This window comes from Scyliorhinus canicula, chromosome 21 (genome assembly GCF_902713615.1).
Source record: "Scyliorhinus canicula chromosome 21, sScyCan1.1, whole genome shotgun sequence".
Classification (NCBI taxonomy): domain Eukaryota; kingdom Metazoa; phylum Chordata; class Chondrichthyes; order Carcharhiniformes; family Scyliorhinidae; genus Scyliorhinus; species Scyliorhinus canicula.
Genome location: NC_052166.1, coordinates 12,205,379 through 12,277,467, shown reverse-complemented (window position 1 = coordinate 12,277,467; position 72,089 = coordinate 12,205,379). Strand labels below are relative to the sequence as shown.

At 45.2% G+C, this 72,089-nt stretch overlaps 1 protein-coding gene across 1 annotated transcript; it reads left to right on the top strand.

The window, feature by feature from the left end:
* Positions 1-39,496: 39,496 nt before the first annotated feature.
* LOC119955720 (tubulin alpha-3 chain-like) lies at positions 39,497-59,423 on the top strand. Its single transcript, XM_038782220.1, has 5 exons — positions 39,497-39,535; positions 51,761-51,983; positions 52,098-52,246; positions 53,517-54,197; positions 58,979-59,423. Exons 1-5 carry the CDS (start codon positions 39,533-39,535, stop codon positions 59,276-59,278), a joined length of 1,356 nt encoding a protein of 451 aa, XP_038638148.1. The 5' UTR covers positions 39,497-39,532; the 3' UTR covers positions 59,279-59,423.
* Positions 59,424-72,089: the final 12,666 nt, after the last annotated feature.

Genomic DNA, 72,089 nt, shown 5'->3' with positions numbered 1-72,089 from the left:
CATGTACTCGTAAGTGGAGACTCTTTAATACTTTAGTCAAGGCTATTATGTAATTAGCCATTTCTGTAGTCATGTGGTGGAATTGGACCTCTTGGGGAATCTCACAATCCCATGGAGTGCGGAGAGCAGTAAGTAATAGTTTGAGCCAAGTGGCTCCAGTCTCAGCTTGTAATTTAAAAAGCTTAGTCTTTAAAGTCTGGTTAGCTCGTTCCACTATCCCAGCTGCCTGGGGTCTGTAGGCGCAGTGTAACTGCTGTTTAATTCCTAGTTGAGTGCAGAATTCTTTATTAATCTGTCCCACAAAGTGAGGCCCATTATCAGAGCTTAAATGATAGGGAATTCCAAATCTTGGTTCAATTTCATGCATAAGAACTTTTACTACAGTTGAAGCCTTATTATCTACAGTAGGATAGGCCTCTATCCATTTACTAAACACATCAACAATCACTAATACATGCTTATAACACTGGCATCTTTCCAACTCAATGTAGTCCAGTTGCAGGGTCTCAAAGGGACCCTTGGGCAATGGTGTTTCCCCCTGCTCACAGGGCACTTCCTGACCAGGGTTATACTGCTGACATATCAAGCAGCGATTGCTAATTCGTTGGGCTATCTCCTGCAGTCTGGGATGCCACCAGGCGAGCACCACAGTGAGTTGCAAGGTGTACACATTCGGTCACCCAGGCTGCCAATGCATCGGGCATACATGTCTGCCCTGCTGGGGTGACCCACAGCTTACTTTCTTTATCATATGTACATCCCAATTCTTCCCATAACTTTTTATCGCTAGCAGGAGCGTCCTCCTGTAGCTGGATTACGTCAGTAATGGTCGGCATAGGTTTTTCAGAGGGAGACTTACTCTTTGAGCTTTTAGTCTGGCTCATCATTTTGGGCACTACCATGGCTTTTGACTTTGAGGCTTCTTTTGCTTGGTAGTCGGCCTGCCTATTTCCTTCATCTACTGGAGTTTTTCCTTTCATATGGGCAGTACACTTTATCACTGCTACCTTTTCTGGGAGCATAAGAGCTTGGAGTAATTGGGTTACTAGCTGCTGATGGGAAATTGGGGTGCCAGCGAATGTTAAGAATCCTCTGTTCTTCCATAATTGTCCAAAATCATGTACAACTCCAAAAGCATATCTGGAGTCTGTATAAATATTTACTTTTGTGCCTGTTCCTAGTGCGCATGCGCGTATTAGTGCGAACAATTCTGCTTGCTGTGCTGAAAACGGAGTTTCAAATGCTGTTGATTCTACTGTCTCCCCACCCTGGTTGATTATAGCATATCCTGATAACTGCTCCCCCCTTTCGCCGATGGAAGCACTTCCATCTGTGAACATGGTCAGGTCTGGGTTGTTAAGAGGGTGAAAATTCAAACTTAAGATTTGTAAGTTCCAATTAAAATGCATCTTCAGCTGTGTGGACTGTTCATTGCTTTATCAGAATTTAAAAGGGCCAGAGCTCAGGCAAACCAGCATGGGAGTGTCAAGACATCTTCTGGATTACACACAAAAGCTTGTTGAAAAGGTTAATTGTCTTGCAGAGACAAAAAGGGGCGTATAGTGGGTGGATAAATTGGAATGATGCCATTCGCATCTCGAAACTTGTTTTTAAATTTTTCACTCAAATGGACTGGGAGTAAAAGTTAGAGTGCTTCCAAATTCCCGTTATCAAGTCTTTCAGGGAACACAATATGTTTTGAAACTCATGGACATATTTCATTTACACATCTGTTGTTTATAAGTAATTCTGCAATCTCATAATTAAAACATCTGCGTTGTGAGACAGTTTAGTTTCACCCTACTGAAGATTATTTGTGTCAGGGAAGTTTTAACCCTGAACTAATGAAACACCGGCTTGATCACATTTGTCATATGTATTTCAACTAACCTAACCTCCACTGAACACCATAAAACTAATATTTTCTTATTCTTCCATACGTGATTTTGCACCCTGATTAAAATTCCCTGTGTATCAAAATTACCCTGGAAATGCCAATGATAGCTTTGAAAAGAAAAAATTGTTAACTGTACTCAAACTATAATCTTTAAAGACAATATGTAGACAATTTGAAGCTTTCAAATAATCGCAGCTTGTAAAAAGTCAAGGTCTGAAGTCAAAGTCTGAATACAGAGACAGTGAATAGTTCAGAACAAAGTTTAGATGCCTAAAACTCCCTCACTATAGATGCCTAAAACTCTCTCTCTCTCTCTCTCTCTCTCTCTGTCTGTCTCTCTACGTAACTCTGCCTGTCTCTGGAACTCTTGTCGCTCTTTCTCTTTATCTAACTACCCCTCCCCTTCTCTGTCTCTGGCTCTCTCTCTCTCTAACCTTCTCACTCTTTCTCTAAAATGGAGCTCAATTAAAATACTGAACAAAATTTTTTATTCTCCTTCGAAAACTTAATCTGTGTCATTCCATTTAAGTCAATTTCCACTGATTAATTTTAGAGGCATTAGTTATTCTTAGAGATGCATATTTCTTTGTGCAGATGACCTGCTTGCTGAAATGGTTAAATTTTTGTACAGAATCGAAAGTGGTGGAGAACTTGGCATGATGCCATCTCCGTCCGCTATGTGACCTTAGACATTACCCATCCTTTCTTTCAATTTTCAATGTTCGTTATTTAACCGGTTTTTGGAAAGAGACATTACTGGATGTTTATTTTTCTTTTATTTCAAATGAGTTGATTTACTGCTGAATTATCTGGACGGCTTGAAACGATCTGAAGTTATTCTCGACATGTATCCATTCTTAAGTTTCTAACCGTAACCTTGTATTGATTTTCCTCCCCATTTTTTCGTTTTGGGAGAGGGGAGGGGGGGGGGGGGGGGGGGGGGGGGGGGGGGCGGGGTTAGTCATCCTCAGATATTCCTGAACAAAACTAATTGAGTGTTTTAGACCCTTTCTGATCTTTTGGACTTCACTTAATTTGATTATTTTTTTTCCTCTCCTTGAGACATTCCGGGACAGTCGTTAGCCGTAATTGTTGGCAGTTTTGTGAGGTCTTGTGCTAGTTTGCCGTTATCTGTACTTCTGTGTATCTCACCATTTTTCTCTGTTCCACAGAAATCACACCCATCTTTGATCATTGTTTTTTTTTACCAGAGTATTTTGCTCTTCAAAAACTAAAAAAAATTTTTTTGCATGGTAGCATGGTGGTTAGCATCAATGCTTCACAGCTCCAGGGTCCCAGGTTCGATTCCCGGCTGGGCCACTGTCTGTGCGGAGTCTGCACGTCCTCCCCGTGTGTGCGTGGGTTTCCTCCGGGTGCTCCGGTTTCCTCCCACAGTCCAAAGATGTGCGGGTTAGGTGGATTGGCCAGGCTAAATTGCCCTCAGTGTCCTAAAAAATAATGTTAATGGGGGTTGTTGGGTTACTGGTATAGGGTGGATACGTGGGCTTGAGTAGGGTGATTATTGCTCGGCACATCATTGAGGGCCGAAGGGCCTGTTCTGTGCTGTACTGTTCTAATTCTAAAAAAAAACTGACTTTTTTACTCATTTGGCCTTGATACCAGATTTATTGGATGTTACCTCACCATCTGTCCGCCTTGCCAAGTGATTCTAATTTTAGGCGGTCAAAGATTTGACTACTCGCCTTGTCCACCGGCTCGAGCGGCGTCCAGCTCAGCAAATCCTTCCAGACTTACACTAGGGGTGAAAATATTCACACGAAGGCCTGAGTATCAGTAACAACATAAGAACATAAGAACATAAGAACTAGGAGCAGTTGTAGGCCATCTGGCCCCTCGAGCCTGCTCCGCCATTCAATTAGATCATGGCTGATCTTTTGTGGACTCAGCTCCACTTTCTGGCCCGAACACCATAACCCTTCATTACTTTATTCTTCAAAAAACGATCTATCTTTACCTTAAAAACATGTAATGAAGGAGCCTCAACTGCTTCACTGGGCAAGGAATTCCATAGATTCACAACCCTTTGGGTGAAGGAGTTCCTCCTAAACTCAGTCCTAAATCTACTTCCCTTATTTTGAGGCTATGTCCCCTAGTTCTGCTGTCACCCGCCAGTGGAAACAACCTGTCCGCATTTATCCTATCTATTCCCTTCATAATTTTAAATGTTTCTATAAGATCCCCCCTCATCCTTCTAAATTCCAACGAGTACAGTCCCAGTCTACTCAACCTCTCCTCATAATCCAACCCCTTCAGCTCTGGGATTAACCGAGTGAATCTCCTCTGCACACCCTCCAGCGCCAGTACGTCCTTTCTCAAGTAAGGAGACCAAAACTGAACACAATACTCCAGGTGTGGCCGCACTAACACCTTATACAATTGCAACATAACCTCCCTAGTCTTAAACTCCATCCCTCTAGCAATGAAGGACAAAATTCCATTTGCCTTCTTAATCACCTGTTGCACTTGTAAACCAACCTTCTGTGACTCATGCACTAGCACACCCAAGTCTCTCTGAACAGCGGCATGCTTTAATATTTTATCGTTTAAATAATAATCCCGTTTGCTGTTATTCCTACCAAAATGGATAACCTCACATTTGTCAACATTGTATTCCGTCTGCCAGACCCGAGCCCATTCACTTAACCTATCCAAATCCCTCTGCAGACTTCCAGTATCCTCTGCACTTTTCGCATTACCACTCATCTTAGTGTCATCTGCAAACTTGGACACATTGCCCTTGGTCCCCAACTCCAAATCATCTATGTAAATTGTGAACAATTGTGGGCCCAACACGGATCCCTGAGGGACACCACTAGCTACTGATTGCCAACCAGAGAAACACCCATTAATCCCCACTCTTTGCTTTCTATTAATTAACCAATCCTCTATCCATGCTACTACTTTACCCTTAATGCCATGCATCTTTATCTTATGCAGCAACCTTTTGTGTGGCACCTTGTCAAAGGCTTTCTGGAAATCCAGATATACCACATCCATCGGTTCCCCATTATCTACTGCACTGGTAATGTCCTCAAAAAATTCCACTAAATTAGTTAGGCATGACCTGCCCTTTATGAATCCATGCTGCGTCTGCCCAATGGGACAATTTCTATCCAGATGCCTCGCAATTTCTTCCTTGATGATAGATTCCAGCATCTTCCCTACTACCGAAGTTAAGCTCACTGGCCTATAATTTCCTGCTTTCTGCCTACCTCCTTTTTTAAACAGTGGCGTCACGTTTTCTAATTTCCAATCCACCGGGACCACCCCAGAGTCTAGTGAATTTTGGTAAATTATCACTAGTGCATCTGCAATTTCCCTAGCCATCCCTTTTAGCACTCTGGGATGCATTCCATCAGGGCCAGGAGACTTGTCTACCTTTAGCCCCATTAGCTTGCCCATCACTCCCTCCTTAGTGATAACAATCCTCTCAAGGGCCTCACCTGCCATAGCCTCATTTCTATCAGTCGCTGGCATGTTATTTGTGTCTTCCACTGTGAAGACCGACCCAAAAAACCTGTTCAGTTCCTCAGCCATTTCCTCATTTCCCATTATTAAAACTCCCTTCTCATCCTCTAAAGGACCAATATTTACCTTAGCCACTCTTTTTTGTCTTATATATTTATAAAAACTTTTACTGTCTGTTTTTATATTCTGAGCAAGTTTACTCTCATACTCTATCTTACTCTTCTTTATAGCTTTTTTAGTAGCTTTCTGTTGCCCCCTAAATATTTCCCAGTCCTCTAATCTCCCAGCAATCTTTGCCACTTTATATGCTTTTTCCTTCAATTTGATACTCTCCCTTATTTCCTTAGATATCCACGGTCGATTTTCCCTCTTTCTTCCGTCCTTCCTTTTTGTTGGTATAAACCTTTGCTGAGCACTGTGAAAAATCACTTGGAAGGTTCTCCACTGTTCCTCAACTGTTCCACCATAAAGTCTTAGCTCCCAGTCTACCTTAGCTAGTTCTTCTCTCATCCCCTTGTAATCTCCTTTGTTTAAACACAAAACACTAGTATTTGATTTTACTTTCTCACCCTCCATCTGTATTTTAAATTCCACCATATTGTGATCGCTCCTTCCGAGAGGATCCCTAACTATGAGATCATGAATCAATCCTGTCTCATTACACAGGACAAGATCTAGGACCGCTTGTTCCCTCGTAGGTTCCATTACATACTGTTCTAGGAAACTATCACGGATACATTCTATAAACTCCTCCTCAAGGTTGCCTTGACCGACCTGGTTAAACCAATCGACATGTAGATTAAAATCCCCCATGATAACTGCTGTACCATTTCTACATGCATCAGTTATTTCTTTGTTTATTGCCTGCCCCACCATATCGTTACTATTTGGTGGCCGATAGACTACTCCTATCAGTGACTTTTTCGCCTTACTATTCCTGATTTCCACCCAAATGGATTCAACCTTATCCTCCATAGCACCGATGTCATCCCTTACTATTGCCCGGATGTCATCCTTAAATAACAGAGCAACACCACCTCCCTTACCATCCACTCTGTCCTTCCGAATAGTTTGATACCCTCGGATATTTAACTCCCAGTCGTGACCATCCTTTAACCATGTTTCAGTAATGGCCACTAAATCATAGTCATTTACGATGATTTGTGCCATCGACTCATTTACTTTATTCCGAATACTACGAGCATTCAGGTAAAGTACACTTATGTTGGTTTTTTTACCAAAGCAGTTTATTATGTCAGAATTCTGGGAGATAAGATCTGGGAACTCCGCAGTCCCTGATAGCACCTTATCCCACTTAAGCTTAAACTCACATGGATTAATATACAGATTCCTTTTTTTTTTAAGACCTTGGCTGTTTTAACTATTTCTTTCTCTGTCAATTTTGTACCCAATTTTAATGCATTAGTTTTCCCCCAGTGGCCATTTTTCTTCAAAACTTTTATGCAATTCTCCTGACAATTGTCTCAGTTGCTTGAAATATTCCGGAAGCGGGCTTCCACTATCAGAGGTTGTATCTAACGTGTTACCCATCTCTAACACTATTGGCAGTTAATGATTCTTGCGATTATTGTTTATTTAGCTAAATGGTCCTGGACCACTTTATTCAAGCATAAATTTAAACAGAGTTATCCTGCTCCGTTGCCCAATTTAGGCAGGCTCATCCGTGGCAGGCTATCTAACTACAAGGTTATAACGTCCTTGTTATATTTTTATCACGCACCCTTCTAAAGCCTCTTATCGTGGGGGCACTTTTAAACAAAAGCAAGGATCATGATAATGCCGAAACCTCTTCTGTAGCTATTACTGTAGGGACTACACTCCCTCCCTTTAAAGCACTAGTCCCCGACTATGCCTGTAGCTATTACTGTAAGAACATAAGAACATAAGAACATAAGAACTAGGAGCAGGAGTAGGCCATCTGGCCCCTCGAGCCTGCTCCGCCATTCAATGAGATCATGGCTGATCTTTTGTGGACTCAGCTCCACTTTCCGGCCCGAACACCATAACCCTTAATCCCTTTATTCTTCAAAAAACTATCTATCTTTACCTTAAAACATGTAATGAAGGAGCCTCAACTGCTTCACTGGGCAAGGAATTCCATAGCTTCACAACCGTAGGGGCTACACTCCCTCCCTTAAACGCACAAGTCCCTGACTGTGCCTGTAGCTATTACTGTAGGGGCTACACTCCCTCCCTTAAACGGGTTCGCCGGACTGACCTGGATTTTGTAGGAGCGTCCCTGAGCGCTGACAGCGGGGCAGAATCATGGACGGTACAGCGGAGGGGAATACCAAAGAGGCAAAAGTTTTACTCACAATGGTGGCCCAATTCCTCCTTCGCTCCTGAACTCGATCAGTCGCTTATGCCGCCAGTCCCAGCGGAGACTCTTTGAAATCCCACCGCTGCCACCAAAATGTGAATGTGTCTCTAATTTACTTGTCTCTCAGTCCGGAAGAAACGGTCTCGAACACGTTCGTACTTTAGAATATTCTTTATTGGGCAGCCCTCTAGGTATTCCAAAGAAACATCTGTGGGAGAGTGCCAAAGTTTTGCTCAAAACATCCTTTCTTTATATGGTTTTTAAGGGGCTGTCCCTTACATTCACTTGAGCTTGCCCCCATTACAAATATTTTTACCAAAGATCGAATACATGATTAACTTGTTATTGCCATGTTTTCAATACATGATTTTACAGACATTGAGGTTACCTATTGGCACTTGAGCATATAGCAATTTTAGCAAAACAACAGGTTTTCAGACACTTTATCAATGGCTCCCACATTTCATATTCTGTCATCCAGCCATCTTCCTTGTTTCTCAAGGCTATTTGGGTTACTGTCATGAATCGGCTCACGAATTCAATAATAACTCCCTTATTAGTAACTTTCCACTAATGTGTCCCATTAATTCTGGATTGTTATAGCTATTAACCCTTGCTTCACATTCTCACATCTGTCAGAATCTGATCAATTAAACTCCCTACCTATCAGAATCTGATCAATCAGTCACTCACATCTATCAGAATTTGATCAATCAGAACCCCCCATCTGCCTGAATCTGATCAATCAGACTCCACATCTATCAGAATCTCATCAATCAGACCCACACATCAATCAGAATCTAACCAATTAAACTCCCACATCTATCACAATCTGATCAATCAGACCCCACATCTATCACAATCTGATCATTCAGACCCCACATCTATCAGAATCTGATCAATCAGACCCGCACATCAATCAGAATCTAATCAATTAAACGCCCACATCTATCAGAATCTGATCAATCAGACACCACATCTATCACAATCTGATCAATCAGAGCCTGCATCCATCAGAATCTGATCAATCAGTACCCCCGTCTATCAGAAACTGATCAATTAAACTCCCCACCTATCAGATTCTGATCAATCAGACCCACATCTATCAGATTCTGATCAATTACACTCCCACATCTATCACAATCTTATCAATCAGACCCCACATCTATCACAACCTGATCAATCAGACCCCACATCTATCACAACCTGATCAATCAGACCCCACATCTATTACAATATCATCAATCAGAACCCCCATCTATAAGAATCTGATTAATCAGACCACACATCTATCAGAAACTGATCAATCAAAGCCGAAAATCAATCAGAATCTGATCAATTAAACTCCTACATCTATCACAATCTGATCAATCAAAGCCCTACATCAATCAGAATCTGATCAATTAAACTCCCCACCTATCAGAATCTGATCAATCAGAACCCCCTTCTATCTGAATCTGATCAATCAGTCCCCCACATTTATCAGAATCTGATCAATTAAACTCCCACATCTATCAGAATCTGATCAATCAGTCCCGCACATCTATCAGAATCTGATCAATAAGACCCACACATCTATCAGAATCTGATCAATCAGACCCCGCATCTATCAGAATCTGATCAATCAGACACCACGTCAATCAGAATCAGATCAATCAAACCCGAAATTGAATCAGAATCTGATCAATTAAAACCCCACTTCTATCAGAATCTGATAAATTAAACCCACACATCTATCAGAATCTGATCAATCAGACCCTGCATCTATCACAATCTGATCAATCAGAACCCCACATCTATAAGAACCTGATCAATTAGTCCCCCACATCAATCAGAATCTGATCATTAAACACCCACAGCTATGTGAATCTGATCTGACCCCACATCTATAAGAATCTGATCAATCAGTACCCCCATCTATCAGAATCTGATCGATTAAACTCCCCACCTATCAGCATCTGATCAATCAGAACCCCCCATCTACTGAATCTGATCAATCAGTCGCCCACATCTATCAGAATCTGATCAATCAGTCCCCTACATCTATAAGAATCTGATCAATCAGTACCCCCATCTATCAGAATCTGATCGATTAAACTCCCCACCTATCAGCATCTGATCAATCAGAACCCCCCATCTACTGAATCTGATCAATCAGTCCCCTACATCTATCAGAATCTGATCAATCAGAACCCCCAACTGCCTGAATCAGATCAATCAGACCCCACATCTATCAGAATCTGATCAATCAGACCCCGCATCTATCACAATCTGTCAATCAGAACCCCCGCCATCTTTCAGAATCTTATCAATCAGACCCCGTATCTATCAGAATCTGTTCAATCAGAACCCCCATCTATCAGAACCTGATCAATAAAACTCCCACATCTATCACAATCTGATCATTCAGACCCCACACCATTTCAGAATCTGATCGATCAGACCCCACATCAATCAGTATCTGATCAATTAAACTCCCACATCTATCAGAATCTGATCAATCAGATCCTCAAATCTATCAGAATCAAACCAATAAAAACTCCCACATCTATCAGAATCTGATCATTCAGACCCCGCATCTATCAGAATCTGATCAATCAGACCCGCACATCAATCAGATTCTAATCAATTAAACTCCCACATCTATCACAATCTGATCAATCAGGCCGCACATCTATCACAATCTGATCAATCAGAGCCCGTATCCATCAGAATCTGTTCAATCAGTACCCCCATCTATCAGAATCTGATCAATTAAACTCCCCACCTGTCATAATCTGATCAATTAAACTCCCCACCTATCAGTGTCTGATCAATCAGAACACCCCATCTATCTGAATCTGATCAATCAGTTCCGCACATTTATCAGAATCTGATCAATCAGAACCCCCCATCTGCCTGAATCTGATCAATCAGACCCCACATCAATCAGAATCTGATCAATCAGACCCCGCATCTATCACAATCTGTCTATCAGAACCCCCGCCATCTTTCAGAATCTGATCAATCAGACCCCGTATCTATCAGAATCTGATGATTCAGAACCCCCATCTGTCAGAATCTGATCAATCAAACCCGCACATCTAGCAGAATCTGATCAATTACCTCTGAAAGCTATCTGAATCTGATCAATCAGACCTCACATCTATCACAATCTGATCAATCAGACCCTCGCATCAATCAGAATCTGATCAATTAAACTCCCACATCTATCACAATGTGATCATTCAGACCCTACATCTATCAGAATATGATCGATCAGACCCCACATCAATCAGTATATGATCAATTAAACTCCCACATCTATCAGAATCTGATCATTCAGACCCCACTTCAATCAGAATCTGATCGATCAGACCCCATATCAATCAGTATCTGATCAATTAAACTCCCACATCTATCAGAATCTGATCAATCAGACCCTCACATCTATCAGAAACTGATCAATCAAACCCGAAAATCAATCAGAATCTGATTAATTAAACTCCTACATCTATCACAATCTGATCAATCAAATCCATACATCAATCAGAATCTGATCAATTAAACTCCCCACCTATCAGAATCTGATCAATCAGACCCCACATCAATCAGATTCTGATCAATTAAACTCCCACCTATCACAATCTGATCATTCAGACCCCACATCTATCACAATCTGATCAATCAGACCCCACATCTATCAGAATCTAATCAATCAGTCCCGCACATCTATCAGAATCTGATTAATCAGTCCCCCACATTTATCAGTATCTGATCAATTAAACCCCCACATCTATCAGAATCTGATCAATTAGTTCCTTACATCTATCAGAATCTGATCAATAAGACCCGCACATCTATCAGAATCTGATCAATCAGACACCGCATCTATCAGAATCTGATCAATCAGGCCCACATCTATCAGAATCTGATCAATCAGACCCCCCATCCATCAGAATCTGATCAATCAGTCCCCCGCATCTATCTGAATCTAATCAATCAGAACCCCCATCTATCTGAATCTGATCAATCTGTCCCCCACATCTATCAGAATCTGCTCAATCAGATCCCGCATCTATCACAATCTGATCAATTAAATCCCCACTTCTATCATAATCAGATCAATTAAACCCCCACATCTATCAGAATCTCATCAATCAGACCCTGCGTCTATCAGAATCTGATCAATCAGAACCCCACATCTATAAGAACCTGATCAATCAGTCCCCCACATCAATCAGAATCTGATCACTTAAACTCCCACAGCTATGTGAATCTGATCTAACCCCACATCTATAAGAACCTGATCAGTCAGTACCCCCATCTATCAGAATCTGATCAATTAAACTCCCCACTTATCAGCATCTGATCAATCAGAACCCCCCATCTATCTGAATCCGATCAATCAGTCGCCCACATCTATCAGAATCTGATCAAACAGAACCCCCAATCTACCTGAATCTGATCAATCAGACCCCGCATCTATCAGAATCTGATCAATTACATAGATAAGCTGCAGAGCTGGGCTGAGAGGTGGCAAATGGAGTTTAATGTGGAGAAGTGTGAGGTGATTCACTTTGGAAAGAATAACAGGAATGCGGAATATTTGGCTAATGGTAAAATTCTTGGTAGTGTGGATGAGCAGAGGGATCTCGGTGTCCATGTACATAGATCCCTGAAAGTTGCCACCCAGGTTGATAGGGTTGTGAAGAAGGCCTATGGTGTGATGGCCTTTATTGGTAGAGGGATTGAGTTCCGGAGCCATGAGGTCATGTTGCAGTTGTACAAAACTCTAGTACGGCCGCATTTGGAGTATTGCGTACAGTTCTGGTCGCCTCATTATAGGAAGGACGTGGAAGCTTTGGAACGGGTGCAGAGGAGATTTACCAGTATGTTGCCTGGTATGGAGGGAAAATCTTATGAGGAAAGGCTGATGGACTTGAGGTTGTTTTCGTTAGAGAGAAGAAGGTTAAGAGGTGACCTAATAGAGGCATACAAAATGATCAGAGGGTTAGATAGGGTGGACAGCGAGAGCCTTCTCCCGCGGATGGAGGTGGCTATCACGAGGGGACATAGCCTTAAATTGAGGGGTAATAGATATAGGACAGAGGTCAGAGGTGGGTTTTTTACGCAAAGAGTGGTGAGGCCGTGGAATGCCCTACCTGCAACAGTAGTGAACTCGCCAACATTGAGGGCATTTAAAAGTTTATTGGATAAGCATATGGATGATAAGGGCATAGTGTAGGTTAGATGGCCTTTAGTTTTTTTTCCATGTCGGTGCAACATTTAGGGCCGAAGGGCCTGTACTGTGCTGTATCGTTCTATGTTCTAATCAGAAACCCCATCTATAAGAATCTGATTAATCAGACCCCACATCCATCAGAAACTGATCAATCAAACCCGAAAATCAATCAGAATCTGATCAATTAAACTCCTACATCTATCACAATCTGATCAATCAAATCCCTACATCAATCAGAATCTGATCAATTAAACTCCCCACCTATCAGAATCTGATCAATCAGACCCCACATCTATCAGATTCTGATCAATTACATTCCCACATCTATCACAATCTGATCAATCAGACCCCACATCTATCACAATCTGATCAATCAGATCCCACATCTATCACAATCTGATCAATCAGAACCCACAACTATCAGAATCTGATCAATCAAACCCAAAAATCAATCAGAATCTGATCAATTAAATTCCTACATCTATCACAATCTGATCAATCAAACCCAAAAATCAATCAGAATCTGATTAATTAAACTCCCACATCTATAACATAGAACATAGAACATTACAGCGCAGTACGGGCCCTTCAGCCCTCGATGTTGCGCCGACCTGTGAAACCATCTGACCTATCTAACCTACACTATTCCATTTTCATCCATATGTCGATCCAGTGACCACTGAAATGCATTGATCAGATTCAGATAGATTCGGGGTCTGATTGATCATATTCTGATAGATGTGCGGGTCTTATTGATCAGAATCTGATAGATGTGCAGGACTAATTGATCAGATTCTATTAGATGTGGGGATTTAATTGATCACAAAAGTTGGCGAGTCTACTACTGTTGCAGGCAGGGCATTCCACACCCCCACATTAATCAGAATCTGATCAATTAAACTCCCACATCTATCACAATCTGATCATTGAGACCCCACATCTATCAGAATCTGATCGATCAGACCCCACATCAATCAGTATCTGATCAATTAAACTCCCACATCTATCAAAATCTGATCATTCAGACCCCGCATCTATCAGAATCAGTCAATCAGAACCACCCCCCCATCTTTGAGAATCTGATCAATCAGACCCCGTATCTATCAGAATCTGTTCAATCAGAACACCCATCTATCAGAATCTGATCAATCAAACCCGCACACCTATCAGAACCTGATCAATCAGACCTGCGCAACAATCAGAATCTGATCAATTACCTCCCACATCTATCTGAATCTGATCAATCAGACGTCACATCTATCACAATCTGATCAATCAGAACCCCGCATCAATCAGAACATGATCAATAAACTCCCCACCTATCAGAATTTGATCAATCAGACCCCGCATCTATCAGATTCTGATCAATTGCATTCCCACATCTATCACAATCTAATCAATCAGTCCCGCACATTTATCAGAATCTGATTAATCAGTCCCCCACATTTATCAGAATCTGATCAATTAAATCCCCACATCTAATAGAATCTGATCGATTAGTCCCGCACATCTATCAGATTCTGATCAATAAGACCCGCACATCTATCAGAATATGATCAATCAGACCCCGAATCTATCTGAATCTGATCAATCAGTCCCCCACATCTATCAGAATCTAATCAATCAGGACGCCCCCTCTTTCTGAATCTGATCAATCACACCCTGCATCTATCAGAATCTGATCAATTAAATCCCAACTTCTATCAGAATCTGATCAACTAAACCCCCACATCTATCAGAATCTGATCAATCAGACCCTGCAGCTATCAGAATCTGATCAATCAGAACCCCACATCAATCAGTCCCCCACATCAATCAGAATCTGATCACTTAAACTCCCTAAGCTATGTGAATCTGATCTGACCCCACATCTATAAGAATCTGATCAATCAGTACCCCCATCTATCAGAATCTGATCGATTAATTTCCCCACCTATCAGCATCTGATCAATCAGAACCCTCCATCTGTCTGAATCTGATCAATCAGTCCCCCACATCTATCAGAATCTGATCAATCAGAACCCCCAATCTACCTGAATCTGATCAATCGGACCCCGCATCTATCAGAATCGGATCAATCAGAAACCCCATCTATCTGAATCTGATTAATCAGACCCCACATCCATCAGAAACTGATCAATCAAACCCGAATATCAATCAGAATCTGATCAATTAAATTCCCACCTATCTGAATCTGATCAATCAGTCCCCCACATCTATCAGAACCTGATCAATCAGAACCCCCCCTCTATCTGAATCTGATCATTCAGACCCCACATCTATCAGAATCTGATCAATCAGACCCCACATCAATCAGTATCTGGTCAATTAAACTCCCACATCTATCAGAATCTGATCAATCAGACCCTCACATCTATCAGAGTCTGATCAATCAGACCCACACATCAATCAGAATCTAACCAATTAAACTCCCACATCTATCACAATCTGATCATTCAGACCCCGCATCTTTCAGAATCTGATCAATCAGACCCGCACATCAATCAGAATCTGATCAATCAGACCCACACATCAATCAGAATCTAACCAATTAAACTCCCACATCTATCGCAATCTGATCATTCAGACCCCACATCTATCAGAATCTGATCAATCAGACCCGCACATCAATCAGAATCTAATCAATTAAACTCCCACATCTATCAGAATCTGATCAATCAGACCCCCACATCTATCAGAATCTGATCAATAGAACCCCCAATCTACCTGAATCTGATCAATCAGACCCTCGCATCAATCAGAATCTGATCAATTAAACTCCCACACCTAACAATCTGATCATTCAGACCCCGCATCTATCAGAATCTGATCAATCAGACCCCACATCTATCAGAATCTGATCAATCAGACCCCGTATCTATCAGAATCTGATCAATCAGAACCCCCATCTATCAGAATCTGATCACTCAAACCCGCACATCTATCAGATTCTGATCAATCAGAATCTGATCAATTACCTCCCACAGCTTTCTGAATCTGATCAATCAGACCTCACATATATGAGAAACTGATCAATCAATGTATTAAAGATACTCTATTAAAGATGGGAGCAATTGAACTCTATTACTGTATTGAAGATGGAAACTATAGAGCTATATTACTGTCTTAAAGATAGGAGGTATGGAGCAATATTACTGTATTAAAGATGGGAGCTATAGAACTATATTACTGTATTTTTTTCATAGAATTTACAGTGCAGAAGGAGGCCATTCGGCCCATCGAGTCTGCACTGGCTCTTGGAAAGAGCACCCTACCCAAGCCCTTACCAATTTAGAACAGTACAGCACATACAGCACTAGGGGCAGCAGGGTAGCATGGTGGTTAGCATAAATGCTTCACAGCTCCAGGGTCCCAGGTTCGATTCCCGGCTGGGTCACTGTCTGTGTGGAGTCTGCACGTCCTCCCCCTGTGTGCGTGGGTTTCCTCCGGGTGCTCCGGTTTCCTCCCACAGTCCAAAGATGTGCGGGTTAGGTGGATTGGCCATGCTAAATTGCCCGTAGAGTGTTAATAAAAGTAAGGTTAAGGGGGGGTTGTTGGGTTACGGGTATAGGGTGGATACGTGGGTTTGAGTAGGGTGATCATGGCTCGGCACAACATTGAGGGCCGAAGGGCCTGTTCTGTGCTGTACTGTTCTATGTTCTATGTTCTAGAACAGGCCCTTCGGCCCTCGATGTTGTGCCGAGCAATGATCACCCTACTCAAACTCACGTATCCACCCTATACCCGTAACCCAACAACTCCCCCTTAACCTTACTTTTTAGGACACTACGGGCAATTTAGCATGGCCAATCCACCTAACCCGCACATCTTTGGACTGTGGGAGGAAACCGGAGCACCCGGAGGAAACCCACGCACACACGGGGAGGACGTGCAGACTCCGCACAGACAGTGACCCAGCCGGGAACTGAACTTGGGACCCTGGAGCTGTGAAGCATTGATGCTAACCACTATGCTACCGTGCTGCCCTATTAAAGAAGGAAGATACAGAGTTACATTACAGTGTGTAATATAGGTGCTCTAGAACTGTAATACTCCCTTAATGATGAAAGATATGGCGCTATATTGCCATAAAAATGATGAACATTATTACAGTATTAAAGCTGGAAATTAATGAAGCTCATAAACATGCAAGCTATCAAGCTATGTTACTGTATTAAAGATAGGCTATAGAGCTATATTACTGTATTAATCATAGGAACTATAGAGCTATACTACTGTATTAAAGATGGGAGCTATGAGCTATATTATTGTATTCAAGGTGGGAGCTGCGAGCTATAATACTGTATTAAAGATAATAGCTTCAGAGCTATATTACTGTATTAAAGATAGGGGTTGAATTCTCCACTACTGATGCCAAAATTGAGTGTGACGAGGGGGCGGAGAATCCCCGATGGTGGCATATTGGGGGTTGCACCACTTTCGCGATGCTCTGCCCCCAACTGACCGAGTTCCCGACGGTGTGGGGCTCGTGTGGTCTCGCCCTTCGTGAACATAGCATGGCAGCTGCAGTCTCAGTCAGGCGCCGCCACAGTCAGGGAGGGCAAATCCGCACACAGGGGAGGCTTAATTCGGGGCTGGGGGTACTACAGGATGGCGGTCTGGGGCTCGCGAGCAGCCGAAGGGTGGTACCATTTTTGCGGTCCAGGTCCACAGTCTGAATCGGCCATGAAGCAAGGCGCCACTGCAGGCCGACGCCGTGCGCATGCGCGGCCACGGACCCGGAAATGTTCAGGTCATATCAGCCGCTTGGAAGCTCTACGCTGCCTCCCTACTAGCCCCCAGCAAAATGGGGAATTGGTTGCCGTTTTGTGTCAGTTTTTCTGGCGTAAAACACCACCGTTTTCACACCGGCATGGGAACTTAGTCTCCCAAACAGAAAATCCAGCCCAGGAGCTATGAGCTCTCTTATTGTATTCAAAGTGGGAGCTACAGAGCTGTATTACTGTATTAAATGTTATATTACACTTTGTGGTAATATGTCATTATTCTTTTCCTTGTGATCTAGAATGGTCTGATGAGTTGATGATAAAGAAAACACCAACCTTTAGATTGAAGCAAAACTAATATATTGACTAACGATTAAGTAAACAAAGTTTGCATACACTACTGAACTATAACTACTAATAAAGTAAAGTTGAATCTGTTAAACAGCTATATTAACAAATGATGATCGTGTGTTAACTCTCACTCTAATATAAACTACTTCTCGTGTAGAGATCAATACTACTCCTTTGCTAACTACTCAGCATTCCCTGAGGTCTGATATTTATATTGGGAACTGGTGGTGCCCTCTAGTGTTTGAATTACACTGAGATGTAACAATTAACCCTTCACTGGCGTACCTATATACATATCATTACATTAAAGATGGGATCTATATTACTGTGCTAAAGATGGGAGCTATAGAGTTATATTACTGTATTAAAGAAGGAAGCTATAAAGCTATATTACTGTATTAAACATGGGAGCTATAGAGCTAAATTACTGTATTAAACATGAGAACTATAGAGCTAAATTACTGCATTAAAGATGGGAGCTATAGAATTATATTACTGTATTAAAGATGAGAGCTATAGAGCTATATTACTTTGTTAAAGATGGGAGCTCAAGAGCTGTATTACTGTATTACTCCCCAAACAGGCGCCGGAATGTGGCTACTTGGGGCTTTTCACAGTAACTTCACTTGAGCCTACTTGTGACAATAAGCGATTTTCATTAAGATGGGAGATATAGAGCTATATTACTGTATTAAAGATGCGAGCTATAGAACTATATTACGGTATTAAAGATGGGAGCTATAGAGCTATATTACTGTATTAATGATAGGAGCGATAGAGCTCTATTACTGTATTAATGATAGGAGCTATAGAACTATATTACTTTGTTAAAGATGATAACTATAGAGCTCTATTGCTCTATAATGGGAGGGGACGGGATTCTCCATTTCACCAACCAGCCAACGGGGTTTCCCATTGTGGGCAGCCCCACGCTGTCGGGAAATGCCTAGGCTGCTGGCGAAATGGAGAATTCTGACAGCGGAGAATCCAGCCCCGGAGTTATAGTACTGTACTATAATACAGCTGTACTGTATTAAAGATAGGCCTACTGTATTAAAGATAGGAGCTAGAGAGCAATAATACTGTATTAAAGGTAGGGGGCTAGATTCTCTGTTTTGGAGGCTAAGTGTTGATGCCAACGGAGGATGTGTGGCATTTTACGACAGGAAAACATTGCAAAACCAGCACCGATTCAGCTACCTTTAATGGGCTAGCACCGGCACCACGCAGAACGCAAGCAATTCCAGGAAAAATGGAGCCGGATTTGTTGGGTCTATGGTTGACACTCATGAGGCTCACACGACGCAGCCGCATTTATACGGTGCTTCGCCCCGCACACACACCATCTGTAGAGATCTACCATGTGGTTCAAGTGAAATTTTGCAACACTAAAACTCAGTTGAAATTTGAGTTACACTTCTCGGATGCAAATAAGAATCTTCTATTGCCTCTACTTGATTATAATTGAGAGAAACTTAAATCTATTCTCAATAAAGTCTTGCTGGCAAAAGACTTAAAGAGAAATAATTTATAAAGCAATTTAACTTTAAAAAATATAGAAATGGTTTCTTGCTTACAGCAAAACAGCTTGCACGAACTTCAAGAGTTAGAGTAGAAAAGTGAAAATAAGGATAGCAAGTAGTGCGATCAAAGTATAGAGTGATCCTGGATAGAAAATGGCTGTGCGGACCCTCATATTTAAGGAGAATGTTATCAGTCTGAAGCCATCTGTCTACACCTCTATGTCATCCAAATTGGTTTGGGTGAGTTTCAAATACATTTGATTCGATGGTTAACTGTCAATCCTCAATGTGCAACATAAGTTTTGAATGTTTCATGTTTGATTATTTGTGTATGCTATGGAATGTGATTTTGTGCTGCAATCAAGACTAGTTTTTATTGGTTTTCTGCTGACTTTACTTTATTCATATTCTGAACAATGGTGTCTTCATATTGCCATGGTGCTTATTTCGACCTTGATCTTGATTGCTGGTGCAGTTCATTTCTTAATATGAAACTAACTTTGAAATCTGTTCATTAGGTCGGGCTCATTGGTCATGGAGGCCTGTACCAAAGGAGGGTGAGCCACCAAGAGTAGTAACTTTGTGTTTTTGTAGGTACAGGGTGAAGGAGAAGGTCTTGTGCTGGGCAAAGCAGAAGCGGGTGGTGCAGTGGGCTGGAGCTGGTATACGCATATATCAGGACTATACGGTGGAGCTGGTGAGGAGGCGGGCTGCCTTCAGCCGGGTGAAGGAGGCACTGTACATCAGTAAGGTGCAGTGTGGCATAGTATACCCAGCTAAGTTCAGGGTGACCTACAAATCCAAGGACTTTTATTTCGGGACGGCGGAAGCAGCGGAGGAGTTTGCGAAGGCAGAAGAACTGTGGCTGAATTGAGAAGTGGTCATGTACCGATGTAGCCTCATGTAACTGTATGATTTCACTGTGGCTGGTGTATGTGCTAAATGAGCCAACGTTGAATATACTTGGACAAGGGAAGAGATGGGACTTTCACTTGCAATGATGGTTCTTTGGGGCTTGGACATGTATGCGGGGGTGTGCTTAAGGGAATTTCTTGTTTTTCCTGGGACTGGGCAAGGGGGAAAGAGACCCAAGCGGGGGCCTCAATGCTGGCCGGTTTAGGCCAGTGCATCCATCGGAGCCTGGCAGAACAGGTTCCAATGAGTCTAGCCAGGGTGGAAAGTTGGGGGGAAGGAACGGAGGTTGGGGGGAGGAGTTTTGTAAGAGGAACTGGAGGGAAGGAGTCGGGGAGGGGGGGGGGGGCTTGCAATGCATGGGGGTCATTTACGGTACTCTTTCGGGGATTGGATGGCATTGAATCATGGGGCCTCACGGTAGCATGGTGGTTAGCATCAATGCTTCACAGCTCCAGGGTCCCAGGTTCGATTCCCGGCTCGGTCACTGTCTGTGTGGAGTCTGCACGTCCTCCCTGTGTGTGCGTGGGTTTCCTCCGGGTGCTCCGGTTTCCTCCCACAGTCCAAAATGTGCGGGTTAGGTGGATTGGCCATGCTAAATTGCCCGTAGTGTAAGGTTAATGGGGGGGATTGTTGGGTTACGGGTATACGGGTTACGTGGGTTTAAGTAGGGTGATCATTGCTCGGCACAACATCGAGGGCCGAAGGGCCTGTTCTGTGCTGTACTGTTCTATGTTCTATGTTCTATGAATGTTCGGGGGGAAGGACTCTATAGATTGACGGTGACCATAGACGATTCCTAATTAATTTTTCTTTTTGTTCTCCTTTGTTTGTCCCACCTTGGTAGGGTTTGTTTTATTTGATGCTTATATTGTCAGGTGGGCCATTGTTTGGGGTGGTGGGAGGATGGGATGGTTGTTGTTGACAGGGGAATTGACTTTGCATTTGTTACCATTTACTGCTTGTTGGTGGGGTGTAAATTCTGAAGAAAATGTGAAAATGGAGAATAAAAATATTTTACAAAACTCTAAATGGATGTCAACAAACTGACAAAATCATCGCATGGCTCTACCCAGTCTATTTAAACGAACATGCTATGTGTGGCTTCCGGACAAACACTGGACAAATGGACAAACCTTAAACTGCACCATAGAGGCAAGCAGACATCACTCGGGTAGCATACCATTACGGCACAGCACACTGCAACATCACAAATGAGACCTTCTGCATAAAACCTGACATTCCGGCCAGAACATATTCTATGCATACAGTGCAGAAGGAGGCCATTCGGCCCATCGAGTCTGCACCGACCCACTTAAGCCCTCACTTCCACCCTATCCCCGTAACCCAAAAGTCCCTCCTACCCTTTTTTGATCACTAAGGGCAATTTATCATGGCCAATCCACCTAACCTGTGCATCTTTTGACTGTGGGAGGAAACCGGGAAATGATCCCGGCCAAGTGGTTGAAGTTTCAGTTGGTGATTACTTTGGGAATAGCGATCACAATTCCGTAAGTTTTAGAATACTCATGGACAAAGATGAGAGTTGTCCTAAAGGAAGAGTGCTGAATTGTGCAAAGGCCAAGTATACCAAAATTAGGCAGGAGCTAGGGAATGGAAGCAGTTGTTTAAGGGTAAATCCACATTTGAAATGTAGGCGTCTTTTAAAGAAAGGTTGATTGCAATACAGGACAGACATGTCCTTGTGAAAATGAGGGATAGAAATGGCAAGATTAGGGAACCATGGATGACGGGTGGAATTGTGAGACTAGCTAATATGAAAAAGGAAGAATACATAAGATCTAGGCGACTTAAAACTGATGAACCTTTGGAGGAATATCGGGAAAGTAGGACAAATCTCAAACGCGAAATAAAGAGGGCTAAAAGGGGTCAGGAAATATCTTTGGCTAACAGGGTTAAGGAAAATCCCAAAGCCTTTTATTCGTATATAAGGAGCAGGAGGGTAACTAGAGAAAGGATTGGCCTACTCAAAGACAAAAGAGGGAATTTATGCGTGGAGTCAGAGGAAATGGGTGAGATTCTTAATGAGTACTTTGCATCTGTATTCACCAAGGAGAGGGACATAACGGATGTTGAGGCTGGGGATGGATGTTTAAATACTCTAGGTCAAGTTGGCATAAGGAAGGGGGAAGTTTGGGGTATTCCAAAAGGCATTAAAGTGGACAAGTCCCCAGGTCCGGATGGGATCTATCCCAGGTTACTGAGGAAACGAGGGACGAAATAGTTGGGGCCTTAACAGATATCTTTGCAGCATCATTGAGCACGGGTGAGGTTCTGGAGGACTGGAGAATTGCTAATGTTGTCCCTTTTTTAAGAAGGGTAGCAGGGATAATCCAGGGAATTATAAACCTGTGAGCTTGACGTCAGTGGCAGGCAAACTGTTGGAGAAGTTACTGAGGGATAGGATCTATTCACATTTGGAAGAAAATAGACTTATCAGTGATAGGCAGCATGGTTTTGTGCAGGGAAGGTCATGTCTTACAAACCTAATAGAATTCTTTGAGGAAGTGACAAAGTTAATTGATGAGGGAAGGACTGTAGGTGTCATATACATGGACTTCAGTAAGGCGTTTGATAAAGGTTCCCATGGCAGGTTGATGGAAAAAGTGAAGTCATATGGGGTTCAGGGTGTACTAGCTAGATGGATAAAGAACTGGCTGGGCAACAGGAGACAGCGAGTAGTGGTGGAAGGGAGTGTCTCAAAATGGAGAAAGGTGACTAGTGGTGTTCCACAGGGATCCGTGCTCCGACCACTGCTGTTTGTGATCTACATAAATGACCTGGAGGAAGGTATAGGTGGTCTGATTAGCAAGTTTGCAGATGTTACTAAGATTGGTGGAGTTGCAGATAGCGAGGAGGACTGTCAAAGAATACTGCAAAATATAGATAGATTAGCAGAGAAATGGCAGATGGAGTTCAATCCAGGAAAATGCGAAGTGATGCATTTTGGAAGATCTAATTCAAGAGCGGACTCTACGGTCAATGGAAGAGTCCTGGGGAAAATTGATGTACAGAGAGATCTGGGAGTTCAGGTCCATTGTACCCTGAAGGTGGCAACGCAGGTCGATAGAGTGGTCAAGAAGGCATACAGCATGCTTGCCTTCATCGGACGGGGTATTGAGTACAAGAGTTGGCGGGTCATGTTACAGTTTATATGACTTTGGTTAGGCCACATTTAGAATACTGCGTGCTGTTCTGGTCGCCACATTACCAGAAGGATGTGGATGTTTTATAGAGGGTGCAGAGAAGGTTCACCAGGATGTTGCCTGGTATGGAGGGTGCTAGCTATGAAGAAAGGGCGAGTAGATTAGGATTGTTTTCGTTGGAAAGACAGAGGTTAAGGGGGGATCTGATTGATGTCTACAAAATTATGAGAGGTATGGACAGGGGGGATAGCAACAAGCTTTTACCAAGAGTAGGGGTGTCAATTACAAGGGGTCATGATTTCAAGGTGAGAGGGGGAAAGTTTAAGGGAGATGTGCGTGGAAAATCTTTTATGCAGAGGGTGGTGGGTGCCTGGAATGCTTTGCCAGCGGAGGTGGTAGAGGCGGGCACGATAGCATCATTTAAGATGCATCTCGACAGATATATGAACGGGCGGGGAACAGAGGGAAGTAGATCCTTGGAAAATAGGCGACAGGTTTAGATAAAGGATCTGGATCGACACAGGCTGGGAGGGCTGAAGGGCCTGTTCCTGTGCTGTAATTTTCTTTGTTACTTGTTTGTTTGTAAATAAGGCCAGTAAATACATGGAACGCGCTGCCTGGGAGGTGGTGTGAGCAGCGATGATTACGGTATTCAAGGGACATCTAGACAAATATATGAATATGGTGGGAATGGAAGGATACGGACTCTGTAGGGGCAGGCGGTTTTAATTTAGGCAGGTACCATGGTCGGCGCAGGTTTAGAGGGCTGAAGGGCCTGTTCCTGTGCTGTACTGTTCGTTGTTCTTTATTCCTCGAATTTTGTATTAAGATAAGGATATTTTTCAAAGTTTGTATTCCTCAATTTTTGGATTAGATGAGGCTATTTTTCAAATGTTTGTATTAGAATAAGGTCATTTATATTTGTAATTGTGATGGATTGGATGATGGTCTGATGGATTGGATGATGGTCTGATGGACTGGATGATAAGACCATAAGACCATAAGGCATAGGAGCAGAATTAGGCCACTCGGCCCATCGAGTCTTCTCCTCCATTCAATCATGGCTGATATTTTTCTCATCCCCATTCTCCTGCCTTCTCCCCATAACCCCTGATCTCCTTATTAATCAAGAACCTATCTATTGCTGTCTTAAAGACACTCAGTGATTTGGCCTCTGCGGCAAAGAGTTCCACAGATTCACCACCCCGGGTCCGGCTAAAGAAATTCCTCTTCATCTCTATTTTAAAGGATCGTCCCTTGAGTCTGGGATGGTGTCCTCTGGTTCTAGTTTTTCCTACAAGTGGAAACATTATCTCTACGTCCACTCTATCCAGGCCTCGCAGTATCCTGTAAGTTTCAATCAGATCCCCCCTCATCCTTCTAAACTCCAAATAGTACAGACACAGTTCGCAACCGTTTCTCATACGACAAGCTGTTCATTCAAGGGATCATTCTTTTTAACCTGCTCTGGACCCTTTCCAAGGCCAGCACATTCTTCCTTAGATGCGGGGCCGAAAACGGCTCACAATACTCCAAATGGGGTCTGACCAGATTCTTAGACAGTATCAGAAGGACATCTATGGTCTGGTATTCTAGCCCTCTTGACATGAATGCTAACATTGCATTTGCCTTCTTGACTGCTGACTGAACCTGCATATTAACCTTCAGAGAATCATGAGCAAGGATCCCCAAGTCCCTTTGTGTTTCTGAATTCCGAGGCATTTCCCATTTAGAAAATAGTCTATGCCTAAATTCCTCCTTCCAAAGTGCATAACCTCACACTTTCCACATTGTATTTCATTTGTCACTTCATTGTCCACTTTCCTAGCCTGTCCAAATCCTTCTGCAGCCCCCTTGCTTCCTCAATACTACCAGTCCCTCTACAGATCTTTGTATCATCTGCAAACTTAGCAACAGTGGCTTCAGTTCTTCAATCTGTGAGTCAGAGAGCATCGTGGATAGCACGTATAGAGAGGTGGTCACACCGCAGGCTCAGAATCCGCAGGTTCAGACTCCGCAAGCAGGAAGGGAATGGGTGACCACCAAACAGAGCAAGAGGGTGAAGCAGGTAGTGCAGGAATCTCCTGTGGCTATTCCCCTGCAGAACAGACATACCATTTTTGATACTGTTGAGGGGAATGGTCTCTCAGGGGAAAACAGCAACAGCCAAACTCGTGGCACCATGGTTGGTTCTGTTGCAGAGGGGAGGCGTAATAAGTGTACCAGTGCAATAGTTATAAGGGATTCAATTGTAAGGGGAATAGACAGGCATTTCTGTGGCTGCAAACAAGACTCCAGGATGGTATGTTGCCTCCCCTGTGCCAGGGTCAAGGATGTCTCGGAGCGGGTATAGGACATTCTGGAGGGGGAGGGTGAACAGCTAGTGGTCGTGGTAACATCAGTACAAATGACACAGGTAAAAAAAGGGATGAGGTCCTAAAAGCAGAATACAGGGAGCTGGGAAGGAAGTTAAGAAATCGGACTTCAAAGGTAGTGATCTCAGGATTACTACCGGTGTCATGTGCTCGTCAGAGTAGAAATGACAGGATATATAGGATGAATACGTGGCTGAAGAGATGGTGTCAGAGGGAGGATTTCAGATTCCTGGGGCATTGGGACCGGTTCAGGGGAGGTGGCACCTGTACAATCTGGACGGGTTAAACCTGGGCAGGACTGGAACTGATGTTATTTGTTAGAGCAGTTAGGGAAGGTTTAAACTAATGAGGCAGGGGGATGGGAACCTATGCAAGGGGTCAGAGAAAGACGGATCAAGGACAAAAGCAAAAGGTAAAAAAGTGAAGAAGAAAAGTGACAGACAGAGAAACCAAGGGCAAAATTAAACAGGGCAATAGAGAAAAATATTGGGAGCAAGACAAACATTGTGAAAAAGACAAACTTAAAGGCTCTGAGCCTTAATGCATTTGCAATAAAGTGGATGAACTAATCGCGCAGATAGATATAAATGGGTATGATATAATTGGGATTACAGAGACATGGCTGCAGGGTGAACAGGGGTGGGAACTGAATGTCCCAGGGTTCTCAGTATTTAGGAAGGACAGGCACAAAGAAAAGGTGATGGTGTGGCACTGCTGGTTAAAGAGGAAATTAACACAATAGTGAGAAAGGATATTAGCTCTGACAATGTGGAATCTGTATGGGTAAAGTTGAGAAATACCAAGGGTCAAAGTACATTAGTGGGTGTCATATATAGACCCCCAAACTGCAGTGGTGAGGTTGGGAATGACATTAAACAAGAAATTAGAAATGCATGTAAACAAGGGAATATCGGAGATCATGGGTGATTTTAATCTTCACATAGATCAAATCAAATTAGCCACAATGCCGTAGAGGAGGAATTCCTCTAATGTATATGGGATGGTTTTCTTGACCAATATGTGGAGGAACCAACTAGAGAGCAAGCCAGCTTAGACTGGGTACTGTTCAATGAGAAGGGAATCATTACCAATCTGGCTGTATGAGATCCCTTGGGGATGAGCGACCATAACATGTCGAATTTTTTATCAACATGGAGAGTGAAGTAGCTGATTTGGAGACTAGGGTGCTGAATCTTAATAAAGCGAACTATGAGGCGTGAGTTGGCCTTGGGTTACTGAAAGGGATGACAGTGGATAGACAATTGCAAACTTTCAAGGAACACATGGGGAACTACAGCAACTGTTCATTCCTGTCTGGCTCAAAAGCAATGGGGGTAAGAGGGCCAATCCATGGTTTACAAAGAAAATTAGAAATAGTATCTGATACATGGAATAAGCATACAGATTGGCCACAAAAATTAATAGGTCTGCGGATTGGGAGCAGTTTAGAATTCAGCAAAGAAGGACGAAGGGATTGATTAAGGCGGGGAAAGTAGAGTACAAAGGGAAACCTGCAGGGAACATAAAACTGACACTGAGAGTTTCTATAGATATGTGAAGAGAAAGAGATTGGTGAAGAGAAATGTAGCCCCCTACAGACAGAAACAGGGGAATGCCTAATAAGGGACAAATAAATGGCTGAGCAATTGAATACATACTTTGGTATGTCTTCACAAAAGAGGACACAAGGGACTTCCGGTTGCGGTGATGCGGAGCTAAGCCGCACGTTCGGTAGCTCGCGCTTTTTCCGGTCTTTTGGGCTCTTTTAAGGGCCCGTAGTGGTGCTGTTTGGATTTTTCCCCGTGTGAGAACACTCTTTCTATGATTCTCCACCGGTGGATGGACTGGACTAGGAACGGAGCAGTCAAAAAATCGACTTTGGAGCAGAGAAAGGTGCGAGGCAGAAGAAGCAAGATGGCGGCGGGCAGGGAAGCGCAGTAGCGTGGCAGCAGTGGGCGCGAGAGCAGCAGGAGCTGCTTCAGCGCTCCTTTAAGGAGCTGAAGGCAGAGATTCTGGAGTCGTCTAAGGCCTCCCTGGACAAGCTCATGGTGACCCAGACGGCTCAGGGTGCGGAGATCCGAGAGCTTCGACAAAAGGCCTCGGAGAGTGAGGACGAACTCCTGGGCCTGGCAGTGAAGGTGGAGTCGCACGAGGCGCTCCATAAGAAGTGATCAGCGAGGATGGAGGAGATGGAGAACAGGGCCCGTCAGAAGAACCTGCGGATCCTGGGCCTCCCAGAGGAGCTGGAAGGTTCGGACTTGGGGGCCTATGTGGCCATGATGCTGAACACGCTAATGGGTGCGAGGTCGTTCCAGGGGCCTTTGGAGCTGGAGGGTGCCCACCGGGTGCTGCTGAGGAAACCCAGGCCAAACCAGCCGCCTCGGGCGGTGCTGGTCCGTTTTCACCGCTTTGTCGACCGCGAGTGTGTGCTGCGCTGGGCGAAGAAGGAGAGGAGTAGCAAGTGGGAGAATGCGGAGGTCAGGATATACCAGGACTGGAGTGCGGAGGTGGCGAAGAGAAGGGCTGGCTTTAACCGGGTGAAGGCAGTGCTTCACAAGAAGGGGGTCAAGTTTGGCTTGTTACAGCCTGTGGGTCACGTATAAAGATCGGCAGCTATATTTTGACTCCCAGGAGGAAGCCTGGACTTTTGTTCAGGCAGAGAAGCTGGACTTGAACTGAGGACTGAGGGCTGGGGAATGCTGGATACAGCCCAGAGGCTTTGTCCTCGTGAGTATCCTTTCGCTTTATTGGTCCTATTGGATGATTTGTTTTTGCTGTTCTGCTTGTTTGGGACTTTTATCTGTTTATTTGGGTGTTTTGTCATGTTTGGGGTCTGTATTTTGTTCACTGGTTGAGAGTTTGGGTGGGGTTCGCAGCCCTGTTGGGTCATGTGCCTGTCTTTTCCCGCGTTTTGGGTCGGGAGGACGGGGCTTGGGCTGGAAGCGTGGGCTTTTTTCCCGCGCTAGAGGAGCGGTGGGCTGGGCCAGCACTGGGGAGGTGGTTGTGTTGCACTGGGGTAGGGGGGGGGGGGTCATTGGAGTGGCGGGAGCAGCCGGGGTCAGCAGGAGTCGGCTGGCTTACGGAAGTACAATGGAAGGGGTTACGCAGCTGGGGGGGGGGCCTAGCTTGGGGGTGGGTGGGTGGGTTTTGCTGCTGGAATGGCCAAGGCAGAGTTGGAGTATGTAGAGGGGTTCGGGATGGGGGTCTGTCGCTATGGGGAACGGTCTGGGGGGGGGGGGGGGGGGGGGGCGCGGGCATGTGGCGGATTGCGGAAGGGTGATGGCTAGTCGAGAGGGGAGGGGGGCAGGCGGTCCCCTGATCCGGCTGATCACCTGGAATGTGAGGGGACTGAATGGGAAGAGATGGGTGAGCCACGTGTTTCATTCGGGGCTGGATGCAAAAAATCGGGGGGTTGGGAGTGGGGGGGGGGGGGGGGGGGGGGAGGGGGGGTAGCGATCCTGGTGGGGAAGAGGGTGTCGTTTGAGGCGTCGAATGTGGTGGCAGACAGTGGCGGGTGGTATGTGATGGTTGATGCAAGGGGAGGGGTGGTGCTGGTTAATGTTTACGCCCCGAATTGGGACGATGCGGGTTTCATGCGGCGCATGTTGGGCCAGATTCCAGATTTGGAGGCGGAGGGTCTGATAATGGGGGGGGGGGGGGGATTTCAACACGGTGCTGGATCCGCCACTGGATCGATCCAGTTCCAGGACGGGTAGGAGGCCTGTGGCGACTAAGGTGTTGAAGGGCTTTATGGACCAGATGGGAGGGATGGATCCATGGAGGATCCATCCTCGGCAAGGCCGAGGGCCAGGGAATTTTCATACTTCTCCCATGTGCATCAGGCCTATTCCCGGATCGACTTCTTCGTTATGAGTATGGCGCTGATTGCGAGGGTGGAGGATGCTGAGTATTCAGCGATAGCCATCTCCGGCCATGCCCCGCACTGGGTGGACCTTGAGTTGGGGGAGGAGAGAGACCAGCGCCCGCTTTGGCGCTTGGAGGTGGGGCTGCTGGTGGATGAGGAGGTGGGCGGGCGGGTTCGAGGATGTATTGAGAGGTACCTGGAGGTCAATGACAATGGGGAGGTCTGAGTGGGGATGGTCCGGGAGGCGCTGAAGGCGGTGGTTAGGGGGGAGTTGATCTCCATTCGAGTCCACAGGGAGAGAAGGGAGCAAAGAGAGAGGGAGAGATTGGTAGGGGAGATGGTGAGAGTGGACAGATATGCGGAGGCCCCGGAGGAGGGATTGTTGAGGGAGCGGCGCAGCCTCCAGGCTGAGTTCGACTTGTTGACCACCGGAAAGGCGGAAGCTCAGTGGAGGAAGGCACAGGGAGCTGTGTATGAATATGGGGAGAAGGCGAGTAGGATGCTGGCGCAGCAGCTCTGCAAGCGGGATGCGGCTAGGGAGATTGGTGGAGTTAAGGATCGGGGAGGAAATGTGGTGCGAAGGGGGGTAGACATTAATGGGGTCTTCAGGGACTTTTATGAGAAACTGTATCGGTCTGAACCCCCGGCGGAGGAGGGGGGGATGGGGCGCTTTTTGGACAGGCTGAGATTCCCGAGGGTGGAGGAGGGACAGGTGGAGGGACTGGGGGTGCTGGTTGAGCTGGAGGAGCTGGTCAAAGGGATAGGGAGCATGCAGTTGGGGAAGGCGCCGGGCCCGGATGGGTTCCCGGCGGAATTGTACAAGAGGTATGCAGACCTGTTGGGTCCCCTGTTGGTTAGGACTTTTAACGAGGCATGGGAGGGGGGGGGGGCTTTTCCCCCGATGATGTCTCGGACGCTGATCTCCCTGATTCTTAAGTGGGACAAGGATCCCCTGCAGTGTGGGTCATACAGGCCGATCTCACTTTTGAATGTGGACGCCAAGCTGTTGGCAAAGATCTTGGCCGTGAGGATAGAGGACTGTGTGCCGCAGGTTATCCACGAAGATCAAACGGGGTTTGTGAAGGGGAGGCAGCTGAACACCAACATATGGAGGCTCTTGAACGTTATAATGATGCCGGCGTTAGAAGGGGAGGCGGAGATTGTGGTGGCGCTGGACTCAGAGAAGGCCTTTGATAGGGTTGAGTGGGGGTACTTATGGGTGGTGTTGGAAAGGTTTGGGTTTGGGGAGGGGTTTGGTAGGGGTGAGGCTGTTGTATGAGGCCCTGATGGCGAGCGTGGCCACGAATAGGAGGAGGTCAGAGTTTTTTCGGCTACTCCGAGGGACGAGGCAGGGGTGTCCCTTGTCCCCTCTGCTCTTTGCGCTGGCAATTGAACCCCTGGCTATGGCGCTGAGGGAGTCGGGGAGTTGGAGGGGGCTGGTCCAGGGTGGGGAGGAGCACCGAGTGTCACTCTATGTGGACGACCTATTGTTGTTTGAGGCGGACCCGGTGGGGGGAATGCCGGAGGTGATGGGGATTGTCCGGGAATTGGGGGATTTCTCAGGATACAAGCTCAACTTGGAGAAGAGCGAGCTGTTTGTGGTACACCCAGGGGATCAGGAGGGGGGAATCGGCAGGCTTCCACTGAAAAGGGCGGAGAGGAGCTTCAGGTACTTGGGGGTTCAGGTGGCTAGGAATTGGGGGGCCTTGCATTAGCTTAATCTCACGAGGTTGGTGGAGCAAATGGAGGAGGAGTTTAAGAGATGGGACATGTTGCCGCTGTCTCTGGCGGGTAGGGTACAGTCAGTCAAGATGATGGTGCTCCCGAGGTATCTGTTCCTGTTCCAGTGCCTCCCCATTCTTATCCCGAAGGCCTTTTTCAGGCGGGTTAACAAGAGCATTGCAGGGTTTGTGTGGGCACACGGGACCCCGACGGTGAGAAGGGTGTTCTTGGAGCGGGGCAAGGGGGGGCTGGCGCTGCCCAACCTCTGTGGGTACTACTGGGCTGCCAATGCAGCGATGGTGCGTAAATTAGTGATGGAGGGGGAGGGGGCAGCATGGAAGAGGATGGAGATCGCGTCCTGTGTGGGCACGAGCCTAGAGGCGCTGGTAACGGCGCCGCTGCCACTCCCTCCAATGAGGTATACCACGAGCCCGGTGGTGGCGGCTACCCTCAAAATTTGGGGGCAATGGAGACGGCACAGGGGGGAGGTGGGTGCCTCGATGGGGCCCCGATACGGGGCAACCACTGGTTTGTGCCGGGGAGAATCGATGGCGGGTTCCTGAGTTGGCACAGGGCAGATATCAGGAGCATGAGGGACCTGTTTGTAGATGGGAAGTTTGCGAGCCTGGGTGCGTTGGAAGGGAAGTTCGGGCTCCCCCCGGGGAGCGCCTTCATGTACATGCAGGTAAGGGCATTTGTCAGGTGGCAGGTGGCGGAGTTTCCTCTGCAGCCGCTGCGTGGGATCCAGGACAGGGTGCTCTCGGGGGTGTGGGTTGGTGAGGGGAGGATCTCGGCAGCGTACCAGGTGATGCAGGAGATGGAGGCGGCCTCGGTCCAGGGGCTGAAAGGTAAATGGGAGGAGGAGCTGGGTGAGGAGCTAGAGGAGGGGACGTGGGCGGACGCCCTGGGGAGGGTGAACTCCTCCTCTTCTTGTGCGAGGCTTGGCCTCATACAGTTTAAGGTGCTGCATAGGGCTCACATGACTGGGACAAGGATGAGTCGGTTCTTCGGGAGTGAGGACAGGTGTATCAGGTGCTCAGGGAGCCCAGCAAATCATGCCCATATGTTCTGGGCATGCCCAGTACTGGGGGAATTTTGGAAGGGTGCAACAAGGACGGTGTCGATGGTGGTAGGATCCAGGGTCAGTCCGGGCTGGGGGCTCGCAATTTTTGGGGTTGCAGTGGAGCCGGGAGTGCAGGAGGCGAAAGAGGCCGGTGTTCTGGCCTTTGTGTCCCTAGTAGCCCGGCGGAGGATTCTTCTTCAGTGGAAGGATGCAAGGCCCCCAAGCGTGGAGGCCTGGATCAATGATATGGCAGGGTTTCTTAAATTAGAGAAGGTGAAATTTGCCCTAAGGGGATCAGTGCAGGGGTTTTTCAGGTGGTGCAGCCATTTCTGGATTTCCTGGCAGAACGCAGGAAACGGCCAGCAGCAGCAGCAACCCCGGGGGGGAGGGGAGGGGTTTGTTTTGTTGTTTTGGACCGGAGGGACGGGCATAGTGGTTCGTTCTATGCTAATGACGGGCGCTGATTTATTTCTTTCTCTACGTATACACGGGGGGGGGGTGTTTGTCGAAGGGGCGGGCACGTGTTTTGTGCATATGGCGGGTGTTAATTTACCTCTTCCCTTGTGTATGCGTGGGGGGGGGGGGGGGTGGGTACTGTTTTTTCTTTTTTCTGTTCTTTGTAAAAAAAAATTTACTTTCTGTTGTTGATATTTTATGAAAATCTTGAATAAAAATTATTTAAAAAACAAAAGAGGACACAAATCAGATACCCATTAATGTTGGAGAATGAAAGGTTTAATAAAAGGGAAGAACTGAGGGAGATCGACATTAGTAAAGAAAAGGTCCTGGGAAAATTGATGGGATTGACATTGATGGAATCCCCAGGGCCTCATATCACTCCGATATTCAAAAAGTGAGGTAGAGAGAAATCAAGGAATTATAGACCAGTAAGCCTAACATTGGTAGTGGGGAAAATGCTTGAATCCATTATCAAGCACTTAATAGCGGAACGTTTAGAAAGCAGTGGCAGAATCAGTCAGAGTCAGCATGGATTTATGAAGGGAAAATCGTGCTTGACAAATCTGTTGGAATTCTTTGAAGATGTAACCAGTACAGTTGACAAGGGTATATTTGGACTTTCAGAAGGCGTTTGACAGTCTTGCATAAGAGATTATTGTGCAAAATTACAGCGCATTGGATTGGGGGAAATGTATTGAAGTGGATAGAAAACTGGTTGGCAGAAAGGAAACAAAGAGTAGGGATTAATGGGTCCTTTTCAAATTGGCAGTCAGTAACTAGTGGGGTACCACAGGGATCGGTGCTGGGACCCCAGCTATTCAAAATATATATTAATGATTTGGATGAGGGAACAAAATGTAACATCTCAAAGTTTGCATATGATACCAAGTTAGGTGGGAGGATGAAATGTGACGAGGATACACAGATCCTTCAGCATGATCTGGACAGGTTGGGCAAGTGGGCAAATCAATGGCAGATGCAGTATAATTTGGAGGTTCTTCATTTTGGAAGCAAAAACAGGAAGGCAGATTACTACCTGAATGGTTGTAAATTGGGAGAGGGGGGTGTGCAGCGGAACCTGGGTGTCCTTGTGCACCATTCGTTGAAGGTAAGCATGCAGGTGCAGCAGGCGGTAAGAAGGCTAATGGTATGTTGACCTTCATTGTGAGAAGTTTTGAGTATGTGTTGCTGCAATTGCACAGGGCCTTGATGAGGCCACGCATGGAGTATTGTGGGCAGTTTTGGTCTCCTTCTCTGAGGAAGGATGTTCTTGCTCCCGAGGGAGTGCAGCGAATGTTAACCAGACTGATCCCAGGGATGGTGGGACTGCCATCTGAGGTTGGGATTGTTCTCGCTGGAGTTCAGAAGGATCTCATAGAAACTTATAAAATTCTAACAGGACTAGACAGGGTAGATACAGGGAAGTTGTTACCAATGATGGGTGTCTCCAGGTCCAGAGGTCACAGTCTGAGGATTCAGGGTAAGCCATTTCGGACAGAGATAAGGAGACATTTCTTCAAACAGTGGTGAGCCTGCAGAACTCATTGCCACAGGAAGTAGTTGATGTTAAAACTTTGAATATATTCAAGAGGCGGCTGGATATAGCACTTGAGGAGAATGGATCAAAGACTATGGGGAGAAAGCAGGATTAGGCTATTGAGTTGGATGATCATCCATAATTGTGATGAATGGCAGAGCAGGCTCGAAGGGCCAAAAGGCCTACTCCTGCTCCTATCTTCAATGTATCTACATATCTATTGTGAAAAGTTGTGGTCCCAGCACAGACCCCTGAGGCATACCACTAGTCACTGGCTGCCATCCTGAAAAAGACCTCTTTATCCCACACTCTTCCTTCTGACAGTTAGCCAATCCTGTATCCATGCCAGTATCTTATCCTTAACACCATCGGCTCTTAACCTATTTAACAATCTCCTATGCGGCACCTTGTCAAAGGCCTTCTGGAAATCTAAATAAATAACGTCCACTGGTTCTCCTTTGTCTAACTTCCTTGTTAACTCCTCAAAGAACTCTAACAGATTTGTATGACATGACCTCCCTTTGACAAAGCCATGCTGACTTAGTCCTATTTTACCATGCACATCCAAGTAATCCGCAACCTCATCTTTAATATCGGAATCTAAAATCTTACCAATTACCAAAGTCAGGCTAACCAGGGTATAATTTCCCATCTTCTGCCTCCCTCCTTTCTTAAACAGCGGTGTTACATTAGCCACTTTCCAGTCGTCTGGGACCCTTCCTGCCTCCAGTGATTCCTGAAAGGTCACTACGCCAAGTTGAAGGATCTTAGGATTTTAAGTTTATTCAATTCAAGGTTACCGGTTGTTCTTGTACATTACTGAAACTCAGTAGAAATTCAAGTTAACACTTGTCAGGTGCAAATAAGAATTGTTTTATTTGGAGTTCATTGGTTACAACTTGAAAATCATTGAAAAGGTAGTTTGTAGACAATTTGATTTTCTTCAAAGAATCACAGGAATTATCTTCTGAGACAATAGCCCGAACACAACTTTAAAAGTCAAAGTCTGAAGTAAAAGTCTGAAAATGAAATATGAATACAGAACTCTTTTCTAATTCTCTTCCTTTAGAATTAGAATTAGAATTAGAACAGTACAGCACAGAACAGGCCCTTCGGCCCTCGATGTTGTGCCGAGCAATGATCACCCTACTCAAGCTTTACTTCCTTTCTCTCCTCTCTTCTTCTCTACTCTTTCTCTACTCCTTTGTCTCTCTGTCTCTCCATCTCTCTATCTCTTTATCTGTCTACAAAATGGTGGCCAAATCGTCCATGGATATACTATTTCATATCTGTCTTAAGCGATCCGATCACACCCCAATATAATCCTAATTGGTTTGGGTTAGGCTCAAACACATTTGATTTGATAGCAAGCTGTCCATCTATTAATAACAAGGCAACACAGTCTAAAATGTTTCACTCGCATAATCATGGAATGTAATTTACCCTAATCTCAAATGGCGTGAGAATCATGCAATGCTTCGTTCTTATTCCTCGCTGCAATTGATTCAACCCTTGTCCTTGGAAAAATGTAATGTTCTTATCAGACTTCTGTGTTTTGCAAACTCATGACTGAGTTTGGAAATTATATGTTTCTTTCATTTTAAATCTGGGAATTAATATTTATGCTTTAAGCAGCTTTTTACCTATATTAAGTGTATTAAAAAATACCTGGCTTCTACACTTAGTCCTATTTTACCATGCACATCCAAGTAATCCGCAACCTCATCTTTAATATCGGAATCTAAAATCTTACCAATTACCAAAGTCAGGCTAACCAGGGTATAATTTCCCATCTTCTGCCTCCCTCCCTTCTTAAACAGCGGTGTTACATTAGCCACTTTCCAGTCGTCTGGGACCCTACTTGCCTCCAGTGATTCCTGAAAGATCACCATCAATGCTTCCACAACCTCCTCAGCTATCTCTTTTATGACCGTGGGGTGCAATCCATGTGACTTATCCACCTTCAAAACTTTCAGTTTCCCCAGAACCTTCTCCTTAATGATGGCCACTGCACTCACCTCTGCCCCCTAATGAATTGGATGATGGTTTGATAGATTGGATAATGAATTGGATGATGGGCAGATTGATCGGATGAAAGGCTGACTGATTGGATGATAGTTTGATGGAGTAGATGATGATCTGTTGGATTAGATGATGGTCTTTTGGATTGGATGATGTTCTGTTGGATTCGTTGTCGGTCTGATGGATTGGATGATGGATTGGATGATGGTCTGATGGATTGGATCATTGATTGGATGATGGTCTGATGGATTGAATGATGGCCTGTTGGATTGGTTAATGGTCTAATGTATTAAATGATGGTCTGCTGGAATGGTTGATGGTCGGATGGATTCGTTTATGGTTTGATGGATTTGACGATGGATTGGATTATGGTCTGATAGACTGGATCATGGTCTGATGAATTGGATGATGGTTTGATAGATTGGATGATGATCTAATGGTTTGGATGATGGTCTGATGGTTTGGTTGATGGTTTGATGGATTGGATGATGGTCTGTTTAATTGGATCATGGTCTGATGGTTTGGATGATGGCCTGATGGATTGGATGATGGCATGTTGGATTAGATGATGGTCTAGTGGATTGTATGATGGTCTGTTGGATTGGCTAATGGTCTGTTGGATTGGATGATGGTCTGATATTTTGGATGATGGTTTGATGGATTGGTTGATGGTTTGGAAGATGTCTGTTGGATTGGATGATTATCTGGTGGATTGGATGATGGTCTATTGAATTTCATGATGGTCTTTTGGATTGGATGATGGTCTGATGGATTGGATTATGGTTTGATGGATTGAATGGTGGATTGGATGGTGGTTTGATGGATTTGATGATGGTCTGTTCGATTTGATGATGGCCTGTTGAATTAGATCATGGTTTGATGGATTGGATGACCGACTATGGATTGGATGATGATTTGATGGATTGGATGTTGGATTGGACGATGGTCTGATGGCATGGATGATGGTTTGATGGATTGGTTGATGGTTTGGAAGATGTCTGTTGGATTGGATGATTGTCTGGTGGATTGGACGATGGTCTGATGGATTAGATCATGGTTTGATGGATTGGATGGTGGATTGGATGGTGGTCTGTTGGATTTGATGATGGCCTGTTGAATTGGATTATGGTTTGATGGATTGGTTGATGTTCTGATGGATTGGATGATGGATTCGATGATGATCTGATCGATAGGATGATGTTCTGTAGGATTGGATGATGGTCTGATGGATTGGATGATGGTTTGATGGATTGGATGATGGTTTGGTGGATTGGATTATCATCTGATGAATTGCATAATGATCTGATGGATTGGATGATGGATTGGATGTTGGTCTAATGGATTGGATCATCACATCATAGAATCAGAGAATTTACAGTGCAGAAGGAAGCCATTCGAACCATTGAAGCTGCACTGGCCCTTGGGCCTGATAGATTGGATGATGGTCTGATGGATTTGATGATGGTCTGATGGATTGGGTGATGGATTGGATGATGGTCTGATGGATTGGTTGATGGTCAGATGTATTGATTGATGGATCAGATGATGGCTTGATGGATTAGATGATGAATTGGTAGATGGGCTGATGGATCGGATGAAGGGCTGATAATGATCTGTTGGATTAGTTCATGGTTTTTAGGATTGGATGATGGACTGTTGGATTGGATGATGGTCTGCTGGATTTGTTGATGGTCTGATGGATTGGGTGATGGATTGGATGGTGGTCTGGTGGATTGGATCTGGTCTGATGGATTGGATGATGGATTGAATGATGGTCTGATGAATTGGTTGATGGTCCATCAGGATTGGATGTTGGTCTCATGGATTGGATGATGGTCTGGTGGATTGGATGATGGTCTAATGGATTGGATGATGGTTTGATGGATTGGGTGATAGATTGGATGATGATCTGATGGATTGGATGATGGTCTGATGGATTGTATCTGGTCTGATGGATTAGATGATGGATGGATGATGGTCTGATAGATTGGATGATGGTCTGATGGATTGAATGATGGTCTGTTGGATTGGATGATGGTCTGAATGATTGGATGATGGTTTAGATGTTGGTCTGATAGATTGGATGATGGTTTGATGGATTGGGTGATGGATTGGATGATGGCATAATTCATTCATAGAATCATAGGATTTACAGTGCAGAATAATGCCATTCGACCATCGAATCTGCACTGGTCCTTGGAAAAGGCACCCCACTTAAGCCCACCCTCCACCCCATCAATTAATCATGGCCAATCCATCTAACCTGAACATCTTTGGATGGATGTTTGGATGATCATTTAATGGAATGTATGATGGTCAGTTGGATTGGATGATTGTTTGAAGGTTGGTTAATGATCTGATGTATTTGGTGATGGATTGAATGATGGGCTGATGGATTGGATGATGGTCTGATGGATTGGATGAAGAGTGGATGGATTGGATGGCGGATTGGATTGCTTAATGGTCAGTTGTCGGGGTGTGTCTTACTGGAATAGTTAGCCGAATAGAGTTCTGGATAATGGGGTCTGGCTGATTCGTGCCTGGAATGAGATGCTGACAGTGTGGGTTTGAGTTGCGGCGCTGCTTGACCTGGGAGTCTGATAGACAAATCTCCATCGTTGCCGTGTGCTCTTCCCATCATCCATTGTGGTGAGGACTCGGCCCCGCCCTCGGCACAAAGTACCCAATCAGCGCTCTTCACTCTCTTCCTCATTGTTGATGTATCTCCAAGCAACCAGAGTCCATTGTTCTCACAGACCAATCAGATCCTCGAATTGGAAAAACATGGGGCGGTATAAATAGCGCGGGCAGCCACATACGCAACACATTGGCAGTAACTGCGAGTATAGAAGGACATTATGGTAAGAACACGTGATAGAATGTCGCGAGTCGCTGTGTTCCACACAGAGCCATCAACAGAGGTTTGATTGGTCGCGCCTGATTGGTTGGATTTGGTGGCATCTGATTAATGTCGAGGTGGTGGGTGGTGGTCTAATATTTAGGTGTGTGATTGATGGGCGATCTGATAGATTGGTGTGTGATTGATGAGGGATTCTAATTGATGTGGGTGTAATTGTTGGAAGGATTCTGAGTGATGGGTGTGTGAAGGATGGGAGGGTTCTGATTGATGAGGGATTCTAATTGATGGGTGTGCGATTGATGAGAGGCTCCAATTGATGGGTGTGTAATTGTTGGAAGGATTGCTTCACAGCTCCAGGGTCCCAGGTTCGATTCCAGCTTGGGTCACTGTGCGGAGTCTGCACATCCTCCGCGTGTGTGCATGGGTTTCCTCTGGGTGCTCCGGTTTCCTCCCACAGTCCAAAGATGTGGGGATTAATGGGGGGATTGTTGGGTTACGGGTATACGGGTTACGTGGGTTTAAGTAGGGTGATCATTGCTCGGCACAACATCGAGGGCCGAAGGGCCTGTTCTGTGCTGTACTGTTCTATGTTCTATGTTCTATGTGCAGGTTAGGTGGATTGGCCATGATAAATTGCCCTTAGTGTTGGGTGGGGTTATGGGGATAGGGTGGAGGTGTTGACCTTGGGTAGGGTGCTCTTTCCAGGAGCCAGTGCAGACCCGATGGGCCGAATCGCCTCCTTCTGCACTGTTAATTCTATGAGTGATGGATGCTTAATTGGCAGGTGATTCTGATTAATGGGGTATGATTGATGGAGAGATTCTGAATGATGGGTGTGTGATTGATGGGTGGATTCTGATTGATGAGAGTGTGCTTGATGGAGGGATTCTGAGTGATGGGTGTGTGATTGATGGGTGGATACTGATTGATGGGTGTGTGATTGATGGGTGTGTGATTGATGGGTGTGTGATTGATGGGTGGATTCTGAATGATAGGTGTGTGATTGATGGGTAGATTCTGATTGATGGGTTTAGAATTGATGGGGGGATTCTGATTGATGGGTTTATAATTAATGAGTGGATTCTGAATGATGGAGGGATTCTGATTGATGGGTGTGTGATTGATGGGTGGATTCTGAATGATGGGTGGATTCTGAATGATGGGTGTGTGATTGATGGAGGGATTCTGAATGATGGAGGGATTCTGATTGATGGGTGTGTGATTGATGGGTGGATTCTGAATGATGGGTGTGTGATTGATGTAGGGATTTTGAATGATGGGTGTGTGATTGATGGAGGGATTCTGAATGATGGGGAATTCTGATTGATGGGTGTGTGATTGATGGGTGGATTCTGAATGACGGGTGGATTCTGAATGATGGGTGTGTGATTGATGGAGGGATTCTGAATGATGGGGAATTCTGATTGATGGGTGTGTGATTGATGGGTGGATTCTGAATGATGGGTGTGTGATTGATGTAGGGATTTTGAATGATGGGTGTGTGATTGATGGAGGGATTCTGAATGATGGGGAATTCTGATTGATGCGTGTGTGATTGATGGGTGGATTCTGAATGATGGGTGGATTCTGAATGATGGGTGTGTGATTGATGGAGGGATTCTGAATGATGGGGAATTCTGATTGATGGGTGTGTGATTGATGGGCGGATTCTGAATAATGGGTGTGTGATTGATGGGTGGATTCTGATTGGTGGGTGTATGATTCATGGGGGAGATACGGATTCATGGGTGTGTGATTGATGGGTGGATTCTGATTGATGGGTGTGTGATTGATGTAGGGATTCTGAATGATGAGTGTGTGATTGATGGGTGGATTCTGATTGGTGGGTGTATGATTCATGGGGGAGATACGGATTCATGGGTGTGTGATTGATGGGGGATTCTGATTGATGGGTTTGTAATTGATGGGTGGATTCTGAATGATGGGTGTATGATTGATGTAGGGATTCTGAATGATGGGTGTGTGATTGATGTAGGGATTCTGAATGATGGGTGTGTGATTGATGGGTGGATTATGATTGAGAGTGTGCTTGATGGAGGGATTCTGAGTGATGGGTGTCTGATTGATGGATGGAGTCTGAATGATGGGTGTGTGTTTGATGGCTTATTGTCAAGATTATCCAGAGGATTGGGTTAAAGGAATTCCATTTGTACTGTTTGTAATTAGGGATGGATCTAATGAGTCAACCAAATTCAGTCCTTTTGAACAAATTTTTCATCATGAGGTAAGAGGACCACTTAAATTGATTAAGGAAAAATTGGTGAGTGAGCAGTCAGAACGTTCATTATTCGATTATGTGTCAAATTTTAAGGGACGATTAAATAGAGCTGGGGAATTGGCTAGACAACATTTAAAGTTTGCACAACATGTGATGAACCGGTAGCGAACAAAAAAGCAAAAGTTCATAGTTGTGCAAGTGGAGATAAAGTTTCAGTATTGTTACCAGTGTTAGGTGAACCATTAAAAGCAAGTTTTGTGGACCATATCAGATTGAAAGAAAATTAAGTGAGGTGAATTATGTGGTAAGAACACCAGATAGAAGGAAAACTCACCTGAGTGTGTCATGTGAATATGCTTAGAAGGTACTTTGAAAGGGAAGGAGAGCAAACGGAGGAGGTTTTAACGATTCTAACTCAAAGTGAAGAACCGAATCCAGATGACTTTGAATTTGACATCCCTCAAATTAAATTGAGAAATGAGGATGTTCTTAAAAATTGGGATAAATTGTTGAGTTACCTTCCAGAGGAAAAACTGGCCTGAAAGAGTTATTGATATCACATGTGCAAGTTTGTGGAGATAAATTGGGAAGTACTAAAATACATGATGTAGATGTGGGAAATGCTGATCCAATTAAACAACATCCTTATAGACTTAACCATTTAAAATTGGCACAGGCTAACACGGAAATTGAAAATATGCTTTAAAATGGCACAATTGAAGTGGGTTGCAGCCAATGGACCACACCCATAGTCATGGTACCGAAACCAGACAGTACTCAATGGTTGTGTGTGGACTATAGAAAGGTTAATGCAGTTACAAGAACGGACTCTTACCCTATCCCACGTTTAGAGGATTGCATTGAGAAGATGAGACAATCAGCTTTTATTTCCAAAACTGGATTTACCTACAGGTTATTGGCAGGTGCCTTTATCAGAAAGGGTGAAGGAGATTTCAGCTTCTGTGACTCCAGATAGAACATAGAACATAGAACAGTACAGCACAGAACAGGCCCTTCGGCCCTCAATGTTGTGCCGAGCCATGATCACCCTACTCAAACCCACGTATCCACCCTATACCTGTAACCCAACAACCCCCCCCCCTAACCTTACTTTTTATTAGAACACTACGGGCAATTTAGCATGGCCAATCCACCTAACCCGCACATCTTTAGACTGTGGGAGGAAACCGGAGCACCCGGAGGAAACCCACGCACACAGGGGGAGGACGTGCAGACTCCACACAGACAGTGACCCAGCCGGGAATCGAACCTGGGACCCTGGAGCTGTGAAGCATTTATGCTAACCACCATGCTACCCTGCTGCCCCAAATGGTATACACCAATTCAAAGTTATGCCATTTGGCATGAAAAACGCCCCAGCCACATTTCAACGGTTAACTAACAAATTTGTTTCAGGATTACCCAATTGTGCGGTATACATCGATGATCTGGTCATTTTTAGCTAGACATGGAAAGAACATTTGAAGAGAATGGAGTTATTCGATCGACTTCAGGAGGCGGGTTGGTGGTAAACCTAGCCAAAAGTGAATTTGGAAAAGCCCAAGTCACTTTCCTTGACCATACAATGGGACAGGGTCAAATGTTCCCATGAGATGTGCAAACAAAAGTTATTGGGGAGTTTCCAATACCCTCGACACAACGGGAAATAATTTCTTTTCTTGGTATGTGTGGATTTTGCAGGAAATTTGTGCCGGATTTTAGCACTGTGGTTGCTACACTGACGGACTTGCTAAGGAAGCGTAGCAAATTCCAGTGGGCGGCGGAATGTCAACAGGCATTTGATGGCCTGAAGGCTGTGTTAACCACTGCTCCTGTGTTGGCCATCCCAAATTATATGAAACTATTCAAAGTGGCTGTTGATGCAAGTGGCCGTAGGTGTGGTGCTTCTACAAGACGACGACGAAGGACTAGAGGGGCCTGACATTATTTTTCTAAGAAATTAAAAATGCACCAGAAGTAGTATTCAACGATTGAGAAGGAGACTTTGAGATTGGTGCTGGCTTTGCAACATTTTCAAATTTATATTACCAGCAATTCATCTGAAACAATTATATATAACTGATCATAATCCATTGACGTTTTTGCAGCGATTCTGAAATAACAATGCAATTCTGTTTCAATGTAGTTTATTTTTACAACCATTTCATTTAAAAATAATACACGTGGCAGGACGAGAAAACGTGATATCCGATGTTTTGTCATGAATGTGATGAAGAGATGCAGGTTGGGTGGAGGAAGAAGAATTAAAATGGACTATGTTAATTTACCTGTTTGTTTAACAAAACAAAACACGCAAAGTATATTTACCGTCAATGTTGTTTAAAAGAAAGTGAAAAATGAAACCATCTTAAAGTTGATGGGTTTTTTTTTCTTTGGGGGAGGTGTCATGGCAATGTCACTTTAAGAAATGTTTGTCTTCTCAAGTGGCTGCAGTGATGTCATTGTGTGGGCGGAGCTGGGCTCTGGCTCTGCTTTTTACTTTCATTTTGAGCTGGAATCTGTTTTTGGCTGAGTTTTCATTTCGCTTTCAGTTGAAGAACTGCATTCAAACCAAGGAGGTGTATTTTGGCCTCTCTCTCTCTGCATGCTAAAGAATATCTCCAGACCATTTGATGATTTCAGAGTAATACCTGTTTCTGTAAGGAAAGCAAACCTACTGTCCTTGTTCAAAGGGGTCTTTGACTAATGGATGTTGTTAGGAAAGTTACTACTACCTATAGAGTAACGTATTTTGGGGGGCGGGAGTACCAATGTTGATAAGATGTTTACTATGTGTTTATAAAATGTTAACTGGATTCATTGAATAAACATTGTTTTTGTTTAAAAATACTTTAGATGTCTGCGGCATCACACCTGTAAAGTGGGCCCTTGTACTCCCCATAACCAAAATCTATTAAAGGTTGTGGGTCAGGTGAACTCCATGATGTACTTTGGTATTCTCTGAACCCTGGCCCATAAAAGTGATTGATAAAAGGGGTCTGAGTGATCGGTGTGGGATTGATGGGATGTTCAGATTGATGGGCGAGTGATTGATGGGGAATTCTGATTGATGGGAGAGTGAATGATGGAGGGATTCTGATTGATGGGTATGTGAAGGATGGGTGGTTCTGAGTGATGGGTGTGTGATTGATGGGGGGGGGTTTCTGATTGATGGGTGTATGATTGAATCGGAATTCTGATTGTTAGATGTGTGAATGATGTGGGGTTCTGAGTGATGGGTGTATGATTGATGGGAGCGTTCTGCTTGATGGAGGGATTCTGAGTGATGGGATTGTGATTGATGGAAGGATTCTGATTGATGGGTGTATGATTGATGGGAGCGTTCTGATTGATGAAGGGATTCTGAGTGATGGGATTGTGATTAATGGAAGGATTCTGAGTGATGGGATTGTGATTGATGGAGGGATTCTGAGTGATGGGATTGTGATTGATGGAAGGATTCTGAGTGATGGGTGTATGATTGATGGGAGCGTTCTGATTGATGGAGGGATTCTGAGTGATGGGATTGTGATTAATGGAAGGCTTCTGAGTGATGGGATTGTGATTGATGGAGGGATTCTGAGTGATGGGATTGTGATTGATGGAAGGATTCTGAGTGATGGGTGTATGATTGATGGGAGCGTTCTGATTGATGGAGGGATTCTGAGTGATGGGATTGTGATTGATGGAAGGATTCTGATTGATGGGTGTATGAATGATGGGAGGGTTCTGATTGAAGGGTGCGTGATTGATGGTGTATTCTTATTGATGGGTCTGTGATTGATGGAGTGATTCTGATTAATCGGTGGAGGGATTCTGAATGATGGGTTTGGGATTGATGGAGGCAATCTGATTGATGGGTGTCTGATTGCTGCGGGATTCTGTTTGATGGGTGTGTGATTGATGGACGGTCTGATTAATTGATGTGTGATTGATTTTTTTACAATAGAAATTTAGAGTACCCAATTATTATTATTTTATTCACATGAAGGGGCAATTTAGCGTGGTGAGTCCACCTAACCTGCACATCTTTGGGTTGTGGGGGTGAAACCCACGCAGACATGGGGAGAATGTGCAAACTCCACACGGACAGTGACCCAGGGCCAGGATTTGAACCCGGGTCCTCAGCATCATAGTGCCAGTGCTAACCATTCTGCCACGTGCGGCCCCGGGTGTGTGATTAGTGGGGAGATTCTGATTGATGGGTTTGTATATGATTGATGGTGGGATTCTGATTGCTGGGGGTGTGATTGAGGGGGTGGTTAGAACAAAGAATAAAGAAAATTACAGCACAGGAACAGGCCCTTCGGCCCTCCCAGCCTGCGCCGATCCAGATCCTTTATCTAAACCTGTCTCCTATTTTCCAAGGTCTACTTCCCTCTGTTCCCGCCCATTCATATACCTGTCTAGATGCTTCTTAAATGATGCTATCATGCCCGCCTCTACCACCTCTGCTGGTAAAGCGTTCGAGGCACCCACCATCCTCTGCGTAAAAAAACTTTCCACGCACATCACCCTCTCCCCCTCTCACCTTCAAATCGTGACCCCTTGTAACTGACACCCCCACTCTTGGGAAAAGCTTGTTGCTGTCCACCCTGTCCATACCTCTCATAATTTTGATGACCTCAATCAGGTCCCCCCCTCAACCTCCGTCTTTCCAACGAAAACAATCCTAATCTACTCAACCTTTCTTCATAGCTAGCACCCTCCATACCAGGCAACATCCTGGTGAACCTCCTCTGCACCCTCTCCAAGGCATCCACATCCTTCTGGTAATGTGGCGACCAGAACTGCACGCACTATTCCAAATGTGGCCGAACCAAAGTCCTATACAACTGTAACATGACCTGCCAACTCTTGTACTCAATACCCCGTCCGATGAGGCAAGCATGCTGTATGCCTTCTTGACCACTCTATCAACCTGCGTTACCACCTTCAGGGTACAATGGACCTGAACTCCCAGATCTCTCTGCACATCCATTTTCCCCAAGACCCTTCCATTGACCATATAGTCCGCTCTTGAATTTGATCTTCCAAAGTGCATCACCTCGCATTTGCCTGGATTGAACTCCATCTGCCATTTCTCTGCCCAACTCTCCAATCTATCTATATTTTGTTGTATTCTCTGACAGTCCTCCTCGCTATCTGCAACTCCACCAATCTTAGTATCATCTGCAAACTTGCGAATCAGACCACCTATACCTTCCTCCAGGTCATTTATGTAGATCACAAACAACAGTGGTCCGAGCACGGATCCCTGTGGAACACCACTAGTCACCCTTCTCCATTTTGAGACACTCCCTTCCACCACTACTCTCTGTCTCCTGTTGCCAGCATTTTTTATCCATCTTTATCCATCTAGCTAGTGCACCCTGAACCCCATATGACTTTACTTTTTCCATCAACCTGCCATGGGAAACCTTATCAAACGCCTTACTAAAGTCCATGCATACGACATCTACAGCCCTTCCCTCATCAATTAACTTTGTCACTTCCTCAAAGAATTCTATTAGGTTTGTAAGACATGACCTTCCCTGCACAAAACCATGCTGCCTATCACTGATAAGTCTATTTTCTTCCAGATGTGAATAGATCCTATCCCTCAGTATCTTCTCCAACAGTTTGCCTACCACTGACGTCAAGCTCACAGGTCTATAATTCCCTGGATTATCCCTGCTACCCTTCTTAAACAAAGGGTAACAAATTAGCAATTCTCCAGTCCTCCGGGACCTCACCCATGCTCAAGGATGCTGCAAAGATATCTGTTAAGGCCCCAGCTAGTTCGACCCTCGCTTCCCTCAGTAACCTGGGATAGATCCCATCCAGTCCTGGGGACTTGTCTACCTTAATGTCTTTTAGAATACCCAAAACTTCCCCCTTCCGTATGACAACTTGACCGAGAGTATTTAAACATCCATCCCTAGCCTCAACATCCGTCTTGTCCCTCTCCTTTGTGAATACCGATGCAAAGTACTCATTAAGAATCTCACCCATTTCCTCCGAGTCCACGCATAAATTCCCTCTTTTGTCTTTAAGTGGGCCAATCCTTTCTCTAGTTACCCTCTTGCTCCTTACATACGAATAAAATGCTTTGGGATTTTCCTTAACCCTGTTAGCCAAAGATATTTCATGACCCCTTTTAGCCCTCTTTTTTGCGCGTTTGAGATTCGTTCTACTTTCCCGATATTCCTCCAAAGCTTCATCAGTTTTGAGTTGCCTCGATCCTATGTATGCTTCCTTTTTCATCTTAGCTAGTCTCACAATTTCACCCGTCATCCATGGTTCCCTAATCTTGCCATTTCTATCTTTCATTTTCACAGGAACATGTCTATCCTGCACTCTAATCAACCTTTCCTTAAAAGACTTCCACATTTCAAATGTGGATTTACCCTTAAACAGCTGCTCCCAATCCACATTCCCTAGCTCCTGCCGAATTTTGTTTTACTCTGCCTTTCCCCAATTTAGCACTCTTCCTTTCGGACCCCTCTTGTCCTTGTCCATGAGTATTCTAAAACTTACGGAATTGTGATCGCTATTCCCAAAGTAATCACCGACTGAAACATCAACCACCTGGCCGGGATCATTCCCCAATACCAGGTCCAGTATGGCCCCTTCCCGAGTTGGACTATTTACATACTGCTCTAAAAAACTCTCCTGGATGCTCCTTACAAACTCTGCTCCATCTACGCCTCCAACACTACACAAATCCCATTCAATGTTGGGGAAGTTAAAATCTCCCATCACAACCACCCTATTGCTCCTACATTTTTCTATAATCTGTCTGCATATTTGTACCTCTACCTCATGCTCGCTTTTGGGAGGCCTGTAGTAAAGTCCCAACAATATTACTGCACCCTTCCTATTTCTCAGCTCCACCCATATTGCCTCAGTGCTCGAATCCTCCATCATGCCCTCCTTAATCACAGCTGTGATATCATCTCTGATGAGTAATGCAACTCCTCCACCTCTCTATCCCTCCTGAAGCATCTATACCCTGGGATATTCAGTTGCCAGTCCTGCCCTTCCCTCAACCAAGTCTCAGTAATACCAATAGCATCATATTCCCAGGTACTGATCCAAGCCCTAAGTTCATCTGCCTTACCTGCTACACTTCTCGCATTAAAACAAATGCACCTCAGACCACCTTGCGTTCATCATCTCTTCCCTGTCTACTCTTCCCCTTAGTTTGAGTGCTAATTGAGTTTATTGTCTCGTACCTGCTTCTTTACTGACCTCTAACTTCCTAATCTGGTTCCCAGCCCCCTGCCACTTTAGTTTAAAACCTCCCCAACAGTGTTAGCAAAAGCACCCCCTAGTTACTGAGTGATGGATGTGTGATTGATGGTGGGATTCTGATTGATGGCTGTGTGATTGGGGGGGATTTTAAGTGATGTGTGTGTGGTTGATATGAGGGTTATGATTGATGGGTCTTGATTAGAACATAGAACAGTACAGCACAGAACAGGCCCTTCAGCCCTCGATGTTGTGCCGAACAATGATCACCCTACTTAAACCCACATAACCCGTAGACCCATAACCCAACAATCCCCCCATTAACCTTACACTACGGGCAATTTAGCATGGCCAATCCACCTAACCCGCACATCTTTGGACTGTGGGAGGAAACCGGAGCACCCGGAGGAAACCCACGCACACACGGGGAGGACGTGCAGACTCCACACAGACAGTGACCGAGCCGGGAATCGAACCTGGGACCCTGGAGCTGTGAAGCATTGATGCTAACCACCATGCTACCGTGAGGCCCCTTACGATTGATTGAAGGATTCTGATTGATGTGTGGATGATTGATTTCAAAAAAATATAAATTTAGTCCCAGTGTCCAGATAACAGTCCCAGTGCTATCCACTGCACCACATGCTGCCCAGGTGGGGGTTATGATTGATAGGTGTGTGATTGAAGGGGTCTTCTGATTGATGGGTGTGTGATTGAAGGGGGCTTCTGATCAATGGTAGTGTGATTGATGGGAGAATTCTAATTCATGGGCGTGTGATTGATGGGGTCTTCTGAGTGATTGGTGTGTGATTCATGTGGTGGGGGTTATGATTGATGGTTGTCTGATAAATGGAGGCTTCTGATTGATGGGAGCGTGATTGATGGGGGGACTCTGAGTGATGGGTTTGTGATTGATAGAGGGATTCTGATTGATGAAAAATGAATGAAAATTGCTTATTGCCACAAGTAGGCTTCAAATGAAGTTACTGTGAAAAGCCCCTGGTCGCCACATTCCGGCACCTGTTTGGGGAGGCTGGTACAGGATATGTGATTGGTGGGGGGTTTTGATTGCTTTGGGGTTTTGATTGCTGGGTGTATGATTGATGGAGAGTTCTGAGTGATGGGTGTCAGCTTGATGGGAGGGGTCTCATTGATGAATGTATGATTGATGGAGGGTTCTGCGTGATGGGTTTGTGATTGATGGGACGGGCCTGATTTTTAGGTGTGTGATTGATGAAGGGCTCTGAGTGATGGGTGTGTGATTGATGGGGAGATTCTGATTGATGGGTGTGTGACTGATGGGGGGGATTCTGATTGATGGGAGCATGATTGATGGGGGGATTCTGAGTGATGGGTGTGTGATTAATGGATGGATTCTGATTGATGGTTGTGTCATTGATGGACGGACTCTGAGTGGGTGAATGATTGATGCAGGGATTCTGATTGATGTGTGTGTGTGACGGGAGGGATTCTGATTGATGGGAGTGTGCTTGATGGAGTGGGGGATTCTGAGTGATGGGTGAGTGATTCATGTGGTGGGGGCTAAGATTGATGGTTGTGTGATTGATGGGGGTGTTCTGATTGATGGGAGTGTGATTGATATGGGGATTCTGATTGATGGCTGTGTCATTGATGGGGGGATTCTCATTGACGATGTGTGATTGATGGATGTGTTATGGATGGAGGGACTCAGTGGTGGGTTGGCGATTGATGGAGGGATTCTGATTGATGGGTGTGTCATTAATGGGGGGTTCTGATTTATGGGTATGTGATTGATGGGAGGGTTCAGATTGATGGATGTGTGACTGATGGAGAGATACTGATGGGTGCGTGATTGGGGGTTATATTGATGGGTGTGTGATGGATGGGATGGGGTTATAATTTATGCATGTGTGACCTTTTCATTAGTGTGTGATTGATGGGCGGGGTAGTCTGATTGATGGGTTTGCGAATGATGGAGGGATTCTCAGTGATGGGTGTGTGATTGATGGGGGGAGTCTGATTGATGGTCTTGTCATTGATGGAGAGATTCTGATTGATACACGTGTGCTTGATTTGGGGATTCCGATTGATGTGGACTGCACCACTGGGCCTACTCGGAGCCATTGGCAATGCCGGTACCAAAACCCTCAAACTAGACCCCTTACAAGATTCCTCCTCCATCCTAACCCACTCTACCCCTTCTCCTTCCCACCACCACCGCATGGGATTTCTGATTGATAGGGGTGATTCTGAATGATGGGTGTGTGATTGATGGGTGTGTGATTGATGGAAGTGGTCTGATTGATGGGTGTGTGATTGATGGGTGGGGGCATTCTGATTGATGGGTGTGTGATTGATGGGAGGGTTCTGATTGATGGGTCTGTGATTGATGGGAGGGTTCTGATTGATGGGTGTGTGATTGATGGGAGGGTTCTGATTGATGGGTGTGTGATTGCTGGGGGGATTCTGAATGATGGGGAGGGGTTGTGATTGATGAGCTGGGAGAGGTAACACCTCAGGGAGGAATCGCAATCGATGAGGGTTTGGCGTTTCTTGCTCCTAATAGGTGAAAGGGAACTAGACCCATTAAGCACTGAGGATCAGAAAGAACAGGAATTCCAGGGATAAAGGATCCAGATAAAATAGGGATTGGCGGAATACAGTAGAAGAATGTTTGCTGCCTCTCAGCCCCTTCTCTATCTATCACCATTCTAAATGTGTAAAGTATTATTCCCCATCCTGCAGGAATAATCAATGGTCTTCTCTCTTTAGCGTGAGTGTATTTCAATCCATGTTGGCCAGGCTGGTGTACAGATCGGGAACGCTTGCTGGGAGCTGTATTGTCTGGAGCATGGCATCCAGCCGGATGGGCAGATGCCCAGTGACAAGACCATCGGAGGTGGTGACGATTCCTTCAATACCTTCTTCAGTGAGACAGGGGCGGGGAAACATGTTCCCCGGGCCGTGTTCATAGATCTGGAGCCCACTGTGATTGGTAAGAGGAGAGATTGTTGCTGAGTTGGTCAGTCAGTGTTTCACTAAACTCATTGTAATATTTCCTTCAGCCTCTGTGTCCGCTTTTGTCAAAATTACTGTTCCCTGTCCTCAGATGAGGTCCGGACCGGCACCTACCGACAGCTCTTTCACCCTGAGCAGCTCATCACCGGTAAGGAGGATGCGGCGAATAACTACGCCCGGGGCCATTGCTCGGTGGGCAAGGAGATTGTGGATCTGGTTCTGGATCGTGTCCGGAAGGTGGTAAGTTCTCATTTTGGTGTTCTGTATTCCTGTCTCGTATTCCTGCTCCCATTCGCTGAGAAAGGAGTTGGCAGTGATTTCATTACCCTGAGCTTCAGGAAGAGTCACCCCCCCCATAAAGAAGACTCGCGGATGTTTCCCTGTTGCTGCCTCTCAATGTCTCCACACAATGGATCCTCCTTTTATATTCTCCCCCTCTCCACTCTTGCTTTGCATTCTGTCAGTGAGATGTAGATATTTCCTTGGGGAACATAAAGAGCGAACACATTGCTGTGGGTCTGAAGTCACATTTCGTTTTCAGAGCTGGATAGCTGCAGTCACAGCCAGAAGGTGTATGAGTCTCTCTCTCTGTAGTCTAAAGAATGTAAATCGATCCTTTGGTGATTTAAAACTAATAACTGCTCTCAGTAGTGACTTTAACCTGATGTGCTTCTGTTAAAGGTTATGTTTTTAAGTCTAATGGATGTTAAAAGGAAAACTTAAAGGATTACCTAGTGTTGTAGTCTTTGGGGGTTGTATTTGAATTAATGGTTGCTAATATGTTCACTATGTTTTAAAAAGGTTAACTTGAGTTCATAGAATAAACATTGTTTTGCTTTAAAAAATACTTTTCCATTTCTGCTGTACCACTCCTGTAGAGTGGGCCATGTGCTCCCCATACCACAAAATATTAAAAGTTGTGGGTCAGGTGAACTCCATGATACTCTTTGGGGTTCTCTAAACCCTGGCCCATAACATTACACACGCTATTCCAAATGCGGTCTCACCAAAATCCCATACCAAGACCTCTTGTGCTCCAACCCTCTTGCAAAAAATGGCAACATGCTGCTTGTCTTCCTCATTGCTCATTTGCAAACCTCTTGCATTCCTTGTATGAGATCATCAACACTTGCAACTTTCACAACTTTGAACAAAAATTTGCTTTTTTATCCTTGCGATCAAAGTGAATAATTTCACATTTGTAAAGTAATGTGAACTCTCATGTCTGATCATCTCCTCTGCTGGTGCACTCCATTATCTTGGCTTGATTTCCATTGTCTAAAGAGCCCAAGTCTCAGTGAGGCCTGGAAACACTCACTGGGAATTTGTTGTTCCTTAATTTTATCCCCCCAAAGTATCGCTCCAGACCCCAGCTCCAAACTGCTCAATCCATGTTCCACTACCACGTTCAGAACTTTTCCTCTTGTGCAGAATTTGTATCCAAACACATGTGAAGAGATCACATTCGCTGTTTCCTGGTTAATGTGTTTTCTGTGTTCTTTTCCCACAGGCTGACCTGTGCACAGGGCTGCAGGGTTTCCTCATCTTCCACAGTTTTGGGGGTGGCACGGGCTCGGGTTTTACTTCCCTCCTGATGGAGAGACTGTCTGTCGACTATGGCAAGAAATCCAAGCTGGAATTTTCCGTTTACCCCGCTCCCCAGATTTCCACCGCGGTGGTTGAGCCATATAACTCTGTGCTGGTCACCCACTGCACCCTCGAGCACTCTGACTGTGCCTTCATGGTGGACAATGAGGCTATTTACGATGTCTGTCGGCGTAACCTTGACATTGAGAGACCGACTTACACAAACCTCAACCGTCTCATTGGACAGGTAGTGTCGTCCATCACGGCCTCACTCCGGTTCGACGGTGCCCTCAATGTGGACTTGACTGAGTTTCAAACCAACCTGGTCCCCTATCCTCGCATTCACTTCCCTCTGGCAACCTTCGCCCCTCTTATATCAGCTGAGAAAGCTTACCACGAGCAACTCTCGGTGCCAGAGATCACCAACTCCTGCTTTGAACCAGCCAACCAGATGGTGAAGTGTGACCCCCGCCAGGGCAAGTACATGGCCTGCTGCATGCTGTACAGAGGAGATGTGGTGCCCAAGGATGTAAATGCCGCCATCGCCACCATCAAGAGCAAGCGCTCGATCCAATTTGTTGATTGGTGCCCGACTGGATTCAAGGTAAGTGTGGGTTTAGTGTTCAATTCATGGAGATGTGGGAACAAATGGGAATTTTTCTCCATTGCTGAGAAATTGAAGCTAAGTGGGAATTTGAGACTGCGTGGAGGAGGTGATTTTTAATCCCTTGATTTGTTACACACAAATTTCCGGTGAGTGGCCTTGCCCTGCTGCAGGTGACAAGCCCTTCATATCGGGAGGAGAGCTAAACGGGAGAAATCCGGAGTGCAGTCTGAGAAGGTAAGTGGTTCTCTATATATCAGGTGACTCGTGTCCTTAACTCTTTAAATCCTAGGCTCACTGGAGTAGATTCTGAGCTACATTTTGTAAGGTAAGAGTTTTGTTTTGTGTTTTTTTTTTCTTCTCACACTTACCAGAGTGTAGCAAGCCAGCAGGTAAGTGATTGGTTCGTGACTGGTATGTAGTTTTTCCTTTCATTTTTCGCTTGGCATTGTTGTTGTAAGCTAACTTAAGGGTTTAGACATGGAGGGAGATCCTAAACCTGTGGGACTTCAGGGACCCGCCTACTGTCCTTGGCTCCTTCAGATGCAAGAAGTGTGTACAGCTGCAGCTCCTGTTAGACTGCTTGACGGCTCTGGAGCTGCCGATGGACTCACATCGGAGCATCCATGATACTGAGGGAGTAGTGCATCACATGTTTTGCGAGTTGGTCACACCGCAGATAAAGAGTACTGAGGGAGATAGGAAATAGGTGACCACCAGACAGAGGAAGAGTAGGAAAGCAGTTCAGGAGTCTCCTGCGGGCATCTCCCTCCAAAACAGGTATACCGTTTTGTATACTGTTGAGGGATATGGCTCACCAGGGGAAGGCAGCAGTAGCCAGGTTCATGGCATTGTGGCTGGTTATGCTGCACAGGAGGGCAGAAAAAGAGTGGTTGAGCTACAGTGATAGGGGATTTGATTGTAAGCTGATGCAAACGAGCCTTTAGGAAGGTATTTTGCCTCCCGGGTGCAAGGTTCCTGGATGTTTCAGTGCGGCTACAGAACATTCTAAAGGGTGAGGGTGTACATATAGGCACCAACTGTAATGGTAAAAAACGGGATGAGGTCCTCCATACCGAATTTAGCGAGTTAGGCGATAAACTAAAAAGTAGGACCTCAAAGGTCGTAATCTCAGGATTGCTACCAGTGCCAGGAGCTAGTCAGAGTAGGAATGACAGGATAGGCAGGATGAATGTATGGCTTGAGTAATGGTGCAGGAGGGAGAGATTCAGATTTTTGGTACATTGGAACCAGTTCTGGAGGAGGTGGGACCAGTAGAAACTGGGCGGTCTACACCTGGGCAGGACTGAAACTAATGTCCTTTGGGGGGTTGTTTGCTAGCGCTGTTGGTAGGGTATAAACTAATGTGGCAGGGGGATGGGAACTAATGTAGGAAGTCAGAGGGTAGTAAAGAGGGGACAGAAACAAAAGCTAGTAAGGAGAAAAGTGGAAGGAAGAGAAACAGATTGAACTGCCTAGTATGGCGGGGGGTGGGAAACAAAGCAGTAGGTCAGCGTGAGAAATAACTGAGGGAGAGCTACAGACTAAGGCCAGTAAGATTAAGAGGAAGAGCAGGCATGGACCGATGGGCTGAAGTGCTTTAATTTCAATGCAAGGAGTATTTCAGGTAAAACAGGTGAATTTAGAGCTTGGATTAGAATGTGGAATTATGATGTTGCTATTACAGAAACTTGGTTGAAAGAGGGACAGGATTGGCAACTAAACATTCCAGGAGTTAGATGTTTCAGGCAGGATAGAGGGGGATGCAAAAGGGATGGGCGAGTTGCATTATTGATTAACAAGAATATCACAGCTGTGCTGAGGGAGGACACATTGGAGGGTTCAGGCAGCAAGGCAATATAGGTAGAGCTCAGGAATAGAATGGATGCTGTCACAGTTGGGGTTTACTACAGACCTAACAGCCAACGGGAGATAGAGGAGCAGATATGCAGACAGATCGTGGAAAGATGCATAAACAATGGGGTTGTCATGGTGGGTGATTTTAACTTTCCCTATATTGACTGGGACACACTTACTGCTTGAGGCATGGATGGAGCAGAATTTGTACGGAGCATCCAGGATGGTTTCTTGAAACAATATGTAAATAGCCAAACTTGGGAAGGGGCCATATTAGACCTGGTGCTGGGAAATGAGCCCGGCCAAGTGATCAAACTTTCAGTAGGAGATCATTTTGGGAACAGTGATCAAAATTCAAGCTGTTTATGGAAAAGGAGAAGTGTGTTAGAGGTTCAATTCCCCACTGGATCACTGTCTATGCGGAGTCTGCATGGTCTCCCTGTGTTTGCGTGGGTTTCCTCCGGGTGCTCCGGTTTCTTCCCACAGTCCAAAGACGTGCAGATTAGGTGAATTGGCTATGATAAATTGCCCTTAGTGTCCAAAAAAAAGAAAGGTTAGGAGGAGTTATTGGGTTACGGGGATAGCGTGGAAGTGAGGCCTTAAGTGGGTCAGTACAGACTCGATGGGCTGAATTGTCTTCTTCTGCACTCTATGTTATATATTCTGAGTCATGTTGATATTAATAAAGAGGAGGTGTTGGGCATCTTAAAAAGCATTAAAGTGGGTAAGTCCCCGGGGCCTGATGGGATCTACCCCAGAATACTGTGGGAAGCAAGGGAGGAAATTGACAATAATCTTTGTATCCTCGTTGGCTACAGGTAAAGTTCCAGAGGACTGGAGAGTAGTCAATGTTGCGTCATTGTTTAAAAAAGGCAGCAAGGATAATCCAGGAAATTATAGGCCGGTGAGTCTTGGGTCAGTGGTAGAGAAATTATTGGAAAAGATTCTTAGAGACAGGATTTAATCACACTTGGAAACAAATGGACTTATTTGTGATGGACACCATGGTTTTGTGAAAGGGAGGTCGTGTCTCACTAATTTGATCGAGTTTTTCGAGGAAGTGACAAAGATGACAGATGAGGGAAAGGCAGTAGATGTTATGTACATGGACTTCAGTAAAGCCTTTGATAAGGTACCTCATGGTAGACTGGTACATAAGGTGAAGTCACATGGGATCAGAAGGTGCTGGCAAGTTGGATAGAGAACTGGATTGGGAACAGAAGACTGAGGGTAGCAGTAGAAGGGTGTTTTTCTGAATGGAAGGCTGTGACTAGAAGCTTTCCACGGGATCAGTTCTGGGACCTTTGTTGTTCGTGGTGTATATAAATGATTTGGAAGAAAATGTAGCTGGGCTGATTAGTATGTTCGTAGATGACACAAAAATTTGGTGGAGTTGCAGATAGTGAAGAGGATTGTCAGAGGATACGGCAGGATATAAACTAGGTGGAGTCTTGGGTGGAGAAATGGCAGATGGAGTTTAATCCGGATAAGTATGAGGTAATGCACTTTGGAAGGTCCAATTCATGTAAGAATTACACAATAAATGGTAGAACTCTTGTGAGTACTGACAGGCAGAGAGTTCTGGGTGTGCATGTCCACCGATCACTGAAAGTGGCAACGCATGTGGATAAGGTGGTCAGGAAGGCATAAGGCATTTTGGCCTTCATCGGTCGAGGCATTGAATATAAAAATTGACAAGTCATGTTGCAGCTGTACAGACCTTAGTTAGGCCTCATTTAGAATATTATGTACAATTCTGGTCACCACACAAGGATGTGGATGCTTTGGAGAGGGTACAGAAGTGGTTTACTAGGAAGTTGCCTGGTATGAGGAGAGGTTAGATAAACTCGGTCTGTTCTCACTGGAGTGATGGAGGTGAGATAGAGGTCTACATGATTATGAGTGGCATGGACAGAGTGGATAGTCAGATGCTCTTTCCTAGTGTAGGAGAGTCAAGTACTAGGGGACATAGGTTTAAAGTGCGTGGGAAAAGTTTAGAACTGATGGGCGAGGCAAGTTTTTTTTTTACAACAGGTGGTAAATATATGGAACGGGCTGCATGTGGAGGTGGTGGGAGCAGGTACAATCGTGGCATTTAAGTGGCACCTGGACAAATATATGAATAGGGTGGGAATGGCAGGACATGGACTCCGTAAGTGCAGACTGTCTTAGTTTAGGCAGGTACCATGGTCGGCGCAGGCTTGGAGGGCCAAAGGGCTGTGCTGTATTGTTCTTTGTTCTTTATTCAGGTTCAGTAATGGAACAGATTCCCCTACATACATTCCTGATCCATTGAGAATCTCCTCTGTTTATTCCAGTAGAATCCCCTCAGCTTTTGTGAATTGTTCCAGGTGAATTTCTGCTCCATATAAGGACAAATATTACAGAGTCTTCTGTCAGAACTGTGGCTTTGTATGTGGTACTGTACTTAAATCTGACCTGGGGTATAATAACTAACCCATATTCATCCCAGTATATTCTGACAGTGAATCAATACTGGTTCATGCAATGGGCACAAGATATTCCATCAAAGTTTTAACTCTATGCCCATAATAAACCCGTACAGTGAAGCCTACAAGCTCGGTGTGATTGTAATTGGCAATTGTTTTGGGTCCAAAGTCTGACAGAGGAGGAGGTGTGTACAGATAATGGAGCTGCTTGTGTTGGTCAGCAGCTCTGATTCTGGGTTGGGTGGATTGGTTCTAGCGAATAACACAACTTGCAGTAATTGGTGACAAAAAAAAAAAAAAAAAAAAAAAAAAGAACTGTGGCTTTGTAACTGGGTGAAGACCCAATGAATATGTAGAGCTGGGTTTTTGTTCAGTGGAAGACATTTCCTCTTTCATAAATGTATCTTGCTGAGAAATAATGACTCCCTGATGCTGAAGGAACTGTATAAATAAACAAATTCCTTCTTCCTACAGGTTGGCATCAACTACCAGCCCCCAACGGTGGTACCAGGGGGTGATCTGGCAAAGGTACAAAGGGCCCTCTGTATGCTGAGCAACACCACTGCCATTGCTTTCGCTTGGACCCGCCTCAACATCAAATTTGATAAGATGTACGCCAAGCGGGCCTTTGTCCACTGGTATGTGGGGGAGGGACTGGAGGAAGGGGAGTTCCAGGATGCACGAGAAGACCTGGCCTCACTCGAGAAGGATTATGAAGAAGTGGGAGTTGATTCTTCCTATCTGGACAGAAAGGCAGAGGAGGAGGAGGAATAATAATTATTAAATCAGAATTTTTAAAAAAGGGTTTAACTAAATTTAAATATGACACACAACATCTTATTAATTATAAAGTCAAAGTGTTTGACTTAATTTAATATCTCTTGTTAATTATTGAGAAAATAAATTTATTTGAAAATTATTTTGGAATTGGCCTTTTTAAAACCTCAAAATGCACCAGAGATGGCCAAATAGGTGGCAAATGCAATCTAAGATGGATCAATGTGAAGTTATCTGAAGTTCGGATGGAAAAACAGAACTGCAAATAATTTTTTCAATGGCGATAGATTGGGAAATGTTAATGTACAAAGGGGAAGTGAGTGTCCTTGGATACCAGTCATTGAAATCAAACATGTTGAACACCACTTGGAGGAAGCACTGTGGATGGCGAGGGCACAGAACATTCTCCGGGTAGGGGACTTCAATGTCCATCAAGAGTGGCTCGGTAGTACCACCACAGATCGAGCTGGCTGGGTCCTAAAGGACACAGCTGCTAGACTGGGAATGCAGCAGGTGGTGAGCGAACCAACAGTAGGCAAAAACACAATAATAATAATAATCATCTTTATTGTCACAAGTAGGCTTACATGAACACTGCAATGAAGTTACTGCGAAAAGCCCTTAGTCGCCACATTCCAGCGCCTGTTCGGGTACACAGAGGGAGAATTCAGAATGCCCAAATTACCTAACAGCACGTCTTTCGGGATTTGAGAGAGGAAACGGGAGCACCCGGAGGAAACCCACGCAGACAGGAAGAGAACATGTGGACTCCGCATAGACAGTGACCCAAACCGGGAATTGAACCTGGGACCCTGGCACTGAGAAGCAACACTGCAAACCACTGTGCTAAGTGCTGCACCACTTGATCTCATCCTCATCAACCTGCCCACGATAGTATCGAGAGAAGTGACCAACACACAGTCCTTGCGGAGACAAATTTCTTCTTCAGATTGAGGATACCCTCCATCGGGTTGTGTGGCACTAACACCGTGCGAAATGGGATAGACTTCAAATAGATATGGCAACTAAAGACTGGGCATCCATGAGGCTCTGTGGGCCATCAGCAACAGCAGAATACTATTCAAACACAATCTGCAACCTCATGGCCCGGCATATCCCCCACTCTCCCATTCCCACCAAGCCAGGGGATCAACCCTGGTTCAATGAAGAGTGCAGGAGAGCATGGCAGGAGCAGCACCAGGCATACAGAAAAATGAGGTGTCAAACTGGTGAAGCTACAGCACAGGATTACTTATGTGCCAAACAGCATAATCAGCAAGTGTTAGACAGGGCAGCACGGTAGCATAGTGGTTAGCATCAATGCTTCACAGCTCCAGGGTCCCAGGTTCGGTTCCCGGCTGGGTCACTGTCTGTGCGGAGTCTGCACGTCCTCCCCGTGTGTGCGTGGGTTTCCTCCGGGTGCTCCGGTTTCCTCCCACAGTCCAAAGATGTGCGGGTTAGGTGGATTGGCCATGCTAAATTGCCCGTAGTGTCCTAAAAAGTAAGTTTAAGGGGGAGTTGTTGGGTTACGGGTATAGGGTGGATACGTGAGTTTGAGTAGGGTGATCATTGCTCGGCACAACATCGAGGGCCGGTTCTGTGCTGTACTGTTCTATTCTATAAGAGCTAAGCAATTCCACAATGAACTAAACTACATCCTGCTACATTGAACCGTGAATGGTGGTGGACAATTAAACAAATAGGCTCAACAAATGTCCTAATAATCAATGATGGAGGAGCCGAGCACATGTGCAAACGACAAGACTGAGGCATTCACAACAATCGTCAACCAGAAGTATAATAGATGGCATTGAGGTGCGTAGGGAAGAAGTGTTGGCAATTCTGGACAAGGTGAAAATAGATAAGTCCCCGGGGCCTGATGGGATTTATCCTAGGATTCTCTGGGAAGCCAGGGAAGAGATTGCTGAGCCTTTGGCTTTGATTTTTAGGTCATCATTGGCTACAGGAATAGTGCCAGAGGACTGGAGGATAGCAAATGTGGTCCCTTTGTTCTATAGGCCGGTGAGCCTAACATCTGTGGTGGGTAAAGTCTTGGAGAGGATTATAAAAGATACGATTTATCATCATCTAGATAGGAATAATATGATTAGGGATAGTCAGCATGGTTTTGTGAAGGGTAGGTCATGCCTCACAAACCTTATCGAGTTCTTTGAGAAGGTGACTGAACAGGTAGACGAGGGTAGAGCAGTTGATGTGGTGTATATGGATTTCAGTAAAGCGTTTGATAAGGTTCCCCACGGTCGGCTATTGCAGAAAATACGGAGGCTGGGGATTGAGGGTGATTTAGAGATGTGGATCAGAAATTGGCTAGTTGAAAGAAGACAGAGTGGTAGTTGATGGGAAATGTTCAGAATGGAGTTCAGTTACGAGTGGCGTACCACAAGGATCTGTTCTGGGGCCTTTGCTGTTTGTCATTTTTATAAATGACCTAGAGGAGGGCGCAGAAGGATGGGTGAGTAAATTTGCAGACGACACTAAAGTCGGTGGAGTTGTAGACAGTGCGGAAGGATGTTGAAGGTTACAGAGGGACATAGATAAGCTGCAGAGCTGGGCTGAGAGGTGGCAAATGGAGTTTAATGTGGAGAAGTGTGAGGTGATTCACTTTGGAAAGAATAACAGGAATGCGGAATATTTGGCTAATGGTAAAATTCTTGGTAGTGTGGATGAGCAGAGGGAGCTTGGTGTCCATGTACATAGATCCCTGAAAGTTACCACCCAGGTTGATAGGGTTGTGAAGAAGGCCTATGGTGTGTTGGCCTTTATTGGTAGAGGGATTGAGTTCCGGAGCCATGAGGTCATGTTGCAGTTGTACAAAACTCTAGTACGGCCGCATTTGGAGTATTGCGTACAGTTCTGGTCGCCTCATTATAGGAAGGACGTGGAAGCTTTGGAACGGGTGCAGAGGAGATTTACCAGGATGTTGCCTGGTATGGAGGGAAAATCTTATGAGGAAAGGACTTGAGGTTGTTTTCGTTAGAGAGAAGAAGGTTAAGAGGTGACCTAATAGAGGCATACAAAATGATCAGAGGTTTAGATAGGGTGGACAGTGAGAGCCTTCTCCCGTGGATGGAGGTGGCTAGCACGAGGGGACATAGCCTTAAATTGAGGGGTAATAGATATAGGACAGAGGTCAGAGGTGGGTTTTTTACGCAAAGAGTGGTGAGGCCGTGGAATGCCTGCAACAGTAGTGAACTCGCCAACATTGAGAACATTTAAAAGTTTATTGGATAAGCATATGGATGATAAGGGCATAGTGTAGGTTAGATGGCCATTAGTTTTTTTCCATGTCGGTGCAACATCGAGGGCCGAAGGGCCTGTACTGCGCTGTATCGTTCTATAGTAAGTGCCAAGTGGATGATCCATCTCAGTCTCCTCAAGAGATCCCCAGCATCACAGATTCAGTCTTCAGCCAATACGATTCACTCCACATGATATCAAGAAATTACTGAAGGAACTGGATACTGCAAAGGCTATGGGTCCTGACAATATCCCGACAATAGTACTGAAGACTTGTGCTCCAGAAATTGCCGCACCTCTAGCCAAGCTGTTGCAGTACAGCTACAACACTGGCACCTACCCAACAATGTGGGAAATTGCTCGGGTGTGTCCTGTACAGGAGAAACATGACAAATGCATCCTAGCCGATTACTGCCCTATCAGTGTCCTTTCCATCATCAGCAAAGTGATGGAAGGAGTCATGAAATATCTTTGGCTAACAGGGTTAAGGAAAATACCAAAGCCTTTTATTCGTCTACAAGGAGCAAGAGGGTAACTAGAGAAAGGATTGGCCCACTCAAAGACAAAAGAGGGAATTTATGCGTGGAGTCAGAGGAAATGGGTGAGATTCTTAATGAGTACTTTGCATCGGTATTCACCAAGGAGAGGGACATGACGGATGTTGAGGCTAGGGATGGATGTTTAAATACTCTCGGTCAAGTTGTCATACGGAAGGCGGAAGTTTTGGGTATTCAAAAAGACATTAAGGTGGACAAGTCCCCAGGACCGGATGGGATCTATTTGGTTACTAAGGGAAGTGAGGGTCAAAATAGCTGGAGCCTTAACAGATATCTTTGCAGCATCCTTGAGCATGGGTGAGGTCCCGGAGGACTGGAGAATTGCTAATGTTTTCCCTTTGTTTAAGAAGGGTAGCAGCGATAATCCAGGGAATTATAGACCTGTTGAGCTTGACGTCAGTGGTAGGCAAACTGTTGGAGAAGATACTGAGGGATAGGATCTATTCACATCTGGAAGAAAATAGACTTATCAGTGATAGGCAGCATGGTTTTGTGCAGGGAAGGTCATGTCTTACAAACCTAATAGAATTCTTTGAGGAAGTGACAAAGTTAATTCATGAGGGAAGGGCTGTAGATGTCATATACATGGACTTCAGTAAGGCATTTGATAAAGTTTCCCATGGCAGGTTGATGGAAAAAGTGAAGTCATATGGGTTTCAGGGTGTACTAGCTCGATAGATAAAGAACTGGCTGGCAACAGGAGACAGAGTAGTGGTGGAAGGGAGTGTCTCAAAATAGAGAAGGGTGACTAGTGTTGTTCCACAGGGATCCGTGCTCGGACCACTGTTGTTTGTGATATACATAAATTATCTGGAGGAAGGTGTAGGTGGTCTGATTAGCAAGTTTGCAGATGATAGTAAGATCGGTAGAGTTGCAGATAGTGAAGGGGACTGTCAGAGAATACAACAAGATATAGATAGATTGGAGAGTTGGGCAGAGAAATGGCAGATGGAGTTCAATCCAGGCAAATGCGAGGTGATGCATTTTGGAAGATCAAATTCAAGAGCGGACTATATGGTCAATGGAAGAGTCCTGGGGAAAGTTGATGTACAGAGAGATCTGGGAGTTCAGGTCCATTGTACCCTGAAGGTGGCAACGCAGGTTGATAGAGTGGTCAAGAAGGCATACAGCATGCTTGCCTTCATCGGAAGGGGTATTGAGTACAAGAGTCGGCAGGTCATGTTACAGTTGTATAGGACTTTGGTTAGGCCACATTTGGAATACTGTGTGCAGTTCTAGTCGCCACATTACCAGAAGGATGTGGATGCTTTGGAGAGGGTGCAGAGGAGGTTCACCAGGATGTTGCCTGATATGGAGGGTGCTAGCTATGACGAAAGGTTGAGTAGATTAGGATTGTTTCCTTGGAAAGACGGAGGTTGAGGGGGGGGGGGGGCCCGATTGAGGTCTACAAAATTATGAGAGGTATGGGCAGGGTGGATAGCAACAAGCTTTTTCCAAGATTGGGGGTGTCAATTACAAGGGGTCACGATTTCAAGGTGAGAGGGGGAAAGTTTAAGGGAGATGTGCGTGGAAAGTTTTTTTATGCAGAGGGTGTTGGGGCCTGGAACGCTTTACCAGCGGAGGTGGCAGAGACGGGCACAATAGCATCATTTAAGATGCATCTAGACAGATATATGAATGGGCGGTGAACAGAGGGAAGTAGACCTTGGAAAATAGGAGACAGGTTTAGATAAAGGATCTGGATTGGCACAGGCTGGGAGGGCCGAAGGGCCTGTTCCTGTGCTGTAATTTTCTTTGTTCTTTGTTATCAGTGCTATCAAGCTGCACTTACTCAGCAATAACCTTCTCACTGGCGCTCAGTTTGTGTTTCGCCAGGGTCACTCAGCTCCTAACTTCGTTACAGCCTTGGTTCAAACACTGACAAAATAGCTGAATGCCAGAGGTGAGGTGATAATGACTGTCCTTGACATCAAGGCAGCATTTGATCATATATGGTCTCAAGGAGCCCGAGCTAAACTGGAGTCCATAGGAATCAGGGGAGAAACTCTCCGCTTGCTGGAGTCATACCTGGCACAATGAAAGGTTGTGGTGGTTGGACGGCAATCATCTCAGCTGCAGGACATCACTGCAGGAGTTCCTCAGGATAGTGCCCTGGGCCCATCCATCTTCAGCTGCTTCATCAATGACTTCTCTTCCATCATAAGGTCAGACATGGGGATGTTCACAGCTGACTGCACAATGTTCAACAGCATTCGTGACTCCTCAGATAATGAAGCAGTCCATGTCCAAATGCAGCAAGACTTGGGACAATATCCAGGCTTGGACTGACAAGTGGCAAGTTTGATTTGCACCACACAAGTGTCAGGCAATGATCATCTCCTGTAAGAGAGGATCTAACCATCACCCCTTGACATTCAATGGCATTGCCAATGCTGAGCCCCCCACAATTAATACTGGCCGAACCAGCGATGCCCACATCCCATTAATGAATTAAAAACACATTGATGTGCAGTAAGCTGTTAGGAAGGCAAAAGTTGACCATATTTGCAGGAGTACTTGCATACAAGAGGTTAGAGTTGGTACAGAGACTGTGCGGTGAAACAGGACAGTGATATTAGTTTGGGATTGATACAGGGACTGTGCAGTTTGAATGGAACAGTGATATTAGTTTGAGATGATATAGCCACTGTGCAGTATGAATGGGACAGTGATTAGTTTGGGATTGATACTGGGATTGTGCTGTGTGATTGGGGCACTGATATTAGTTTAGGATTGTTAATGGGACTGTGATATCAGTTTGGGATTGATATAGGGATAGTGCAGTGTGAATGAGATAGTGACATTAGTTTGGGATGATATAGCCACCGTGCAAAGTGAATGGGACAGTGATTTGTTTGGGATTGATACTGGGACTGTGTAGTGTGAATCGGACAGTGATATTAGTTTGGGATTGATACTGGGACTGTGCAGTGTGAATCGGACAGTGATATTAGTTTAAGATTTTTCGTGGGACTTTGCAGTAGGAATGACACAGTGATAGGATTCTGCAACTTCTGGGCGGACCGACGCCGGAGTGGGGCACGCCACTCTTTGGCAACGGTACCGGCAGCCCCGCCAATTCTGGGAGAATCCCGGCCCTTAAGTTTAGAATTGTCAGATATATTCAGATTAGTTAACCCACTCTGTCCCAAGCAGAATGGATCTTTCGTGTTTTACTTCACAAGTAACTGCAAGTGGAACATTATTTGCAGTAGCTTCAGGAATTTGAAATAGTTGAGTTATTTTAAACTGGCTAACTAATCGGGCACAAGCACGTCAGGATCGGATTCAAGCGCAACAGAATCAGGCACGTAACCACGAGGAAAGTAGATATGAAAAGGTTGTAAAATATGAGAACCACTACCCCTGAATAACAGACGTGTTTGGCCCATACAGGAAAAGCTTTATATGGACAACACCTTAACACCTGGTGATGACCAGGGCACTTTTCTTTAAAATTTTCAGATTAAACATTCAAAAAGGCTGGAACGACAGTGACTACAACAGCTGTGGGAACTTTTGATGTCTCTTGAGATCTCCCAACAACTATGAGCACATAAGAGTGCAGGAACATCACTGATTTCACAATGGACACAGGCTGAACGTAGCTCTATGAACTATGGTGCTTTATATAGTTTTATTGACGGAATATGCATCCCAGCAGCCAGTGACTGGAACAATGGTAGAACTTATTTCAATGCGTGGCTGCAGTTACATTCGAGGAAAGGCAGCAGATGCATATACAAATTGTGTCTGTACTTCTCGGGGTTCAAGTATTGTTTATAATATGAAATAAATATGCATTGTGTTTTAAGTATGAAGCAGGCTGCCAATGACATGGGTGCCACTAGATTTTGAGGGCATGACAACCGACACAGAGTTAGAAGAGGCGTAATCAATGATGCAGTGACATGATTTAACACGGAAACTTCTATGGTAAAGTCACTAGACATACAAAGGTTAAATGCAAATGTAGAACAAATTAAAGGAACAAGGAATGAGATATTAGAGAAAGCAGAGAAAGGTATAGAGCTTGGGAGAAGAGGGCCTGGATTACAATTGAATAGGACAATAGTGTTGGGTACACACACTAAGACATTCAACAATAATTAACAAACTCATCGACCAAGAAAGGGAGACAGCCAGAAGGCTCTGACAGGGGCAGCTAAGCCACAACATTGATCTGACCTAAAGATCTGGCCTGACTGAATAGACAGCCCGCAACTGGCTAAGCTAGCCAAATGACAGGGACGTTGGACAACTGTACTCTCAAGGTACCAGAGTATACTTAGCGATCCCGGCTGCAAAATGGAGGAGATAACAGGGTAGAGATGGTCCTGATGATCCCTACAATCACACCGGACTCAGGGCCATTCCCTCACAACCAACTGGAGAACATTGGAATCGTTCGGGCTAACATCTCCCTCAGGTACTATCTCACAGAGACCTCTGCTATACGAAGGAATAATATATGGGATCTCCCTCACGGGGTGTAAACAGAAAGCGGACATTACTATGTGCCCCCACCCGGTGGGACAGGCAGAGTTTGACGAATGTCGGATAATCAGAACTCATGGTTGCGTCTTAGAGATTACACCTGCCCCTATGCATTTTACGTTTACGGAGGAAAAGGAAAATACTGTGTCACCACCGTAACCTCCTATTGCTATAACCTTTGTTCCCCTTAGGCCCACCACTTAGGGCCAGCAAGGATAATTTGAGTTAGGATTATAAAGAACCAGAGATGGTCCCACATCTTGCAGAAACTCTGAGGGAATGAAGACTCAAGATTGGTCAATCAGTTAAGCTTTACCACCAGTTACCAGAAAACAAAATCCATGCTTTGAAAAAAACACAGAGGAACTACTTCTGAGAGTGTGGGACTGTTAAATGAGTTTACTTACAAATTGGTATGAATAACATCATTTAATTACAGACAGCAGAGTTAGTCAGGGAGGCAGGAATGATTGATATCAAGGTATTGAACGTGACATACATGGGTTCGTTTGGGGGTGGGGCGGGGAGGGGGGAGTGATCTTTGAATCACATGCACGGTGTACGTACGGAACATCTGGGAGGTTACATGCCCCAAAAGCCGTGTATCGTTAAAACACACCCTGCAGCCCTCATATCGACTCATTGTGGTCATTTGGGATTTAGTAAACATCTTCCATGACCAACAGGAGAGAATGTTGGTCGGGAAATTCTGTCACTCACATTATAAGGTTGTGGGACATTCATGTGGGAAAACCTTTACAATTATATAACTAATTCTTAACTATGTTGCAAATTATATCTAACCCTGCAGTTCGATGTACTTTCTGTGTCTGCTACTGGAATACCAGCCCTGTGTGCAAAACAAATGACTCATCGCCAGGTGCATACTCAAAGACAATGGACTATTAATAAACTTTGCCCAAGGTCTGAATGCCTCAAGACATCTGTGCCTGCCCGGCTAGCTACAAGCTGAAGAATTAGCAACAACAGGAAAAGGCAGTAGGTTACAAACTAATAACCATTTATGGCATGGACTGAGATAATGGAGGATTAATTAGAACATAGAACATAGAACATAGAACAGTACAGCACAGAACAGGCCCTTCGGCCCTCAATGTTGTGCCGAGCCATGATCACCCTACTCAAACCCACGTATCCACCCTATACCCGTAACCCAATGAGTCAATCAATGAACCAGAACAGCAGACCGAGAGATCTGCGGTGCTGAACTGAAGAGGAAAGAGTTGAATTGGACCCCTCCGGAAGGCTGCTGTCTTAGATTCGACATGCATGCTCAAGCCGTCAGGAGTCGCGTCAATGCCAGATTCATCAGTCACATTCACCAGACAGCCCCGAACGTCACCCAAGCACAGCACAATACCATCGCGCTCTCAAGACCAACTGCAACATTGTCATCAAACCAGCAGACAAAGGAGGCCACCGTCATACTGAACACCTCAATATGCCACCATCTTCATGCACAAGTTTGAACAAGACCTGCTCACCGCACAGGATCTTCAACCGACATACACCAGATACATTGATGACTTTTTTTTCCTTTGGACCCACGGCGAAGGATCACTGAAACGACTACACAATGGCATCAATAAGTTCCATCCCATCATCAGACTCACCATGGACTACACTATAAAATCGGCTGCATTCTTGGATACACTCATGTCCATCAAGGACAGTCACCTCAGCACTTTGTTTTACCGCAAGCCCACAGATAACCTCATGATGCTCCACTTCTCCAACTTCCACCCTAAACACATTAAAGAAGCCATCCCCTTTGGACAAGCCCTCTGTATACACAGGATCTGCTCAGACAAGGAGGAGCATAACAGACATCTACAGACGGTAAAAGTGCCCTCGTACGAACGGGTTATGGCGCTCAACTCATTGATCGACAGTTCCAACGTGCCACAGCAAAAAACCACAACGACCTCCTCAGAAGACGAACACGGGACACAACCGACAGAGTACCCTTCGTCATCCAGTACTTCCCGGAGCGGAGAAACTACGACATCTTCTTCGCAGCCTTCAACACGTCATCGATGTAGATGAACATCTTGCCAAGGTCACCCCCACTACTTGCCTTCAAACAACCGCGCAACCTCAAACAAACCATTGTTTGCAGCAAACTACCCAGCCTTCAGAACAGCGACCACAACACCACACAACCCTGCCAGGGTAATCTCTGCAAGAAGTGCCAGATCATCGACATGGGTACCATCATTACACATGAGACCACCCACCAGGTATCCGGTATATACTCGTGCGACATGGCCAACGCTGTCTACCTCATACGCTGCAGGAAAGGATGTCCCGAAATGTGGCACATGGCGAGACCATGCAGACGCTGCGACAACGGATGAACGGGCATTACGCAACAATCGCCAGGCAGGAATGTTCCCTTCCAGTCGGGGAACACCTCAGCAGTCAAGGATATTCAGCCTCTGATCTCCGGGTAAGCGTTCTCCAAGGCGGCCTTCAGGACGCGTGACAACGCAAAATCGCCAAGCAGAAACTTATAGCCAAGTTCTGCACACATGAGTACGGCCTCAACTGAGACATTAGATTCATGTCGCATTACATTCATCCCCCACCATCTGGCCTGGGCTTGCGAAATCCTACTAACTGTCCTGGCTTGAGACAATTCACACCTCTTTAACCGGGGGTTACCCCTACCTCTGGATCTGCAAAGACTTAATTACCTGGAAATGCTTACATTCAAAGCATTGTCTTGCATCTTTGACTTTGTTTATATATATATGTTTCTGGAACATACCTCTTCATTCACCTGAGGAAGGAGCAGTGCTCCTAGCTTTTAGTGATTTGAAACAAACCTGTTGGACTTTAACATGGTGTTGTCCAACGCCGGCATCTCCACATCATGGATGTTTTTAAGGTAAATAGATTTTTGAACAGTAAAGGAATTTAAGGGTGAGTGGAGCTGAGTCCACAAAAAGATCAGCCATGATCTTATTAAATGGCGCAGCAGGCTCGAGGGGCCAGATGACCTACTCCTGCTCCTAGTTCTTATGAAACTGACTCCATATTTTGAGCGTGGCCACCACAACCGTACCACCCCGAATACCTTTGTGGGGCAAACAGAAGTGGCACCGTTGCCAGCGCCTGCAACTCCGACCCCTTACAGGAACCTGCCTCCATCTTCGGCCACAATGCCTCCATCTGTCTCCCTGCTCCAATCCCGCACTTTCTCACCATTCACTGTCCAATAATAATATAATATGTTTGGTAGGGCCAGGCCCTCCCTCGACCATCACCCTCACTGGAGCACTGTCCTCCTAATCCTTGCTACCTTACCTGCCCACACAAATGACAGCCTCTCCACCCCCATAATAAAACAATTTGGGCAAAAAGACAGGCGAGCAATGAAATGAGAATAAAAACCGCGACAAAATATTCAGCTTAGCTGCATACACCCGGCCTGCCAACAATATGGGAAAGCTATCCTCCACTTGAGCAAATCCTCCACCCTGCCCACCAAACTTGTAAAGTTCAATTTATGGAGCTAAGCGCAGTTCCGAACCATGTGCACTCCAGATACCTAAAGTGGGTTGTTGGCACCCAAAATGGCAGCCTCCCATCCCAACTCCCACTCCGGAGAAGACACAATGAAACACTCACTTTTCCCCAAATTTAAATTATATCCTGAAAAAACCCAAATCTCCTAAGCAGTCCCATTATATCTCCCACTGAGGAGCCCTGATTGGAAATATACAACAGCAGCTCATCAATGTACAGGGACACCCTGTGCTCCACCGGGCCCCCCTCCTTTATTTCCCTCCATTTATCCGAGCACTTCAGTGCTATGGTCAAAGGCCCTATTGCCAGCGCAAACCGAACGGGGAACATGACCCCCTGCCTCATTTCCCTTGTGCAAAGGGAAGTACCCTGAATCGATCTTGTTTCTACACACACTCGCCACCGGGTCCTTGTACGGCAGCTTCACCCATGCTACAAACTTCGGCCCAATCCCAAACATCTCTAACACCACAAACAAATAGCTCCACTCCACAGGATCAAAGGCCTTTTCTGTATCCAGAGCCACCACCATCTCCAACTCCTTCCATTCTGCAGGACAAAGCACCACAATCAACAGACGCTGTACATTAGACAACAACTGTCTGCCCATCTGTGATAAAGCCAGGGGAGTCCAACCAGCTTCCAAAAGTCCTTTATTTCAGCAACTGCATCATACATTCACAGGGCCCGGTTACCTTTCACCAGGTTCTCATTCCTCTTTAGCTGGCTCTACAGCCTTTTGTGCTAGTGCTGGGTTAACCCAGTCCAATTGAGCACGGGGAACAATCACCCCAGCTGGATGAGTCCTGTGAAGGTTACTACAGCTTATTGCACTCCTCCCTCCGCCCCCCAAAATCCAAAAACCCCTCGCTAGGATGACTATTGAGGAGGAGAGGATAGGAAAGGATCAAATGTGTGCGAACCCCACAGTGGCTAAAAAAAAA

What these genes read in the sequence shown, in the direction of transcription:
- LOC119955720 (XM_038782220.1), top strand. An exon ending in TCTGGAGCCCACTGTGATTG is followed by an intron (nt 51,984 to 52,097) that starts GTAAGAGGAGAG and finishes CCCTGTCCTCAG; the next exon opens with ATGAGGTCCGGACCGGCACC. An exon ending in TGGATCGTGTCCGGAAGGTG is followed by an intron (nt 52,247 to 53,516) that starts GTAAGTTCTCAT and finishes CTTTTCCCACAG; the next exon opens with GCTGACCTGTGCACAGGGCT.